At 41.7% G+C, this 72,089-nt stretch overlaps 1 protein-coding gene across 1 annotated transcript; it reads left to right on the top strand.

The window, feature by feature from the left end:
* The first annotated feature begins 24,316 nt into the window (after window positions 1–24,316).
* Window positions 24,317–49,625, top strand: TNFSF8 (TNF superfamily member 8). The gene is made up of 4 exons (XM_033122103.1): window positions 24,317–24,800; window positions 35,084–35,126; window positions 47,382–47,453; window positions 48,937–49,625. Exons 1-4 carry the CDS (start codon window positions 24,606–24,608, stop codon window positions 49,329–49,331), a joined length of 705 nt encoding a protein of 234 aa, XP_032977994.1. The 5' UTR covers window positions 24,317–24,605; the 3' UTR covers window positions 49,332–49,625.
* The last annotated feature ends 22,464 nt before the right edge of the window (window positions 49,626–72,089 follow it).

Below are 72,089 nucleotides of genomic sequence, written 5' to 3'. Positions count from 1 at the left end.
CCCTTTTCCCACCCTCTACTAATAGAGGAGTTTTCCTCTTTTAAAGAAACAGCAATATTTAGGAGAATGTTTTCTAGTGACATTTTACAATTCATGCTCTTGGTTTAAAGTAGTACCCAGATGTAATTATTTTTGTGAAATAGCACTTACGTCTCTGCATATTAACTCTTGCTTCTTTTAGAAGCAGCAAGAAGCCTCCACATTACTGCTGCTGGCATTTTCTTATAGAAATTACTAAAGATCAATCACAAATTATTTTTATTAAAATGGGATGAGGCAGCACTGAATTAATGTGTCGTAAAATTAATCAGTGGTTCTCAGTCATTTTGGTCTTAAATATCCTTAGCCTTTAAAAAAATCAAAGACCCCTTAAAACTTTTGTGTGTACGGGTTTATCTATAAATAGTATTAGAAATAAAAACTGGGCCAGCCCAGTGGCTCAGGTAGTGGGAGCTCTGTGCTTCTAATGCTGAGGTCGCCGGTTCAATGCCCACACGGGCCAATGAGCTGCGCCCTCTACAGCTAAGATTGTGAACAATGGCTCTCCCTGGAGCTGGGCTGCAGTGAGCAGCCAGAGGTGGGTGTGAACTGGTGGGGATGCACTTGGATACATAATTCCTTCAATAGTTTATCTCAATTCTAATCTGTCTAGAGTGTAGATTCCTATTTCAGGAAGCAGCGTGTCTTATTTTGATGCTTCCTTTTTTCTTGTTTGTGCCAGTTTTGAGGAGAAGGCAATGCCCTAATCCTGGCATCTATTGAGCAAAATGATAATCAGTAATAATCAGCTGAGCAAATACCAACTTGCACATTGCTGAATGCTGGAGCTAAGGAGGAAGAAGACCACAGCCAGAAGCCATGTGCTCGGTAGAAGGACTGAGGTTGCGCTATAAGACGGAACTGGTTTCCACTCCCTTCCTGCCACGTACTAACTGTATGACTTGGGCACGCAGAGGTCCTCTATGAACGTCAGTATCTTCATTGGTAAAATGGGGATGACAATGCCAGTCTCCTAGGGTTGTTGGGAAGTTCCTATAGGATAATGCATGGAAAGTGCCGACCACGGTCCCTAATACACAGTGAGAGCTCCATGAATGGCAGCTTTGATGATGTGGGTCACAGTAATGATGATGCAGCACTACCTCTGATGTTGGCACAGCCCGTTGACTCAAGAACCCACAGAGCCTCTTCTATGCAGAAGCCACCGTCTCCCTGCCTCTCTCTGTATTCCAGCCACAAGAGCCATCTTTCAGATTCTGTATTATGCCAGGCTCCTCCCAGCCTCAGGGCTTTCCGAAATGCTATTCCCTCTGCCTGGAAGCACTCTGAATCCCTCCACACTCACCGTCACCCAGTCTGCCCTGTATATTCCACAGGTCTAAACTCTCTCGGTCTTCCAGAGAATCCATAAACAGCTGGAATGGTTTTCTTTGACACTCCTAGCCAGTCTCCTCAAGGATGCAGTCCACACAGAACTATTTGCTTGATGCCAGCTAATCAGAGTATCCAAAAAATGTGTGCAAGATATATTCATTCTTCGGAGACTACCTGCAGTTGTTTTGTTTCCCTCTCCTTCTCCCGTTTCTCTTCGTTAACTCCTATCTGGGACCTTTGAGAATTAAAATGACTGATCTCTTTTATCTGTAGATAAATGGTGTGCTATAATTCACCAAGATTCTTTGCATAATTCTTTGACATTACTCTGAAAGTGATGGGCCCACCCTACTAATATTCTATAATTCACCCAAATTCATACAGACTAAGAATAGATATGTTTACCATCCTTCCCTCTCCCCTGAAAATTTCATAATTTGCCCAAGTGCACACAGGTTACAGAATAGTTATACCTTCTCCCTTCCCTTCTTCCCCAAAGCAATAAGCTAAAAATTAGCAGATGGAAGTTCACTTTTGTTCTCAAGACTTCTGTTGGATTTCATTGAAGACCCCTGGCTTTGTTCCAGCATATCAAAAATTATCACGGAAAGGGAGCAGGCAAATAACAGCACATTTTAGACCACAACCATCATTTCAAAGATAAAACAGCTCCTGTTAAATTAATGAAACCACAGGAGAGAGAACTGAGTCTCCACCAGGCTCCCACGGTGGTTTTCTGATCACTGCCTTACACTTTCCCACTTGGATCTATCCAGCCCTATACTGCTAGATGATGTTTCTAAACACAGCTCTCAACTTTCCATTTTTCTAAAAAAAATTCCAAGGTCCCACCATGCCCACAGCCTAAAATCCCAACTTCTTACCTGGCTATTTGCATTCTTCTGTGATCTGGCTGCGTCCCACTTTACCAAACTTCTCTTTCTCTCTCTACTCCACCTCCGATCTACAAATGTCAGGCAGCCCATTGCAAGAGTCTCTTGAGGAGTCAGGCACAAGTTTCTTATGTCATTAGTACCTAGACCAGCTACTTTGAATAGCACTGCCTAATCCAGTTCTCCCCTAGAATGCCTTTCCATCATCAATATCTAAGATTTATCTATCCTTTAAAGCCCCACTCAAATGCTACCTCCTCCAGGAAGCCTTCCCTATTCGTCTCCACTGAAAGTGATCTGCTGTTGGCTCTCCCTCTCATATGACTTATATAGTGTCTTATATTAGCATTCTATATACCCGTATCCCAATTCTTCTGGTAGGCTACCTGATGGAAGGGCATGTCTTATATGCCTCTACATCTGCCTCCCTCTCCCTCATACTCAGTACATGTTCTGACATACAGGAAGTGTCGATTAATAACCATAAGCAAATTAATAAATAAATCGATCCAACTTGATCATGACACTCTCCTACCTAAACTCCTTTAATGGTTTCCATTGGATTCATATTAAATCCAATTTCCTAATAGCAACTACAAAGCCAGGTGTGATTGTCCCGTGTCACTTCTCCAGCATCATCTGGTACCACCTCTCCTTTGTCCTACATATGTGTCTTTTCCTCGTATGACCCTTGAACACATAAAGTTCTTTCTGGCCTTGGGGTCTTCAATTGTGCTTTTCCCTTTCTAAAATGCACTTCATCCCATTAATTTCCTGGCCCACAATTTCTGACATTCTGAGCTTTCAACTTAAAAGCCACATCCTCAAAGAAATACACTCTGGGATATATATCAGTAAGGGCCCTGGCAGGAAACAGGTGCCACGTACCAAGTGGAGTAAAATGCTAATAAAGGGGATACATACAAAGTATGGGTAGGGTTTAGAAATACCAACAAGAGATAATGCAGTACCCCATGGCTAGCAACAGTAGGCAGACATTACCTCATCGAGGCCCAAAGCAGGACGCGAGGGAAATGTACATGAACCTGGGAGAGCAGGTGGAAGAAGAAGGCTACTTTAAAGAATTGATGGCCTTCTATAAAGGGTCACAACTAAGCAGGCAGATCGGGTGCAGAAGGAATAAGGGAAATAAATACCTCAGCCTTATTCTTCTCCCACTGTCCCTATGGCAAGTCCCCAACAGGGAACAGAGGAGCCCTTTAAGGGAGTCCATGCAGACCAGCCTCCCAGGGAAGGTAGACAAGGGTGGAAAAAAGGATGACAGGTATGAACAGAAGCTACTCAGCACACCATCCATTCTCAGATAGACCCTCTTACTATTTGGCCTCATAACAACCTATGTTTTTCATTTGAGTAGTCAATACAATTTTCACTCCTGCATCTTTTTCGCTGAATGTCCATAAGCACCTTCAGATTGTAAATCACATGGCCATGAAGACATGATGTGCTCCTTGCTTGAGGTGCTCACTGCAGCATTCCCAGAATCTAGTATACAGTAGATGCTGAATAAATATTGCTAGTAAATGTGTGAACACAGGCATCAGTCAGAGACACGGTACCATGTGTAATTATACATGTACGCATCTCAGTTTCAAAGAGAGAAACCTCCCCTACAGAATTAAGAAATGCCAGGAAATTTCACATCAAAGTCAAGTCAATGAAAACAGACTGTAACCTAATGTAGAAAATCAAACTCTAACTTCAAAAAGAGCTGATCATTTTCTAAGAAGAGAAGATAAAAAGTCTTTCCTATTACCTGCTATGAAAACACTCTGAGCCAGACTACATAAGCTATCGCTGTATTATACAAAATTGTTATCATCCCCAATCCACATCACAGATTTAAATAAGGCCAAGTGGGAGTGTTCCTCCTCGCACTCTGTTCTCCGTAAAACCTCGGTAGCTCCTATACCCCACTTCATCGCTTCAAAAGGAGGGACGTGCTAGCAAACCCTAAATTCTCTCCTCCTGGTGTTGGGATTTTATGCATCTTGCAAAAGACTAGATTGCTCTGAGGTCTTTTGGTAACAGGAGAAATCCAGACACAAAACTTTTAAATCAAATTCTCCAGAAGTTCATTGTATTTTATAGACAGCTGAATTTGTTACCCAACCACAAACTTCTACATTTGCTTTTCCTCTCTGTCCCCCAACACATTCACACTTTGATGAGAAGGGGAAGTCTTTTGCCTTAGCATTTTTTACAGAAAATAATTCCAAATACTTGATCTTTCAGTTCCTCAAATACGTCACAGGCCATGTTGTTCTCTCCGTTTAACACAAAGGACTTGTGTATTTCCTGCTTCCGTTCACTAGATCAATCCTTCTTATTTTCCCCAACTAGTTCTGTAAAAATGGGCTAATATGAATACCTAAACCATTGAGTGGTTGCGAGGAATAACCGAGATAATAAGATACTTAAGGTAGTACGTGCATAAGGCATATAAAACAGTACTGGGCACATAGGAAGATCTCAAGAAGTGTTGTCATCATATTCATCAAAATTTACTTCCGAATTATCCTTCAGATCTCTCATCAAGTGTTACCTGCTCCAGGAAGATTCCATGTCCCCCATATTAGAGAGGGTGTCCTAATCTTGCCCATTTATGTGACTGGGTACATTTTCTTCACAGCACTAATTACAAACCATAATTATGTATGATTCAAATAATCATAAAAGTAATCTATATGTCCCTGAGTAGGTAAAAAAAATATATCTGAGAAGATTTGCACCGCTAGCAAGTGTGTTATCGGTCACCATTGTACCTCTAGTTTCTAGGAAAATGTTTCACACTTAGTGATCAATATTCATGTTAAATAAAAAGATGAACACTCAACCCCGCCCCCTCTGACTGTGGCATAATAATCACCATCCCTTTTCATAAATGTCCTTCATGTTCATTATTTCAAGAGCTCTAAATGTAGATATTTGAGAAAACTGATGCATCAAGAAATCTCATGACGAGATACTCCAGTTGCCAGAGTCAGAGGTCGTCCAGAACCCAAGTATCTAGATTTCTAATCATACAGTGCCCTGGGTGGAGGCAGAAAATGGCAGGGGGTCTCTCTTATGGACTGACTGTTTGTATCCTTCTGAAATTCATATGTTGTAGCCCCAACACCCAATGTGATGATATTTGGAGACCGGACCTTTGGGAATTATCAGGTTTAGATGAGGTCGTGAGAGTGCAATTCTCATGATAGGAGTAGAGCTCTTATAAGAAGAGACCAGAGAGCTTAGCTCTTTCTCTTCACCAGGTGAGGCATAGTAAGAAGTAAGAAGGCAGCCAGCTGCAACCCAGAAAGAGAGCTGTCACCAGACCTAAGCACCATTGCACCAGACCTTCAAAGCTGGAAGAAATAAATGTCTGTCGCTCATGCCACCTACTCTGGCATTTTGTTACAGCAGTCTGAGCAGACGAACACAGTCTCCTACGAAGGAGAGCGATGGGGGTAGGGATATTCTGCTGTACGCATGAGGCCCTCAGTGTTATTTATATAGTTTCCTATACAATTGTTCAAGCATTGCTCTGACAGAGTATGTGGAGAAAATGCTTTATGTTCACCACACTATTTCTTCTTCCTGGACACACCAAATGATTGCATTTTCCAGCCTCCCCTATACTTAGATTGGGGTCATATGACTGAGTTCTGGCCAATAGAATACAGGCAGCAGTGATAAAAAGCCACTTCCAGGTCTGACCCAAAGGCTATCAACCTTCCACACTGTCTTCCCTCTCCACAGCCACCTTGGAGACCACAAGGGCTACCTGTCACCCACTAGACTTCACAGAGGTAAAAAAATAAATGTGTATTGTATTAAGTCCCTGATATTGCAAGGCTAACTTGTTACTACTGCATATCCTGGTATTATCCTGACCAAGATAAAGAGACAGAGTGGAACACTGGGAAAAAAAATGAAGAGACCTTGTGGTATATATACACAATGGAATACTACTCTGCCATAAGAAAAGATGAAATAGTGCCATTTGCAACAAAATGGATGGATCTTGAGATTAATACGTTAAGCAAAATAAGTCAGACAGAAAAAGCACGGAACCATATGATTTCACTGATATGGGGTATATAAACCAAAAACAACAAAAGAACAAGACAAACAAATGAGAAACAAAAACTCATAGACACAGACAATAGTTTAGTGGTTACCAGAGGGTAAAGGAAGAGGGGGGAGGTTAAAAAAAATTGTATACACATTTTAAGAAAGGAAAAAGCTGTATTAAAATTTTAATACTCAATACTATATATCAGTAACAAAAGATGAATACAACTCACGTGTATACTCTTTTTTGACACCGCCGGTATATGACCTTTTGTGTGTGGCTTCTTTCACTTAGCACACACCCTAAGCATGCATCCATATTGCAGCATGTATAAGTATTTCATTCCTTTTTATGGCCAAATAATATTTCATTGTATGGACATACCACAATTTGTCCATTGATAGACATTTGGGCAACTTAAATTATTATTGTGAATAGTGCTCCTACGAACATGCATGTGCATGTGCTTAACGACCTGTTTTCGATTCTTTGGGGTACATACCTGGGAATACAATTGCTGGGTCATTAGTAATCCTATGTTTAACTTTTTGAGGAACTGGCAATCTACAGCAGGTCCTCCATTAACCTTGTTTCGGTAAGTGTCATTTCCTTATAATCTTGATGAGGTGCCGCAGAAACTTAACTCTTGTTTATATCTACTAGCCTATGGAAAAATTGTTATAGAAAGACATTACATGAGGACTTTCTGTACTTCCACAGTGACTGAACCATTTTACATTCCCACCAGCAATATATGAGAGTTTTGATTTTTCCTATTGTATTGTTTTTATTATACCCGCCCTAGTAGGTGTGAAGTGGTGCCTCATTGTGATTTTGATTTGCATGTCCCTAAAAACTAATATCTTTTCATGTGCTTGTTGGCCATTTGTACATCTTTATATAAATGTCTATTCATTTGTCCATTTTTAAAATTGGGTTGTCTCTTTGTTATTGAGTTGTAAGAGTTCTTTATATATTCTGGATACTAGACCTTTTTTAGCTATACAAGTTGGAAATATCTTCTCCAAGTCTGTAGGTTGTCTTTTCAGTTTCTTCATAATGTCCTTGATGCACAAAAGCTTTTAATTTTGATTAAGTGCAATTTATCTATTTTCCTTCTGTTGCTCATGCTTTGGGTATATCTAAGATCCATTGCCAAATCCAAGGTCATTAAGATTTACCCCTATCTTTTTCTAATACTTTTATGATTTTAGCTCTCATATTTAGGTTGTCGATCCACTTTGAGCTAATTTTTGTATGTGGTATGAGAGAGGAGTCCAATTTCATTCTTTGCGTGTGGATATCCAGTTGCTTAATACCATTTGTTAAGAGACTAGTTTTCCCCAGTGTTCAAAATCAATTGATCACAGATATATGGGCATATTTCTGGACTTTCAGTTCTAGTCCAGTGGTCTATATGTCTATTGTTATCCAGTACTACACTGTTTTGATGACTTTTGTTGTAGCTTTGTAGTAAGTTTATTATTATTATTATTATTATTATTATTATTATTATTAAATTTATTGGGGTGACATTGGTTAGTAAAATTATATAGGTTTCAAGTGTACATTTCTATAATACATCATCTATATATCACATTGTGTGCTCACCACCCACAGTCAGTTCTCCTTCCATCACCATATATTTGACCCCCTTTACCCTCTTTTACCACCCCCCTCCCACCTTACCTTCTGGTAACCACTAAACTGTTCTGTGTCTATGAGCTTTGGTTTCTTTGTTTGTCTTGTTTGTTTGTTCCTTTCAGTTTTATATCCCACATATGAGTGAAGTCATATGGGTCTTGACTTTTTCTGACTTACTTCACTTAGTATGATGAAAAAAAATCTCAAGATCCATCCATTTTGTCACAAATGACAGTATTTCATCTTTTCTCATGGCTGAGTAATATTCCATTGTGTATATGTATCAATCATTTATCAAAGGACATTTTGGTTGTTTCCATGTCTTGGTCACCATGAATAATGCTGTAATGAACATAGGGGTACATATGTCTTTACGGATAAATGTTTTCAATTTTTTGGTTAGACACCCAGAAAATTGCTGGGTCATGTTGTAATTCTGGTCTTAATTTTTTGAGAAAACTCCATATGGTTTTTCACAGTGGCTGCACCAATTTACATTCCCACCAGCAGTGTATGAGGGTTCCCCTTCCTCCACAACCTCTCCAACACTTGTTATTAATTGTCTTGTTGATGATAGCCATTCTAACAGGTGTGAGGTGGTATCTCATTATAGTTTTGACTTGCATTTCCCTCATAGCTATTAAAGTCGAGCATTTCTTCATATATCTGTTGGCTGTTTGTCTTCTTGGGAGATGTGTCTGTTCAGGTCTTCTGCCCATTTTTTAATTGGATTGTTTGTTATTTTGTTGTTGAGTTGTCTGAGATTTTTATATATTTTGGATATAGACCCTTATCAGAGGGGTTGTTTGCAAATATATTCTCCCATTTGGTCAATTGCCTCTGTTTTGTTCATGGTTTATTTTGCTGTGCAGAAGCTTTTTAGTTTGATATGGTCCTATTTATTTATTTCTGCTTTTATTTCCCTTGTCTTTGAGGTCAAATTCATAAAATCCTCTCTGAACCCAAGGTCCATAAGTTTAGTACCTATGCTTTCTTCTATGCAATTTATTATTTTAGGTCTTTTGTTTACATCTTTAATCCATTTTGACTTACTTTTGGTGTATGGTGACAGATAGCAGTCTAGTTTCATTCTTTCACACATGGCTTTCCAATTTTCCCAGCACCATTTACTGAAGAGGCTTTCTTTTCTCCATTGTATGTTTTTGGCTCCTTTGTCGAAAATTATCTGCCCATGTTTATGTGGGTTTATTTCTGGGTTCTCAATCCTACTCCATTGATCTGTGTGTCTGTTTTTCTGCCAATACCATGCAGTTTTGATTATTGTCACTTTGTGGTATACATTGGAGTCAGGGAGTGTGATACCTCCAGACTTGTTCTTTTTCCTCAGGATTGCTTTGGCTATTTGGGGTCTTTTGTCATTCTATACAAACCTGAGGATTTTTTTGTTCTATTTCTTGAAAAAATGTCATTGGGGTTTTGATGGGGATTGCATTAAATCTGTATATTGCTTTGGGTAATATGGCTATTTTAACTATGTTGGTTCTTCCAGTCTATGAACACAGAATGTCTTTCCATTTCTTTGTGTCTTCTTCACTTGTTTTTAAGTGTCTTATAGTTCTCAGTGTATAGGTCCTTCACATCCTTTGTTAAGTTTATTCCTAGGTATTTTATTCTTTTTGTTGCAATTGCAAAAGGAATTGTTTTTTTCATTTCTTTTTCTGAAATCTTGTTAGTATATAGGAATGCAATGGATTTTTGTACATTGATTTTGTATCCTGCAACTTTACTGCATTTGTTTATTATTTCGAATAGTCTTTTGGTTGAGTCTTTAGGGTTTTTCTGTCATGTCATCTGCAGAAAGTGATCATTTAAATTCTTCATTCCCAGTTTGGATGCCCTTTATTTCTTTCTTTTGCCTGACTGCTCTGAAGAGGACTTCCAACACTATATTGAATAACAATGATGAGAGGAGGCATCCCTCTCTTGTTCCTGATCGAGATGAAAAGCTTTCACTTTCTCACCCATAAATAGGATATTAGCTGAGGGTTTGTCAGACATAGCCTTTATTATGTTGAGGTAACTTCCTTCTATACCCATTTTATTATTTTAATCATAAATCGATGTTGTGTCTTGTCAAATGCTTTTTCTGCATCTATTGATATAATCATGATTTTTATCCTTTATTTTGTTCATGTGGTGTATCACATTAACCGATTTGCTTATGTTGAACCATTCTTGCACCCCCTGGAATGAATCCCATTTGATCATGATGTATAATCTTTTTAATGTATTGTTGTGTTCTATTTGCTATTATTTTGCTTAGGGTTTTTGTGTCTGTATTCATCAGAGACATTGGTCTGTAGTTGTCTTTTTTGTGTTGTCCTTACTAGGTTTTGGTATCAGGATAATGTTGGCCTCATAAAATGAGTTAGGAAGTATTGCTTCATCTTTAATTTTTTGGAAGAATCTGAGGAAGACAGGTATTAAATTATCTTTGGATGCTTGGTAGAATTCACTAGTGAAGCCATCTGGTCCTGGACCTTTGTTTGGGAAAGGTTTTGGATGATTGTTTCAATTTCCTTACTGTTTATCCATCGATTTATATTTTCCAGTTCTTCATAGTTCAGTCTAGGAAGGTTATATATTTCTAAGAATTTGTCCATTTCTTCTAGGTTATTGAATTTGGTGGCATACAGTCCTTTACAGTATTCTTGTATGATTCCTTGTATTTCTGTGGTATTTGTCATAATTTCTCTTTCATTTCTGATTTTGTTTATTTGTGTCTTTTCTCTTTTTTCCTTAGTGAGTCTAGTGAGGGGATTGTCAGTTTTATTAATCTTTTCAAAGAACCAGCTCTTTGTTGCATTAATTTCTTCTATTGTATTTTTGTTCTCTATTTCATTTTATTCTGCTCTAATTTTGATTATTTCCTTCCTTCTGCTGACTTTGGGTTTCATTTGTTCTTCTTTGTCTAGTTCTTTAAGATGTAATGTTAGGTTGTTTATTTGGGATTTCTCTTATTTCTTGAGATAGACCTGTAATGATATAAATTTCCCTCTTAATACTGCTTTTGCTACATCCCAATAATTTTGATATGATGTTATTTTCATTCTTGATTTTGATATCTTGTATTTTCATGTAAAAAGATTTGTTTTTACATATCTTTTGATCTCTACTTTATTTCTTCTTTGACCCAGTTGTTCTTTAGTAGCATATTGTTTAATCTCCATGGATTTGTGGTTTTTCTCACTTTCTTTTTGCAGTTGATTTCCAATTTCAAAGCACTGTGGACAGAGAATAAACTTGGTATGATTTCAATCTTCTTAAATTTGCTGAGGCGAGTTATGTATCCCAACATATCGTCTATCCTGGAGAATGGGTACACTAGAAAAGAATGTATAGCCTGGTGTTCTGGGATAAAAGGCTCTGTAAATGTCAATTATGTCCACTTGGTCTAACGTGTCATTTAAAACTGATATTTCCTTATTGATTTTCTGTTTAGATGATCTATCCATAGCTGTCAATGGCATAATTAGGTCCCTTACTATAATTGAGTTTCTGTCAGTTTTCTCCTTTAGTTCTATTAGTAGTTGCTTTATATATTTAGATGCTCTTTCATTGGGAGCATATATATTGATACGTGTTATGTCTTCTAGTTCTATTGTCCACTTTACCATTATGAAATGTCCATCCTTGTCTCTTGTTACCCTTTTATCCTGAAGTCTGTTTTGTCAGATATAAGTGGGATTACACCTGATTTTCTCTGGGTGCCATTTGCCTGGAGTATTATTTCCCACCCTTTCACTTTGAGTCTATATTTGTCCTTGTAACTGAGATGTATCTCTTGAAGGCAACATATGGTTGGGTTTAGTTTTTTATCCAAACTGTTACTCTGTACCTTTTTATTGGTGACTTCAGTCCATTAATGATTGATATATGAGGATTTTCTATAGCCATTTTATCTTTTGCTTACTGGTAGCACAGTATATCCACTGTGTCTTTGACTCTGTGTTTCTGTATGTTATTTTAATTTGGTGGTATTCTATGATTTTTTTTCCTTCTGTTTCCCCTTTTTTTATGCTATGTGTCTCAGTTCTGGATTTTTTTGAGTGGTTACCATTAAGTTTATGTAAAAGAAAGTTTCACATGTACAGTAGTCCTTTTTCTTCAGCCCGCATCTTATCTTCATTGTCCTTCACAAATTCAGAACTTTTGTCCCCTTTTAGGTTTTTGTTGTCACGAATTATCCCTATTTATGCTGTGAGTTTATTTCTAAGTTGCAGTAGCAAACTGTCTTCTTCTCTTTTTCTTTTTTTATGTTTTTATCTTCTTTACCCTTTATGCTATGTTTAAGTGTATAGTGCCCTGTATCCTGCTTCTGTCTCTCTGTTAGTAATCTTACTCATAGTTTGTATCCTTTTTATTTTATTTTTGGTTTTTGGTTTCAGGTAGAATAACATCCTTTGTATTTCCTGTAATGCAGGCCTTGTGGTGGAAAATTCCTTCAGCTTCTGTTTATCTGGAAAGGTCTTTATTCTTCCTTCATATCTAAAAGATAACTTTGCTGGATATATTATGCGCGGCTGGTAATTTCTCTCTTCCCATAGTTTGAATATTTGATTCCACTCCCTCCTAGTTTGTAGAATTTCTGCCAAAATATCTAAAATATCTGATGATAATCCAATGGGCTTTCCTTTATAGATTATCATCTTCTTTTCCCTGATGGCCTTGAGAATTCATTCTTTGTCATTAATTTTTGACAGTTTCCATATAACATGCCTTGGAAAAGGCCTTTTAGGATAGAGGTAATTAGGTGTTCGGTTTGCTTCTTCGATTTGAGGATTCAGTTCTTTCCATAGGCTTGGGAAGTTCTCGTCAACTATTTGTTTGAATAGGCTCTCTGTGCACTTCCCTGCTCTGCTCCTTCTGGTATACCCATTATTCTTATATTGCTCTCTCTGATGGAGTCATATAGTTCTTGTAGAGTTCTTTCATTTCTTATGACTCTCAAGTCATTCTCTTCTTCCATCTGCATCATTTTCTATCTTTGATATCACTAATTCTTTCTTTCATCTGGTCAGCTCTATTTTCTAAGCTCACTATTTCATTCTTCATCTCTTTTATTGAGTTATTCACCTCCAGAATTTCTATTTGGTTCTTTTTTAAATTTTCAATCTCTTTGGTAAAATATTCATTTTGTTCATTGTTTTATTTCTGAGTTCATTAAATTGCTTATCTGAATTTTCTTGCATCTCATTGTGTTTTTTCAGAACTGCAATCTTGAATTCTCTGTCACTTAAGTCACATATTTGCATGTCCTTAAATCTATTTTCTGGAGAGTTTTCATCTTCTTTCTGAGCCACCATGTTACCTTGGTTATTCATGGTTAATTAATGGATTATTTCTCTTCTTGGGCATCTACACGAGTGAATTCTGCAGGAGGTTGATTTCATATGAAGAGGTCTTTCGTTTGTTTTCCAGTAGGGAGCACTGGCGTGTTTTATTTTCTCTTGCCCTGTTCTGGCTTCTCAGGGTGAAAGATTTCCTGGGGAGGTGGGCATCTCCTCTGTGAAAAGGTTGCCTTGGTCCCAGGGCACGACCCATGGGAGAATGTGGTGGGTGATGGGGTTCTGAGCCCCTGAAATACCAGGGCTGCTCCTGCAGCCAGATGCAGAGCCGTGTGCCTCAGCAGCCCTGGATGTTCCCCTGGGATCAGCCATGAAAGGTGGAGTGGTATGGGCTGGGAGGTCGCTGGTGTGTTTCTGTCTTTGTTCTCCTCTGAGTAATGGTGGCTGCCAGACCACAGCTGCCTCGCCCCTACAGCTCCTCCCTTGTCGCTGTAATTAGCTGCAGTGTGTGTCTGCTACTCAGAAACTATTTCTCCAGTTTTCAGGGCTGTACATATTCTGCTCTTTAATCTGACACTGCTACCATTTTTTTTCTGGGGCCTGCTACTAACACTGGGAAGGTGTGGAGGAGGTGAGCTGGGTGGGGGGAGGTGTGGAGAGTCAGCCAGGCTCCATGGCTTTGTTTTCTGCCTGGCACTGAAGACTGTTAGACCACAGTTGTCACACTTCTGTATTCAGTCTTTACCCCAAGGTCTCTGCCCCAATCACTGGGTTCAGCTGTATTATATTTTGATCCATCGGGCAGGATTGCTGGGGCCACAGAGAGTGTACCTGCCATCTCAATCCTCCCCTCCCCTAGGACTGCAGTGAGCTCTGGGCTGCATCCCATGGCCCCTGTCTCTGCACTTCTTCCTTCCCTCCTCTCCTGTTTGTCCTGATTCCCCACCTTCAGATGTTTTGATTTGTAGATCTCTCAGATGGGTTTGTGTGTTGCGTAGGGAATCCTTTGCTGAATTATAGCTGTTCAACTTGTAACTTCAAGTTGAGAAATCAGTGGGGACCCCTCATGCCACCACCATGTTTCTGACATCACTGTAAGTTTTGAAATTGGGAAGTGTGAGTCCTCCAACTTTGTTCTTTTTCTTCAAGATCATTTTGATTATTTGAGGGCCCTTCCAATTCCAGATGCATTTGAGGATTAGCACTTCCATTTTGGTAGAAAGGGGCTTCAATTCTCACCAGGTGAATGGTGGTCTAAGGAGACCAATATTCACCAGGTCCTGGAACACAAGGTAGTCTCCTGGCTAGTGTCGCACACTTCACAGGGCCCCCACCACAGTGTGGGCAAGTGCTTCTGGTGCGGCAACAGTTCTGACCATGAGTCCCCCAGCTGCCATTTCCCTTCTCCATAATGCCTCCCACCCTGCGGACCACAGCAGAGGCCTCCAGACCCAGCAGAGGTTTCCAGACCCAGCGTAGTACCCAGGCAGCCACCGACAATGTTTTCAATGTATTAACTTTTAGGCTTTATTTTCTCTCCCCCAAAATGCTTATCAAGATCCATCACATCAAAGAAAGAGGAAAGAAAGGCAAAACCATAGGGCCTCAGAGGTAGGGTTGCCCTGGTCCCATGAATTCCAGGAGAGCTGGGTCAGTTTTGTTCAGCCTGGGTCCTCCAAGGGGCAGGCACAGGAAAACCAAAGGCAGGACTTCACAGGAGAAGCTCCCTTCTAGGAGAACCTTGCTAAGCTGTGCCTGGGTTCCAGTCCTCTAAACAGAGGGGAATCATCTGTAAGGTTTGACAGACTGACAGATGAGTCCCCTGGTCTGATATCTTATTCTCTCTCAGTTCCCATAAATGGTTTTCAGCCTGTGAACATTTTCTGACGTGAAAGATAGAAGGGACTACCCCAGAGTGCAATGTTACAGAGCAAGAAGAAGACGACACACAGGGCTGTGTCAACCACACAGTGGGCTGGTTTCAGAGGGAGAAATTTCATTTTATTTCTTACACATTCCACATTTCCTGAAAAGAAGAAGTGAAAGGTACATTGATTTCAGACAAAGAAATATAGATTTTCCTATGGTTTGCAAGAAACTGCATATGTTAAAAAAAGAAAACAAGAGTATAACATATATTCAATATGACCCCAAGATATTACTTGTGATCTCCCCAGTGGGTAGGGATTAGGGGTTGTTTCTCATATCTTCTTTACAAAAAGTAATACGTATTCATTATTAAAAAAATTGGGACGAAGAAAAAATATAGAACAAAAATATATACTTGGTAAAATTGCAGCTTGGTGAGCAGAAAGGAATAGAATCAAGAAGGGAACAAGGACGAATGAGAAAAGGAAGAAGTAAAGAAGTTAGGAGTGGAGAAAGGGAGAAAGAAAAGGAGGAATAAACATCTTTGGTGATTTGACCAGCAATGATGGAGGAATTTCAATGCCTAGATACGCACCCAGTGGTTTAAGCTAGATTAGTGTCTAACACTTCAAGTCTACAAGACTCAGATACTTTCAACAAATGTAAACCAAGTGCCCACTATGTACCAGGAGCTGCTCTAAGGTGTTTTAAACAATATCAATCTTTTAACCACCCTAAAAGTGAAAGTGATTGTTGTCAATTTACCATTGAAAACAACTGAGACATAGGGTGACTAAATTGTCCCCTTCCAAACACCTATCTTACTTTGAGTCCTCAACAAATTAGTTTTGAGTAGAAGGAAGGGGAAGAAGATTTGAAATCAAGTCTGTATTTCCAACTCAGTTCTCTGAACCCTTCTTCAAGCATCCACACTCTTCTATACACTAGCTCCTCCCTTACCCCATGGTTTTGCTTTCCACATTTTCAGCTATCCCTGCTCAGCCATGGTTCAAACACGAAATTAAACTTCTTCCACCATCTGCATCATCTGTTCCCGACAGCCAGCCATCAACTGCTCATGTCTCGATGATCCTCCTTCTGATGTGACATGTGGCCAGAAGGTCAATAGCGGCCTCATGCTATGTCACAATACCTATGTCATTCACCTCCCTGCGTCTCATCACTTAGACGTTGTGTCATCTCACGTCATCACAAGAAGGGTGAGTACATTACAATAGATATTGTCAGAGAGAGAGAGACCACATTCACAAAACTTTCATTACAGTAGATTGTTCTATCTTGTTATTAGTTACTGTCAGTTTCTTACTGTGCCTAATTTATAAATTAAACTTTATCATGGGTACAAATGTGTAGGAAAAAAAGCATATACAGAGTTCGGTACTACCCACAGGTTCAGGCATCCACTGGGGGTCTTGGAACGCATCCCTGTGGATAAGGGGGGACTAGGGTCACTTCACTGAGGACAAATTTCCCAGGGAGATGCTCCACTAAATATTTTTCCATTTTTTAACACCTTTTGTGTTCTCCTCCTTTATTTTTCCTTCTTCAGATGCTCACATTTCAGCACTACCAGTTTGCTAATCTCTCTTTGCACAGCTAAAACTTGGATGCTAAAAAAGCAAAGTTAGGTTGCGATATTTTTGTTCTTTCCCGTAAAAAAATAACTATGTAAAATGAATTGGTGCATACTGTGGTTCACGTTTCCTCCTTTTCTTGTCCCTTCACAACTGAAAACATGTGGCATTGCATAGCTAAAGCACTGTTCAATTTGAAATAGTTTATTCCAGGGATAAATCAAGTTCTACTTCAAAACCAAGACAAACCAAGCTTCAAATTTCATAGAAATTGAAAAAAAAAATTTTAGCCCATTTTAAAGAGAAAAGAAAAGGTCACTTCCTGGTTTTTGCTAATTTCAGGAAACAACATTTTAGGACATCTTTTAGTGTCAACCTCCACCCTCAGTACGGCCCATAAATCTAGCACAATCTGAAAAATGAACCATTTAAATTTCTCTCTTTTCCTCTTCCCTCCGCTCCCTTCCTTTCCCTTCCCCTCCTCTCTCTATCTCTATTTCTATCTCTCTATCTCTTTCTCTCCTTTTCTGCAGATGACATTTGTTCATCTAATATTTGGCCCATCAGTTATGTTTCAAGCACCATTATAAGAAGACACCAATTTCCTTAGACACCTATGTGTCACAGTTTCTATCTGCTTCTATTTCAGGACTTATGTGCCTATATACTTAGAGGCGAGGGCTGGAGTAGGGAGAGAAACAGAAATCTGGAGGTTGGAAGGCAACAAGAGGGGAGGGATGGAGAGGGAATCAGTCCTGGGATCTCTTCTCTGGGACAGGCTCATGTTTAAACTTCATTTATGACAATTAAAAAAAAAGTATCGTAAAACAAATGGTATTTTCCCCAATATATGTATTTAGATAGATTTTTTAGGGAAATGTACAATTTAAACATTTATTGGGAATGTGCTAGGTGTGGATACATGCAAGTCATTTGCTCCAGGAACATGCTGTGTTCTCAAGGTGCTTACAGTAAAGTTGGGGAGACAGAGCCCTAGGTAGCCACCTAGAACACAGGTAATATGATTGCAGAATGGTTACAGCAACTTGCTCTGCAGTTAGACCTGTGTCAGAATGCCAGCTCCTCACCAAAAAGCACCAAGACCTTGGAAAAGTCATTTGGCAGCTAGCAAGCCTCAGTTTCCTTATCTGCTAAACGGGAATAATAGCACTCATGGGGTAATTATAAAAAGCAAGTGAAATTATGAATATAATGTGCTTGGTACACAATATGACCTCCCTAAATGTAGGTGATGGTTGTAATCATAAAAATAATTACTACTCTCATCGTTGTTGACTGCAGGTAAAAAGATGCTGCAAAACACGGCAAAGAAAAAAGGGCTGTAATTCTTACTGGAAGTTGGGAGTTGAAGCTCAGAGAAGAGACAGTATTTGAACAGCAACTAAAAAAAAGTGTTGAATTAGGACATTTCACGTTTTGGCAAGGGTACTGCTTGCCCCCCAAATGGAGGGGATTAGCAGGGACCAAGATCTGAATAAACAGTACACCTGGAGTGGAAGTGGGGTTTTAGGGGCATAAGAGGCTAAAAAAGAAGCTTTTAGGGGAAGACCGGGGAGGACATGCAAGGAAATAATGACCAGATTCCACAGGCAACAGGAGATGCTGAAACATTATAAAAGGGAAGAGGAAGGGAGTGAAACACCCTACTAGAGTCTGTGTGGATTTTTACCCATTCACTTAGTATAGAGGTTAAAAAGTTTGCCTGAAGGAAGCCCCCTAGAAAATAATAGATGGGCTTGAGTTTTCCCTCTGAATACATATAATGCCCTGAATGTCTGTTATTAATATCAATCACATTATGTTATAATTACATTTTGAATTGCCCATCTCACTTACCCAATTATAAGCTTCATGAAGGTAGAAATGATGTCTGTTATATTAACAGTGTACAACACATAGTAAGCTCTCAAATGCCCAATGAAAATAGTATCCTGTCTCTTCCCATATGTATTTTTATTAATACATAGGACCTAGCCTCAGCTTTGCAAAAAGTGCAGACTCATCTCTCTTCTTTGAATGACAATGGAGTTCTTACGGAACTCCATCTAAGTTAAAGAGTTTTCCAGTCCTTCATTTCTACTGGAAGGAGAAGGCCTCCATGGAGGCCAGGAAAGGGATGCTCTATTTCTTTTTTTGAATCTCCCACTTACCTGGTATTTGTTTATCATTCATTCTGGATCATTGAAAATCATAAAACTACATTTCCTTTCAAATATTTCAGTATTTTCACTTCTTAAAATTAGTGCTTATCCTAATTCATTGCAATGGCATGCTTTAAATTCATAGATTACAACCATCTACTATTTCAGAATATGTTATATATTTCAAAGCACCTGTACTACCAGCAAAGGGTCCATTTCTCCTTTTGAACTCATCTGCTTCTCACGATCAAAGAGGGTTATGCAACCCAATGTGTTTTCTTCTTTGCCTTGGTTACCAGGAAGCTCAGAGGTATACATGTTGTGCTCAGCTGCTGAAACTGTCATCAACCCGGGTTTCTTAATCGATTCACTTTCTCTCTACCTTTATATCTTGGCTCCTACCTTTTGTTTTGTTTTAGTGGCTTCAGATCTTATATATCTGTGCATTTATTTAAGTTGCCTCAAAACATTTTTAAAGTGGGCCGAAATAACATGTATATGTAAGTATGTATGTAAATATGTATGTGTATATATGTATATGTATATATTCATGTTTATGTATATCTATTCATATATGTTTCATATATTCATATATGTATATGTGTATAACTTATTATTTATAAACACAAACACATATATCCAATACGGAAAGTAAACCTTTCTATACAATATTTCCCAGATGTCTTCTGCCACACCTCTCTCAGCTCTTGTGTCCTCTCCAGTAGTCTACTTTTGTCATGCACCTTTCAGGACATCTAGCTCCTCTACAATTAGCTCCAAAAAAGAATCTCCTCATAGGAAAGCATGAGTTATCAATATAAACACAAATGAAGATTTTATAGAGGACTCTTAGGAAATACATTTCTGTTCTAGTTTCCAAATCCCTTCTTTGGTTATCCTGCCTTGAGTTCATTTTAATACTATAAATCAGGGGGCAGCAAACTTTTTCTGTAAAGGGCTAAATAGTAATATTTTAGACCTGGTGGGCCATGAGGTCTCTGTCACAACTACTCAATTCTGTGGTCATAATGCAAACTCAGCCATAGATTATGCGTAAATAAAGGGACATGACTGTTTCAATAAAGCTTTATGTATAAAATAGGTGACAGGTCAGATTTGGCCCATAACCATAGTTTGCTGACCCGGCTCTAAACCTTCCCCTGTTTTTTGTCCTCACAGCATCCTCTCAGTGAAGTGTCATTCTGGCCAACTCCAATATCCAATCATTGCAAGTTAGCCCCAGCAAAACAGAACGTTCTCCAGTTAATGGGACAGGACGCTCCCTCCTCAGTAGGCAGTTTCATTGCATGTTGTATTGCTTGAAAACACCCTGGGAGGAGTTTGTCCTTCTCCCACATATATCAATAGCTTTAAAAAATATTTCTTTTTACCACATACGATGATCACCACAAGAAAACTTTAAATAAATATTACAGAAAATCTCCATCTGCCTAAGCAATAGTATTTTTATAGCCTACAGTCGTATTTGAGGTTAAAAAGAGGGTTCAATCAAGGGACAGAAAAAAACGAGTCTTCATGCCAACATTCCCCGCTACCTGACCCTGGGCAATAACTTCTCTCGGCCTCAGTTTTCTCACCTACACAATAGGGTTAGGAGTTCACCTGCCCAAAGGCCACAGTCTGGATTATAATCCCTTGGAGGTTTGTTCTGGAACTTCGGTTATTTCCTTAAACTCATGATTTCCAAATGGTTTCAGGAATCAGAACTCTCTGGGGTGCTTGTTAAAACACAGATTGCTGGACCCCAGCCTGAGTTTCAAAAACTCAGGCTGGGGTCCAGCAATCTGTGTTTTAAGTCAGTAGGTCTCGAGTGGAGCCCAAGAATTTTCTGTGCCACCAAGTTATGCTGCTATTGGTCCAGGAACCGCATTATGGGAACCACTAGTATATATGATTGGAGTTCTCACAGTCCCTTGTATGGGGAAGCACTGGTGGGGCAGGTGGGGTTGGTGGTCCAGAGCTGGTGCCTCTTTTTGAAAATGAGGCTCCTTCTTGAAGAGATAAGAAATTAGTTCTTTGCCCACTGAGTCTCAGATGCTGCAGCCACACCTCACTACTAATTGTAGCCTGAAAGGAGGCTGGTGTGCACTCTCCATGATGGAGCCATCCTGGAACATAAAAGCCGATGGGCAGCCAGGTGAGCCATCTATAGAAGGACAGGGAGGTGGAGGGACAGTTGAGAACTAAGAGGCAAATATGCCACTGCACAATTTCTTTGTATAAGCCACCCTTCTAGAACTTTCCTTTTTCCACAAACATGAAGTCAACACAAGCATTGACTGAGGGTTAATCATACCTAGTGCCAGTAATACCCTAGTGTCCAGTGCCAAGTAATGCAGAGTGGAAGGCCAGGATTGAAAAGAAGACCAGGAAAGTGTAGACTGCCCTCCGGGACTCTCTGACTTTGGGGATGGCAAAATTCACACACTTGACAGTCATTCGTCAAGACAATGAGTAGATAATCACATGCAAGGTTAGGTGGCATGAGATAGAGGATTCTGGAGAGAAGATATTGGTGAGCTTGAGCAGTCTGTACAGACTTTCCTGGAGGAGCTCAGGCAGGCTGGCAGGGACCTGCAGAGCAAGAAGGACCCAGCAGGGGAACGGTGAGAAGAACATATAAAGAAGCCTGGGTGTGCCTGGAATCTTAGCAGAGGGGATGAAGATAAGTACAAGGCACTTGTAAGCTTGTCTCTACCTTCCCCATGTGAACTCCCACAAGTCATTTCCATTTGGGGGGTTTCTAGTTTCCTGATGTGAGCAAGGAAGGTTTTGAGCTAAATCGCAAGTTTCCAAATTTTGTTCCATCTTGGAGAGACCCCAGGCCATTGAAAGGTACAGTGAACAGCCCAGGCTCCACTCTTCTCTGTCCCATCTGCTTTTGCCAGAGAAGCTCTGCTTTTTAAATTTTTCACTTACAGAAAGCATTTGACAATCACTCAACAAGAAATTTTGTAAAGGCTTTTTCCATTTGTACGTTGGGTGGCTGAACAGAAAGGAGAAAAAAAGCCAGCTAGCACAATGGATGGGGCAGCTAGGTTGACCAGACTCGCTTCTAGAACAGCTTGGCAACAGGGAGAAGTTTAGACCAATGTGAGTGGATGAGTGCCACCGGGAGAGAAGTGAAATCAGGCCCACAGGCTGCTAGAAAAGCAAACTGATATGAAAATCTCAACTGCTCAGAAGGTTCTGAGTAAACACAAAGGTTGATTTTCCCCCATGTCAGCCTTCCCTCCCAGGACATTGTACTGTATGCAAAACGGGTAACTGTAAGACAAACCTTTTTTTCCACTGCCCTTCTCAGCCCCGCGGGGCTTCAGGAAGACCTGCACTTCAAGCAAAGCCTTTTTATTTTTCAACACCCACAGCTTCCATTCAACAATCAGAAGTTTTCCACTTTCATCAAAGAGACTGAAGAGAGAAGCCGAGGGAGCAGCCTATTCTCAGCAGCTCTGGGCAGATTACAGAGCCCCCTGCTACCCACTCACTGCCCATGCGCCCCACAGGACACAGCCGTCTCCCCAAATCAGCCAGGTACACGTGCCAAAAATATACTGGCCTGCTTCATTCCCCCCAATTACCAGACCCAATGAGTATGTGTACCCGCTTCTTCCAAAACCGAGCCCAGATGTTAGCTGAACCTATTGTGGTAATCGCTCCACCATACTGAGAAACAACAAGGACGCCATCACACCGTACACCTGAAACTTATACAGTGGTGTATAAAGGGGGGAGGGTCCCAACTTGGGATCAAGGGGGCCTCAGCTTCCTCGACTGTAAAATAGGCACACAGCATACCACTCTATTTAGCCTAAGAAGACAATTTACTTCTTGATGTCTCTTCCATATCTGCAATCTATGATTTTATGGATTTACTGGGAAGGAATATCCAGACCAATTCCTAGAGTCTGACCTAACTCGGATGATACTCAGCAGTATGGGATCTGGGCATCATCCTAGTTTGGCTTTGGACACAGGACATTTCCTCAGGAGGATCCCCAGTTCCTGTTGGTTCTCAAGGATATACTGTAGCCAAAAAGTGAGTAAAAAGGGCAGGGGTGCTGCAAAGAATCGGGTACTTCCAAATGAAATCTTTAAGGAGCTACACCCCGAGGCACCAGCTCTGCAATGATTCCCAATTTAAATGGAGTCCATTCATAAGCACAGATGTGACCAGCTCCGCCACCCCCACAATGACCCCCAGAGAATCTATTTCTTAAATCTATCTAAATTCCAGACTGAGCCACGGGGACCACTTCGGACATTTAACCAGGATGGCCCGACACCACTGCCAAGTTTACTCCCATTCACAATGTACTCGTACATCACTATCCCATTTGATCTTCACGGTGGCTGTGAACGCACGTGAGGAAAAGAGAGAGCCATACGGATTTGTGCAGGGAGCCAAGGCCAGCAAGAGGCGGGGCTGAGGCTGGACCTCAGGTTTCCAGCTTTTAAGTGCAGGGACGGGTGAATGATTTAGCATTCTTGGGGGCCAGTCAGGTATGGCTATGCACCCAAGTTAGCTCACTGATCAACATTTGTGACTTTGCTTGAGACAGTTTTCATTCTCTGGGATCCTCCAATTTCCTATCTGGTAAAAAAAGAAATATTATCTGCCTTAGAGGGGGAGGTGAGGGAGGAGTGAGGCAATGTGTGAACCTCCTAGCACTGTGCCCGAGTTAGCAGAGGTTCCACTGTCACAGTAACACACACACACACACACACCACACACAATACACAATACATACGTATACCTACAACATGCACCACACATCACAAATGCATACCGCACATTCTACACAGCAACCACCCACACGCAGCACGTGCACACACCACACAGAGCACACACAACACCCCACATTCTGCACCAGACCACTTCCCCACCCCCAACCCTCCCTGCCAATTCCTTCCCCTTTTTGTGAGTTTTATGACAGGCCTGGGTTTATCTGCAAGTTGAACAGATCCCGATACACTCTGCAGAAAATTTTGTTCAAAGGATCAGTGTTTCCAGCCTCTCTGTGCCTGTTCCCAGATCTCATACAGCGATGAGCTCATCCCCGTTTGGATACGTCGCCATATTTGTGGGCTCTTCCTTCCCAGAATCTGGTAGCATTTCCAGTTTTCAGCAGGAGCTGACATTGTCACACTGAATGACTTTGAGTCATTCTACTGCAATCCAAGGTCCAGCAAAGAGACATTTTCTGATAAGGTCTTCTGAGCCGCAGGCCTCCCTGAAGAGAATGAGCAACTTCTGAAGCAGGAAGGCGTTTTGTGGCTAAGTCTAAACGAAACAGAAGTCACTCTGTGCACACACACACACACACACACTCACACACACACACTCACACACACACCAGATTAGGGAAACCGTCATTTTCCTACTCGCCCTCTGACATCAGCCACCTTCTCTGTAGCTACAGTTTCTCTGCACTCAAATTAATCCCTGGCAACGAAAAATGAGCCTCTCCCCCACCCCTGCAGCCGCCTTTCTCCTCACGCCCCCAGAGAAGAGTTTCTTCGCGAGGCAGCCGGTGAAGGTTTTTTTCCAAGTCACATGATCCAGGATGCAGGGGAGAATCCTTCTTGGAACCGAGATGGGCCCAGAACCGAATTAGATGAGAGATAAGGTGTGATGTGGGGAAGACTATATAAGAATGGACCCAGGGCTTCAGCAAGCATTCAACCGAGTGGCCCCTGCTCAAGACACAGCCATGCATGTGCCAGCGGGCTCTGTCACCAACCACCTGGGAACCACTAGCCGCAGTTACTTCTATTTCACCATGGCCACGCTGGCTCTGTGTCTCGTCTTTGCCGTGGCAACCATTATGGTGTTGGTAGTTCAGAAGACGGTAAGTCAACTTCTCTTTGCCGCCTTTCCTTTCTGATTTATGTTCAGTTTTCCCCAGAGAGACAGCCTTGGGGATAAACTAATAAATTAGTTGACGGGGGAAAAAGTACATATATCATATAGAGAAAGGGAGAAAAGAAACGGGAACTCAACTCTCTGAAATATTTTGGATTTTTGAGAGGCAAATTTGTTGAGCTATCCATCATCTCAAAACTTTCCAGACTCACATGAGCCAAAAGAGGGCAGAAGAGCTATTAGCTTTGAGAAATTAAGGTTTAAATCTTGCTGAGCCAGAGACTTGAAGCAAAGAAGGAAGCAGTAGGGAAACTTTGTAACATATTTGCACAACTTGTTATCACATCTTCAACATTTTCAGACCAGATTTCAAGGTCCTATATTCTCAATGGAAATGTTCCTGAGATTTCTTAGGCCTCATCCATTACCAAGAGCTTTTTTAACAAGGAGCTAAGTTTCAGAGGCCAAGGGTCTGTAAGGGAAGGAGGCAAGAGAGAAGACCAGGGCTGCTTAGAGCTTTGGACATTTTGGTGTTAAAGCCCACAAGACAAATTGAAAGCTTCCTTCTGAGTCACTGCTTTGAAGAGTATAGGGCGTCACAAGAAACAGAGCCTAGAGGCAGAAGAACACAGAAATGTTTTTAACACCTGTCCCCTCTGAGGCTGCTCGCAATACAAAAACTGCAAGCAATTACGGGTACACGCTGTAGCGTCAAACTGTCTCAGGAGATGTACTTTGTTTGAAGCAAATGGTAAGATTAGTTGGTACAAACAGAAGAGATGAAGGAAGACGCTGCTTCCGATTTTAGGAAATTGGTGTTTACAGAGAATCTACCAGTATTATTACAGAAAATACTGTACTGAGAGTATATATTGCTCACAGATGATTTTTTCTAATGAAGTAAAGCTTTTGTTAATTTTGATAATTTAAGAACTGTACTCCCTCTCCACTCTACCAATGTGAGAACGGTTGTTTATTCCTTCGTAGCTCGTTTTTCATGGTATTACAATCCTACAGAATCTGTCCTTCAGTTGTTTGAGGCCAGGGGTGTCCAAACTTTTTTCAACGTTTTTCACCAAGGGCCATCTGCGGTAAAATACACAAACAGCCGGGCCACTCACTCGAGGTGAAGTACGTATTGCCTCACCTGGTTTCTTTAAGTAAACTAAATATATTTTTGGAATTTGCTGCGGGCCAATTAACAATGGATTGCGGGCCGCAGTTGGCCCGCGGGCCGCAGTTTGGACACCTTGTTTTAGGCTGAATGTTCTATAACTTAGGGATGACTGAAAAAAGCAAAAGCGAAAAAGAAAACGGGCTTTAAAAGCCTTTGGTATCTTTTCTCAGTGTCTGCAAGCTTTGAAATTTAAATGAAGCTTTGGGGCTCAAATCTCCATAGAAGTGAAAGAAAACAGAACCGCGAACATTTGATTTAGGTAGAATTTATGAAACTTATCACTTAATGTCCTTATCTACATCTACTAAGAATAATACTCTTGAAAACATTTTAGGGCCTTTTTCTTTAGAGGCCCTATAATTTCAGTAATTCTAATCTGATATAAACCAGAGGCATATCATTTTATAGCAACAGCCAAAAAAAAGAAATTGAAGTTGCATTAAGAAGGTTTTTAGTTAAAGATTGCCTCTAGCACTGGGGGTGGGGGGAGAGAAAGAGAGAGAAAGGAAGAAAAACAGAGAAAGGAAGAAAGGGAAATAAGATGATGGGGGCAACGGGGTGATGGTGACATGAAGCTAGAGAGAGCTCCAGGATGGCTCTTATCCAAATCCCAATTTTAGTTGAATTGATTCTTTTCATGAGGGAAATGGGCTGGATCTTTCTGCCTCATTTTCACAGATGTGGGAAATGAGGATCAGAAAGGACACAGGGCTTGAATGAAGTCACCCTGTAAAAGGGGTCAAGTCAAGACTGCATGACGGTTTAATGAGAAGAGCATTCCCCTTTCCAAGACAGACAGGCGCAGGAGCACTGAGACACTTTGTTCGCAGCCTTCTCTCAGGAGCTTCGTCTTCTTGCACATCCGTTTCCTTGACTTGGCCCTCATGTTTGGATATGAAAAGTTTCACTTCACAGTCTGATTGTATAGTTTGGTGTGCTGTGATTGCTTAGCCTGAGAATTATCAGTTACTTAAGCATTGTGATATTAAGTATTCAATGTTTTACACGTGTCATTTCTGATACATTGGCCAGATATTAACTGTCGTAAGAGATAAGAGAGTTATCCCCTTGAGCTCAAGCCATCAGGGAAGGCTTCCTGAAGGAAGAGGGAATGCAAGCTGACTTTAAGATAGGTTGAACTGAGACAAATGAACAGATACTAACAGGACCTCTGGCAAAAAAAAACCCAAGGAATTTAAACCCACATCCCAATTATTAAAAATGGAGTGGATTGATGGCCACATCGCTCTCTATGTGTGACATTGGACAGGGGCGGGGTGGAGAACCACGAGAATGGTGGTACTGGCCTAAGAAGTCACAGTTGTCGGTAGGAAGACACATGTACAGGCAAAACTAAAACAAAGTAAGTCACAACATATAAGAAGTGATGGAAGCTGGGCACCCAGTGCTACCATGAGACCCTGAGTTACGCAGACAGAACAGTTTTCCAGGCAGGCTTGAGAAAAACTTCACAGGAGATTGGAGGTTCATGTTGACTTGAGAAATACAGAGGGTGCCAAAAAAATGTATACACATTTTAAGAAAGGAAAAACACTGTATTAAAATTGTGATACTCAGAATATACCAGTAAAGAAAGATGAATACAAGTCATGTGAATACTTTTTTTTGGCACCCCCAGTATGTATGATTTTAAACAGGTGGAAAAGGAGATCAGAGGAGAGGGTACGCCTGGCCAACAGAACAGCATGAGCAAAGGGCTGGAGAAGAGAAGATGTAAGGCATGTAGGAACATCAACAAAGATTGCTTTGAGACTTGGCCTGAAGATCAAATAACTCCAATGTCACTCCTTGGGTGAGAGACAAAGAAGGAGCTTAGATCTCAGTCTCAGATGTTTATTGAGCACCTACTGTGTGCAGGATGTTGTTCTAAGCAATGGGGATATAGCCTAGAACAAAGCCCACAAAAGTCCTGCTTTCATGTCGCTTGGGGAATAGTAGTCTGGTAACGTTTCTCAGCCACTGAGATGGATGTATTTCATTTTGTTTACATTTAAACCAGCACATTTATTATGAAACATGATGTTGACATGGTTTAAGAAAAGTAAACAGGAAACAAGGGAAAAGAAAGAAAAGTAAAAATCTCTTACCTGTTCCCCACCTAACCACCAATCTCTCTTTTCTGTGATAACCACCATGAACAGATTCTGCCTTGTCCTTCCAAAATATCTGTGTATCTACAAATATATAATACACACATGTCATTATAGTAAACTCATAATTTTGCGCCTTACTTTACTGACTTGACAGTACACGTTGGAGCTCTTTCCATGTCAACACATAGAAATCCAGCTCATTCTTACGAGGAGTTGCATAGTATTCTATTGTATGACTGCTTCATAATTTATTTTATCTGTGCCTAGTGAAGGACACTTGTGTTTTTGTCTAGAATTTTGCTTGCTGTGCACATCTGTGGCTATATCTGTGGGATAAATTCCTAGTGGTGGGAATAGAATATATATTTTTCTATTTTTCACTTCAATAAATATTGTCACTCAGCTTCCAAAGAGATTGTCCTCTTGAGAAAGTAAAAGTGCTACCAAAAAAGAGACACTTCTTCACCTCAATATGGAAAAAAAAAAATTGATTTATTGAGAGTAGACACATATATGTCAGAATGAAATTTCACACAATTTATACAGCAAAACAAAAGGGAAAATGATTAAGGTTTCCATCTCCTCCAGAGACAACGGGTTAGATAAGGAGGTAGGCTGTGAGGTTGACCCCAGAAGTGTTTACATTTTAAGGGGCTCTGAGGTCTTCAGTCTTAGGGACATCTCTGTTATAAACCTGGAGACTGGGCTAATCCAGCCCCTGGAGAGATCTTTTCAAAAAGGTTAGAACAAAGCAATAAGGCTCAGGATCATTAGGTTTTCAAGGAGACTCTTTCTGGAAAAAAGAGAAAGCAACTGTCTCCTTTCTCTTTATAAGCAAAGAAACTTTCTTCTTCAAAACAATGTATCCTTACAAGTACCACTCTACCTCTTCACCAAGAGTGGAGCTGAATACCTGCTTGAGGGTCATGATTGGTGGTGCTGGTGGTGGTATGGTTTTTTGGTTTGCTTTGAAGTTCAGATAATACATAGGGGTAAGATGTGATGCCCCGTAATGCTTCCCTCTATCCAAGTTACGCTCTTCAATGCATTTGATTTATCAATCAAAAAATCCTCTGAAAATCTCGGTCAGGATTTGTGCTGGGCTTTGTAATGGAAGGACTAAGTGACCAGGGCAGGACTGCTGTTTTCTGGGAATTCTCTAGGTTGCGGAGATGAGGACCTAATATTCAAGAGCCTGAGTTCAGGGCAGAATGACCCAGAATGTCACAGACCAGAAGAAAGGAAGACAGTTTCTGCTTGGAATAAGAAGAGCTAGGATAGAAGCTGAGCCTCCTTCTAGAATTAGAAGGATCATGTCTTATGCCCAAAGTTTTATTTTGAAACGTTTTCAAGCCTATAGTACAGTAGAACGGTGAATACTCATATAACCTTTCTCCTAAATTTGCAGTGTTAATATTTTGCTGTATTTGTGCTCTCTCTCTACATATGAAAGTAAGTTGTATACAGTGTGACCTTTCACTTACATGTATTTCAGCCCCCATCTCCTTCTTACTGAAATGACATCATCATAGCCAAAAGGGTTAATGTTAATTTAGTAATATCATCTCTTAATGATATGCAGTCCATATTTTAACTTCCCCACTTGTCTAAAAATATCTTCTACATCTATTGTGCCTTGTTTGGTTTGGGAATTCAGAATCCCCTCTCAGGTCACACACTGCACTTGGTTATGTCTGTTTTCACCCAGAACATTGCTATTTAAGGGTGGTCCTGGGAGCTTGTTAAAAATGCAGAATCTCAAGCCCCACTCTAAACCCACTGAATCAAAATCTGCCTTTTAATAAGGTCTCTGGGTGATCTGTATGCACGTAAAAGCTTGAGAAGCAATGATCTTAACAATTTTCTCCGCCCTTTGGTGTCTGTTTTTCATGACATTGATTTTTTGAAGGGTCCGGGCTAGTTCTGTTGTTGACTAGTTCATGTTTTGGATTTGTCTTAAGATTCAGTCATGATTATATGTAGACAAAATATTTTTGGCAAGAATAGTACTTAGATAATGTTATATATTTCTTATTGCAGCACAGCTACAGCCACAGGCCAGGTTGTCCCATTACGATGATAATGTTTGATCACTTGATTAAAGGTGGTGACCACTGGCTATCTCTTTTCTAAAACACTTTTTTTTTCCGTGCTCTTATGAAATGGGGTCATACGCTGAAGACATAGAAATATCCTTCCTTCAGGGGTTTTGCCTCTCCTTGATGACCCTCGTCTGAATCAGCTAATAGAGAGGGTAGAAGAAGAATGATTGCCTAATTCTGCCCAGTCTTTCCACACTTGTCTCCATTGGATGTATGGTGGCGGGTAGAGTTGGGGCAGGACATTCCAGGAGAGGCAAGCCCAGGTGTGAGGAGAGGAATGGCAGAGTCAGAACAGTGGTCACTCCCGATGGCACAGGGGAACAGCAGGAAATAGAGCTAGGTGGCAAAAAGCATTGGCAGAGGAAGGTGAGAGGATAGGACGCCACTTCCATCAGCGGACGAGGAAGATTTCCAAACCCATGTCTGAGCCCAGTCCCACACTCGTCTTCCAACTGCCATTCCCCGTTCCTTGGTAAAGAAAGGCCTGAGTAATGTCTTGCTATTCAAAGTGTGGTCAGTGGCCTTGCAGCACTGGCACCGTCTCATTAGAAATGCAAAACCTAAAGGCCCGTCCCAGACCCACTGATTCAGACTCAGCATTTTAAGAAGATCCCACAGTGGGAGAAGCACGGCTTTAAGCCACTTTACTCCAATTCTCACATTCACTAGCCATACCAAGACAAAGACTGCCAACAAAAACCATCTTCCTCCTAGGAATTTTCTATGACCTCCTTCCACTTTGCTCAGAGTCTCAGGAGAATTTTCTGCCCCCGCTTCATCCTGACCCACCCTAGAGAGGCGACGTGGCATGCCTTCCACCCAAGTCAACACACCTGAGTTTGAATCCTTTCCCTGCTGTTTACCATCGGTGAGATTCCACAATCATTAAGTCACTTCTCTGAGCCTTAGTCAATCACTAACTCTCGGGGAAATGCATTTAGCACGGGGGGATTGAGCACACTCGTTAAGCGCTTAATCATGTTAACTAGAAAATAAGAGACGCGTTCCTAGCAACGATCTCTGTGGCCCACTGTATAAGACAATATGAGGCCAGCAAGGAAGGGGATGTGAAATCCCCCTGGCATAGCCCAAACATTAGTTGCTTTTGGCCATTTTTAATGAGAGAGGGCATCTTCTGTCCATAGCAAATTTGGGAGCTGATTATCCCTGCATAGCATTGCTCTGTGAAAGGAAATAGCCTTTTAGGATATTGAGGCAAATTAAACATATCATTAGGATCAAGAGAGTAGCCAAAATATGGTACCATTTTCAAGGACTCGCTAACATTTTATGTTAATGTCTTATGTCCACAATGGAGGAAAGAATTGCTAGCTCTGCAATAACAATGATTAAAGGAAATGAAAAAACAGAGTCCTAGAGAGGGAAGATGATTGTGATCAGGTCATTTCACTTGGGGACAAGCAGTGACAGTTCCTCCCTCCACACACAGAAACCCAGAGTCTGAACCAAAAGAACAAACACATGAAGGAAGTGTAGCTGGTTGGTAACCATGGTGATGAAGTTTCCTGAGCTACCCAATGGAGCTGAGAAGGACAACCTGGGAGGGTCCATTTACTTGTGTCTGTGTCCAGCCAATGTACTTTTCACTTCAAAGCCAAGTCACTGAGCCAGTTGGCTCACATTTCCCCAGCCAGGACCCAGATCCGCAGGCAAGGTTTGGGAGAGAATTCTAGGATTGGGAGGTACCTGCCAAAGAGAAGTTGATGGACAGCACTTAGCATAGTGCCTAGAGTATAAACAGTCCTCAGCAACCCTTAAAAGTCATTATCTCTTTGTACCCCGGTTTCCCATTTCCAAATGTAAGGACTGCTCATGGGAGGGGAGAGAAGAGAAGAATGAGCTTTCCTATCCTTGGCTTCTGAATGAAGATAGCCGTTCCTTCTGGGGACGTGGAAAGAGCACCAGAGAACTTCACCCCAGCATCTGCCACTGACTCATGGGTGTCTTGTTTTCCTCTTCTGTAAAATTAGCCTGATGGACTGAAAGATTCAGGAACTGAAAGGTTCCTCTCTGGCTCTAATTTTCCAATCTTGTCTACCATGGTCAGCCAGGGAAGCTGGGAGACCTTGTCCCAGCAGCTCTTCAGAACAGGAATAGTCACACTTCTGTCCTGGATGCCCTGGGCCCTGGGTGATGGTTTAAACACCAGGACTCTTTCCTATACTAAGATGCTTTGGTTTTGAAGTTAGGAAACCAGAAAGCTGTCAAATCACAGACAGGCTTCTTTAGACTCCCAAATAAATTAGTTCTTCCTCGAAGATGTTCTCTCTTACACCCTTGCTACTTGCCCCAGTGTGTGCTGGGGGCCAGGGGCATCAGCATTACCTGGGAGCTTGTTAGAAATGCAGACTCCTGGGCTCCACCCAAACTTGCCCAGTCAGAATTTGCATTTTAACCAGTGCAGGGGGAGTACAGCAGTCCACCCTGTCCCCACCTTATCTGCAGTATCGCTTTCCTTGGTTTCAGTGACCTGCAGTCAACCGTGGTCCAAAAATGTGTAATGGATAATTCCAGAAATAAACAATTCATAAGTTTTAAATTGCATACCACTCTGGGCTGTGCAATGAAATCTTGCACCAACCTGCTCCATCCTGCTCTGTCCTGCCAGGGTGTGAATCATCCCTCTGTCCAGCATCTCCATGCTGTATACGCTCCTGGCCATCAGTCATTCAGTAGCTACTGTCACAATAACATAGCACAGTGCTTGTATCCAAGTATCCCTTATTTTACTTAGTAATGGCCCCAAAGCTGGCAGTAGTGATGCTGACAATTCGTACGTATACAGGAAAAACCACAGTATACATAGGGTTCAGTATTATCCATGGTTTCGGGCATCCACTGGGGATCTTGGAATGTATCCCCTCAGATAAGAGGGGACTAACTGTACGATCTCGAAACATTCTCTTTTCCTTCACTGCTCTTGCCACAAACATGCAACTCTACTTGTATATTTATTAGTATATTTTAAATAACTCCTTCAATGACTTAGCCAGAGGATGTCTTCCAATAACTAGCAATGCCTGGCACGCACCAGGTGCTTACGCAATATACGGTGAATACATGATTCTCTGGTATTTCCCCAACTGCTGGTGGCCCCTGGGATGGATGGCTCCAGGGGTTTTGCTGTTTTAGCATTCTCTCACTCTACCTGGATACTTTCCTGGGCAGCTGACGAATTCAATGATCTTAGCACCACATTTAAACATAGATGTTTTCCTTGTGCATTGAACAACACGCAAATCGACGGTCGTGCTTGGCAGTAAATGAGCTGTCGAATACATTTTGAAGTGCTGTTTGCTGCCTCACAGAGGCAACACAGAGGGGAATTTTGTGATGTCAGGTTTCCTATGAATTGCATGCATAATTGAGAGACCGCAAATGTGCAGCATTTTAGGTAGGTAAAGAGCGTTTGACTAAAGCAATAATATCATGGAATATTAGAGCAAAGAGGGCAGGACCTACCAAGACAGCTTCACTATCTTTCCCCTGAAAAGCGGAAGCCCAAAAGTTTATACTGACTTCTGCCATTTCCAGATCAGTGTGATGCCAGGGCCGTACCTTTAGGAGACTTCCCGGACTCATCACCACCCACTTGGGCTGGAGAAGAGATCCATTTACCAGAAAAAAAGAGCCATTAGTGGAAGGCAAAGGACAGACCCCCTTGGGAAATGGCAGAATAAAGGGGGAACTCCAGAAGGTCCTCAGCGTTTGTACCAAACACTAAGAAAATAAGATACGGGCAGAGGTTGACAAGGTAGTGTCAGACATATAAATGCTCACACCTCTCTAGGTCTTTATTAATATCCCAATCCAATGCACTGCAGGAGATTCCCAACCTGGACAGATCACAAGATGAATAAGACACTTGATTCCTTCTTGACAGGACACCCGAGGGGTGTCTCCATGGCTGAGGTGCAGAGAAGAGGGACGGAGACTGGGTGTGAGGAAGTTAGTCTCTGAAGAATTTAGTAGTGTGAGGAAATGTGCCAATCTGCTTCTGCTGCCCACTGGCTCAGTGCACCCCAACAAGACCTCCCTTTATTCCCTTCCAATTCCCCAGCCTGCGAGGCCCCCCTTCAGAAGCCAACCTGTTACTATGAACCTCTTACTTGCGTAAACATTTCTGTATATATTTATGCTTATTATAGAATAAATAACATAAAGTACAAAGTGAATATATAATGGACATTTGTGTTTACTTATGTTATATGTTTCTAAATATTTGGATATTATATTCCAATTTAAATTTGTAACAAATCCAGAGGGCAGGGACTCAGTTTAATTATTTATGGTATCCTCACGATGCTTGGCACATAAACATTCAATTAATTCAGAATTTCCAACCACAGGAGAGATAGAGATGTACCTTCCCAGGTACGTTTACAACCTACTTTTACTGTATGATGAATCAAAGATGGAAAAAACCCACATATATTTGTATACCACATTTGATTGTTCTTATGTTGACCGAAGGGGGTAAAAATGACACATGTGGAGGTGAGAAAAAAAAAAAAAGGCACTGGACTAGGAGTTGAGTTGCTGGTTCTGGTCCCTGAGCTGCCATAAACGTTTCCTTTTACCTCTCTCAGCCCCGGTTCTTCACCTGTGAAATGTAGACAGTAATCTTTCAAGTCATTTCTGACGGGCAGGCTGTCAGGCAAATGCATGTGCAAGCTCCTTACACCTAAGCCCGTGAATTGGTTTTTAAAACTTTAACAGTCAGATGGAATGTAAATCCCAAATTGCTGCACAGTACTCTGAGGAAAAGCAAAATGAAAACGGAAAAGGGAGTGGTGTCAATAGAATGTCATCCTCACACTGGTTTTTTTTTCTTCCTTTCTTTCTTCTCTTCTAGGACTCCATTTCCACCTCAACGGGCCAATTCTCCCTTAAAGGAGGTAAGACCTTGGAATTAGGAGTAAATGTGTAGTGAATCAGCGAGGTCACATCACAGCTGATTGATAACCAGAAACAGCATGACAGTGCTCAACAGGAAAGTGGGGAGAGGTGGAGGTGGGGGCTGCTCAGGGCAGGGCTGAGGCATCTCAACTCATATGAGCGTCTTTGATCTGTACTCGTATCCCCACGAGTCTCCCACCAGCCCTTGACTCTCCCACTGATCAAACTTCTACCTCTGCCATAGGCTGTCACATGCATAGGGACATTAAGCAGCATTAAGAGCTTGAAATCTGGAGTCAGGGGAACGTGGGTATGAATCTTGGCTCCACGGATCCTCTGGGAGCCTTAGTTCCTTGCCTACAAAATGAGAATAATAATACCTACCTCAGGCCTTCTCGTCACCCCCATATTTCCTATCATTGAAGTCACTAATGAATACGTTGTCACTACTAGCTCCAGAAGGCTGATACTCAGAGTTAGGTTAACTTTGAAGATGAAAAACGTTGAGATCATCTGATTGATGTTTTCGCTGCACAGAGGAGGAGTAAAACCCAGTAAAGTGCTGTGTCCAAGGTCATATGGAGCCCAACCTTGAACCCTGATGTCCTTATCTCTACTCCAATGTTCTTTCCACCCAAGAACATTAACCCATCTCGCTCCTATGAACTTCAGAACCTAGAGAGCAAGCACAGCTAGATAACCAGACAACTTAGAGGGGAAAAGAGTCGAAGAGAAAGGGTGGGTCATCACAGGCACCCAGATGTAGACACCAGGGCATCCTTGGGACCAGAGGACATAGGTGTCTGGACACAGTCCCTCACGCCAACAGCATCACACTTGGCGTTTCCTCACGGATACCCTGCTATCTGTCACCCAGACACTTAGAAAGTAGAGGCCAAAGGCCCCAAACAGACAAGCATTCTGGATCTTTCAGGGCAGACTAATAATTACAGCTTTGTCGACCATAACTTAAAATTTGGCTGGAATTATTTAGCGTGCGACCTCAGTTCCCAGAATACCACTGTAGACCGTCACATTGATGTAAAATGGAGCATACTATAAGTACCGAACTCATAAAAATAGAGCATACTATAATGCAGAGGCAAGCAAATGTTTTCTGTGAAGGACCAGATAGTAAATATGTTGGGCTTTGCAGGCCACGAGGTCTCTGTTGCAACTCGTCAGCTCTACCATTGTAGTGCAAAAGCAGCCGTGGACTCCGTGCGCTTGAGCAGGGACGGCTAAGGGTCCATAAACTTTATTTACAGAGTGAGGTGGGGGGCTGGCTTTGACCCACAGACCAGAGTTTGCCAACCTCTATCATGGGGACAACACAGACTTTGGTAGCAGAACACGGAGCCTTGAAAAAGCCAAGGGCCTTGAGCAAATATCATCCCCTTTCCCCGTTCCCAGCATTCCACAACCACATTCACCCGGAGTTTCCAAGTAAGACCAAAACTTTTCATTTGTTGAGAGCGGGAGGCGATCTTGACCAGGAATGTGATCTCAATGACAAGGACAGTTTTGACTGGGCAATGCCACCTCAGCCCCTCTGGATCTCAGCTCTGCACCTGGACAGCATTCCCTCGCAGGTTGCCAGGCACAGGGGCACTAACTAGTGGTTCTGTCCCTACAATAGTTTTCACCAGTCAAGAGTGGAATCAGAAAAAGAAGGACAAGGTAGCCCCTTTTTCCCATAGCCAACCATTTTTAATGTAGGGGGACTCCTTTCCTCTGAGAGTATGTCCTTTTCCAAAATGTTAAAATGTCCACTCTCTAACAGTCACTGGATTTTCATTTTGGGGTAAATTTCTTCGGTCCGTGAAACCCAAAACTGTGCGTGCCATGGACTAGATCACTTGTCAGATCTCATCTTATCTTGGTCATCACTGTCAAGCACAGACTAACAGCACAGAAACTACTCCAAAACCAACCTCAGTTTACAATTCAATGTTTCGGCAACCAGATTAAAAAATGCTAATAATCATCCCCACCAGGGCTAGGAAACTTTGGTGAAAGACCTTTCTGTACCTCCCTTGGGTTGCTCTTAGCCTCAATTTTGGGAGCAATGAGGATTAGTGCACCAATTTTGCAGAGGAGGAGCTGAGGCCCGTGCAATCAAGGAGACTTACTTGCCTGAGGTCCTCCAAGGAGGTGAAGGCAGAGCAGGGACCAGAATCCAGAGCGCCTCTCTATCCATCTGCATGATGTGCTTTGGCCATAAATGTCAGTGACCTGTTGTGTGTGGTCTGGGCTTTTTCCTGCTTTTAATGCAAAGCGACACTACTTCTCTTAAAGTGGCAAACTGCCAACATAGTAGGAGAGTGAGATGGAAAGAATTTACGGTGGTGTAAGAACCGGGCTGCAGACCTGACGTTCACCCCCACAGGCTGTTTCTCTAGGCAATTCTTTCCTCCTCTTTGGGTCTCATCTGTAACATAATGGTAATGTACTAAATGAACTGGAAAGTTCTTCTTCGATGCTTTATGATACTCTGATTCTCTTGTTTAATATGTAAATATAGAAAAAACAAAAAGTCTAACAATAACCTTGAGGAAATCTGCAGCTGTAGCTTCCTCTGCCAACAAGCCCCTCTTAAACAGGAACACACAGCAAATTTTCCCTTTGAAAAGCCATTGTAAAATATTCTGGACAGGGGGGAACCATCTCCCAGAAACTCCTAGGAGGAAGCTCCAGAGGCAACCTGTGGTTTGTCACTGGAGTGGACAAGGGCAGATGCCAGACACTTTCCAGGGAGCCCTCTGCCTCCGGCTGATGGAAATTGCCCACCATCCGCCGGAGGCCTGGAAAGCAGGGCCAGGTGGGAACACTACAGTAACTTAGCCCAGGTTGACAATTAGCTGCAGAGAAACCAAAGGAATCCAAGCCCTTCGGGGAGTGGATGGATTTCGGAGTCCCAACACAAGCTTCCTGTGGCTGGCCGGGAGAATGGTCACCAGCACTCTGCCACCCCCCTCCCACTCCATTGTGCTTGGGATGCAGTGGACCATTCTGGAGGTTTGGCAGAAACTGGCGGCCAGGAAGAGCACTGGGAGAAGAACTTTTCAGCACACCCTTCTTCTCTCATCTAGAAAATGGAGTTAAAAAGGCCTCCTGCCTAGAGCGCTTTGAGTCTAGGAGCCAGCGAGCACAACCCTTGCCTGCCTCCTGGCTGAGCCTAAGTCCTTTGGACAGAGGGTCCACTCCATTCTTTCATCTCCAAGTGAAATGGCCCCCTCCCATCTCCCATATGGTGAGGAGCTCAGGAGGGCTGCGGGGAGAGCAAGGCTCGTGCTGCTTCTCATTTCTTGTTCCAATTTTCTGTTTGCACCACATTTTGAATCTCACATGTGCTCTTGTTACGTGGCTTATCTGTCCAAACCACAGAATACACACATTTTGGCCTTGATTTCCCCTGAGTTCCCCCAGCACCCCGCCTTTGTGTATAACGAAGTTCACAGCAGGATTTCGGGTGTGGGGTGAAGCTGATGGGTCAGTGCCCTCCATTGCAGAGAACAGTGCCCACTGAGTACTACGCCCCTCTGTCTTTATCAGGCCGTTGCCACTCCGGCCACAGAATGTCTTGATGGATAGCACTCCTCCTTGGGGTTCAGCCCCCCACCATGCAGACTGACCTACTGTCCTTCCTCCCAATTTTTATGTCCTTGTCCTCCACACACAGCCCCTCCCCTCACAAACCCTGCAGACATTCAACTTCTACAGACTTTATTTTGCAGAAAGATTGTGGTCACCTTGGTCTTCTCCCAGGCCTTCCCAACTTCCCAACAACCAAATGACAGTTCCTCCCTGTACTAGAGGAATTCTGTAGACAACTCTTAAATCAGTTTTTCTTTTATTTCCTCACTACCTATGAATGAGGATCTGGCAGAGTGAAAATAATAAACACGGGTGGGGCATGCACTGTGTGCCAAGCACTGGATTGAGTGCTTTGTGGTTCACTCATGGAGTCCTCACTAGCCCCAGGGGTAATTATTATCTCCATCTTATGGGTATGGAAACGGGAGCACAGAGAGGTTTACTGACTTGCCTAAGATTGCACAGCTAACAAGGAGTGAGGCAAGACCTCAAAATTCAGGCTGGCTCGCCTGGGAGCCTCTCTGCTTAACCAGGACTGCACGATCAGATGCTTAGTAAAACACAACTGTGCTTCCTTCCACTGCCCTCACCAGTTCTCCAAGGCTAGAAATCCTGCCAACTATCTTTGGGGCTTCCTCAGCACCTGCTCTCCGTGCCGTTTTCTTGTCACTGAAGCGTGCTCTCTGTGACTGAGCTCTGGGGCAGAGAGGACCATTAGAGTGACCAGACCACACGTGGGTTTGCATGAGAAGTGGGTGGTGGGGAGCTTTAATGCCCAGGACAAGGGATCTAGAGGCCGAACTTAAGCCCTAGCGTTGCGGCTAAGTAGTCATGAAACCTGAGATGATTCCTTCACTCCACACCTTGCCAGTTAAAAGAGGGTTGTCTTTCCTGGGAATGCCATGTGGGCCCTAACGTCAAAGGGATTTGGAGGCCCCAAGGAAAGTGCCCGACCATATGTGGGTCCCAACAACCCCTTCCATGTGTTCCCCACTCTTGCCTGAATTCAATCTCCCACTGACGGGGAGACACAACAGGCAGAGAACTGGGTTGAACTCTGGAATATCTACAGTCCAGTCCTGGGACTTGAAACCACTCACTTTCCCTCACAGGGACTGGGATTTCCTATTTTCTAAACTAGCAGGTGTGATGGGGGCAAGCCTGATGACCTATCCCTGGCATGGACTTTGCTCCAAGTAGAACATTCCAGGAATCAAGCAAATATCTTAAGAATCTATGGCCATTTTACTGCTCTAACAACTTCCAGTTTTTGCACGGCTTGGCACGCTACCCTCCTCCCCCCTTCCCCTGCTAAAAAGAAAATGTGGGCGTTAAAAGAGATCTAACTGTACCTAATGAACCCACCCACAAAGAAACTATAACAGCTGCCCACTGAAGGCAACAAAACTAAACCACTGAGACTGGCTACTCCTCAATCCCCAGCTTCCCCTGAGGTCACACGGCTATGATCCAGATGGTCACAATCCCACCAGGACTCCACACTGGCAGTAGAAGAGGCAGGTAGAGGGGCCACAGTCCCCTTCTCCAGAATGAAAATAGCAGAGACCTCACCACTGTCAGATAGATTGACCTGTCTCTAGATGCCTACCCTGCCAGTTGGTGTTGCTTTTTTTTTTTTTTTTACAGCCAGAGGGGCACTTCTCCTCAAAGGGTAAATTGCTTTTCAGATCATCACAGGCCTCAGAAAGCCTATTTGCTTCTCCATTTACTTTAAACACACTCACTCCAAACCCACCCTTCAACGTGCTTTTTCTTAAGGCGGAGCTAGAGGAATCAGGAATCTCTGTATACAAAATAATTAAATAAGTAGATAGATAAACTAGAAAATGGGCCGTTCAGAATAAAGTAGAACAGCATCCTGGGGAGTCCGCCCAAGTGCTACAACTAAACCCCACTGCCAAGAGGAGAGAAGAGGGAGGACAGAGGAGATGCAGGAGAGAAGAGGGAGGACGAGATGGGTGGGGAAAGGAGACAAGAGGAGAAGAGAGGAAAAGGAAAAAACATTCAGACGGCTGAGAAACACTAAAAAATATACTTCAATTTAGCTCATACAAATCACAAGTCTCTAAATCCAGAGAAAATCCTCGTCTTTCAAATACTTCGGGGAAGTAAAGGGAAAGAAAGAAATAGAGGTGGAGGGAAGGAGGAGGGAAAAGGGAGAGAGGGAGGAACAGAGGGAGGGAGGGAAAGCAGGCCTGTTTCTCACACTAGCTCCATTATTTATTTCATGCATGCCCCGGACACCATATGTGTTGGCTTAAATTTCTACAAACCTAGCAGTGCAAGCTCTGGACCAGGGAATGGGAACCAACCATTATTTATTAGACTTTGGGTGGTGGACGCACGACTCATTTTTATGCATTATCTCATTTAATGCTCCCAGCACCTCTTTGAGGGAGGTTATTATTATCCTCGTTTGGGGGAGAATTCAAAGAAACTGAGTCACTTGTGCAAAACCACACAACTTAGTGGCAGAGATAGAATTTGAACCCAAGCCAGTTTGATCCCGAGCCTAACATTCTAAGTGTGAGGTTATACTTCTGCATCTAGAATACCTAGGAAGTGTTTTCAAAAAGTTATTTAAAATGTCAGCAGATTTCACCACACTATTCCAGAGTCACCTTGCCTTTCAAATTATAGACTGTGAAGGTGCTTCTGAAATGCTCCCGATACTGTCAATTCAACCTGCCTTTACTATAAGTGAATTACAAGGAAATACCCATATAGGGTCAGATAGGTTTATCTTACACGTTGCAGCAGGTCAGGATTGAAAAGACCCCCAGACCCTAAGGAATCTTCAAGGGGTTCAAGTGAATTTCTACATAATCTCAATTTGTATTTACTGATCACTTTCTATGTGCTTAACGCTGAGCGTGCCAGTTGGGTATTCCCGAAACGCTGTTTGTAAACCCAGGGTCACCTAGTTGTCCTTTGTTTAACAAATAGTCCCTACTGGCATTTCTCCATCAGTAGTTGGCCTGGTGTCATCAAGGAAATAGTCAAATTAAAGCCAGTTTAAATGACCCTTGGATTAAGGATTCACTTTGGTTCCAAATTCTACTGATAATGGAGAGAGTCTCCCCCAGATGTCACTGTTGGGATTCTCCTGCATATTCTGCCAGACAGATGGAACTAAGAAGACAGGACATGGTAGATGCAGTGTTAGTAGAATAATTCCTCTTCTTCCTGGAAGATTAAAATATTTTCAATGGATGGCAGGATTCTGCATACTTTTCCAGAAGCGTCAGATGGCCTCAAACACTTACTGTGCATAATTGAGAATCTCTAGTACAGCAGAAAATGCCACAAGCTTTGCTTCAGTGAGCATTTCATCAACCAGACCACTCTGCTAAGTGGCATTGCTAAGCTGCAAAAGACTAGCAAAAGAGGAGTAGGGGACAAAGGGACTACCATTTGCTGGGTGTCTTCTCTAAGTCACATGCTACCCTGGTCACGTGACAGCCATAATCTTATCGCATCTTCTCAACATCCATACATTTGGGTTGCTTGTTATTCCCACTTTACAGATGCAGTAACGGAAGGTCTATCAGGGGAAGTGACAGATTTGAAGCTAAAAGGCTTGTGCGGAACCCGGTGCTTGTTTTGAGAAGCACTGTGTCTGGCTTGTCCTGGTATTGACCTGGAAGATGCCTGGTACTCAGACCACGTACCACCATCTGGCTGCAGTGTGCAGCGGGTTTTGTTTTGCCACCTTGGGCACTGGTGCAGCTTAATGAAAGTCTGATTTCCCGACGTATGACTTGGCAGTGTTCAGCACATGGGCCTGAAGTCACCTGCTGGCATTGTCCCATAACAGAGAGCCCAGAAGTCTCATTAGTGCTTGTTTTCCTAGCATCTCCAGCTGTATTGTCAGTTTTCAGCCTAGTGTGTATGGTAGCTGCAAACCCATTTCTTCCTACACTTAACCCTGTCTGCTCTGTGGGAAAACCAAACAGTCAGGGGACAGAGCCCTGGACTAGGAACCAAGAGCTCTGTGCTCTGAACCCAGTTCTGCCACTAACCTACTATGGGGTCTTGGGCCAAACCTTCAGTTCCTCTGGGTTCAATCTCCCCACTCAGAAAACTAGGGCCTGGGTTAACTCGTCATCTACTGGCCCTTTCATGTCTAACATTTTGAGATCTCAAGGTGGGGTCCAGTCTTTAGGTTGACATTATTCTAGATCATGATCCTTTCAAAGACCTTAAGCAACATCTCTCTTCTGTGCCACTGGCAAGGAAGGTTTCGTTGGCACATATTTCTCTCAAGCCTTCCAAAAAAAAACGCCCCCAAAAGTTTCACGATCCTTCTAGCGGAGTCCCAAGCTTGGGAAACCAGCTTATAAATCTTTCCCATCTGACGGCGTAGGTCCCCAGAAGAATTCACAGAGTATTTGAGTTGTCCAAAAGACAGAACGCCTCACCGAAGGAGTAAGGAGTCCTGGGCTTTGGTCTTGCCTCTTTCACTAAAGTCCTGGGATAACCTAGGACAAGTCTACTATGGGGGTCCCATTGGGGAGCACATGTGCTATGTGGTTACCAAGCCTAGACCAGGTAACTTCTCAGGGAACTTCCATTTCTATGAACCATGCAAATCCTACGAAACCAGGCTCTTCATAACTTTGATTGTCCCCAGAGTAAAAATGTTCTGCTCTACCATGGCAGGTGTCGGGAAATCTGAATATGTGAAGATACTTTCCTAGCTGGGGTATAGGAACATGCCTGCAAAGACAGACAGTTGGAGCTGGGACTGACTTTACCCCCACTGCGTCTAGTACAGCTGAGTCTACACAGCCTGGAATAAGCTAAAAGGGCCCTTCTAGGTCATCCACTCCACACCGCTCTTCACCTAGCTAGGGACACAAGAGCCCAGAGAGGGGAAATTCCTAGATTCTAACTCCCAGGCCACCAACTTAGGCATGACTTGCAGACAGTTCTCGCTTCCCTCACCCGACAGTTCAGTTCTTCAAACGAAACCCCTCCAGACTTCACATTCAGATAGGGAATGAATGAAACAGGGTGTGTTTTCCTCCCTATGCTCCCAGCATTCAAAATTCCAGAGACATCACAAGATTCCAGCTGCATGTAGCACCATCTACCATGTTTCCCCGAAAATAAGACCTAGCCGGACAATCAGCTCTACGCATCTTTTAGAGCAAAAATTAATATAAGACCTGGTCTTATTTTACTATAAGATCGGGTCTTTAATATAATATAATACAATATAATATAATATAATATAATATAATACCAGGTCTTATATTAATTTTTGCTCCAAAAGATACATTAGAGCTGATTGTCTGGCTAGGTCTTATTTTTGGGAGAACACGGTATTTATAAGTCACTCCCTTCCTGTCCTCATAACTAAAAAAGAGAGTCATACTATGGAGTCATAGGGTGACAGGAGATTCAAGCCACATGAAATGCTTATCTAGCTCTGGACAAGAGCCTCATGACCCTCAAAACTGTCCAACACATCTGTGAAGAGCACTAACGGGTCAAATATTTGACCTGCCAGCACCGTGACTTCAGTGTGATTCGTGCAGATCTTGCCATTGTGTGAGCTGAGAAGTGGGGATGTTAGCAGCGTTAGCCATTAGCTGAGTGTGTCATCTCTTTAAACGTGTACTTGAAGCCTTAGCGTTTGGACCCTGCAGAACAGGCTCCATTATCTTCCTGCTGACAGCCTGGTCAGATGGTAAAGGCTTCCTCTGGGCTCCTCTCTAGGTTCACCACCCCAATTTATCTACAGGTTCTCTGGTGTCCTAAGTCCCAGGCCCCTTCCCTTAGCCAGCTCTAGCAACGACATTCTTAAAGGGGGTTGCCCGTGTTTTTCCTTCCACTTGAAACCATGTAAAAGTTTCTTGAAGAAAAATTAAAACACACCACGCCATTTGACTTCAGGAAATGCAAAAGCTTCAAAATAAGTTTTGTTTTTTCCATCTTTGGGTTTCTCAGAATTACAACTGAGGTCAACCCACCAAACATGCAAAGACCAAAGGGGAAAGAAACAAAAAAAACAAAACAAAAAAAAAAAAGGAACCTGCATGTGTGAAAGGCAAGCCCAGGCTTGTACTTTTACAGTCATCTGTTTATAGCTCAGCTGACAGATGCCACCTCAAGTGGCATGGTGTGAGGGGGCCCTCTGGCCAATGAGCAGGGCCTGTCCTTCGTGTGATTGCTGGCCTCAGTCTAGGGCACGCGTCTTCTGTTCCCTTAACCTAACCTAACCTGCAGAACCAATGAGAAAATTAGGCCAGGTGTTATCCCAACCCGGAGGGGAAAGCCAAGCCAAGCATCCCCATTTACTTCATTCATGTCATGAGAACTTACCTGACACCCACAGAGGGAAGGAAGAGAGACGGATTAGCTGATGCAATCCAACAAACATTTGCAGAGTAGCTTCTGGGCTGGGCAGTAGGGATATATAACAGTAGTGTCTTTCCTGCGGTTTCATGGTCTAATGGAGATAAATAGGCAAAGAGAGGGAAGGGTTAGAGAAGGTTTCCTGAAGGAGATGGCTGTCAGGAAAGGCAGTGCTTTAAACAAGTCATTATTTGCTCAGTGAAGGGGGGATTCCCAGTGGAATGGCAAATCAACATCCTGTGTTTGGGGACACTAGGAGCCCCCAAACTCCAACAGGGTGGTGAGCAATCCACTCAGGCATTAGAGTCAGACAGCCTGGGTTTGAATCTCCACTCCACCATTGGACTAGCTGCGCGAATGTGAACAAGTCATTTAACCCTTCAAGGCCTGGGCGTCCTTATGTACAAGATAATAACATTATAGGTACCTTTCTCGTGGGGTGGTTGTGAGAATTAAGTGAAATAATGTGTTTAACATGCTTAGCAGAGTACCTAGGAAATAGCCATCACTCAATACATATTAGCTATTATTATTACTAACACTCCTATTACTACTCCCTAGTATTGGGACAGAGTGCAAGGCAAAGAGAAGATGAGGGACGGGAACACAAAGAAACACGAATGCCATGTGAAGGGGCTTGGCCCTCACCCTGCAGGCACAGTAGAGTCAGAAAGGGGTTTTGAGCAGAGTAGAGATGCAGACACATGTGCCTCTCTGTGATTCCTTCTGACCTGATGTTCCACAGCCAGCAAAGAGGAGGCTGGGCCAGGGGGACTCTCAACAGTAGTCGCAGTGCACTGGGGAGCAAGCAGCCCTCTGTGTTGTGTTCTACACGCCCCAAGAGTGTGGGCTGTGGGCTGAAACAGGCAGGGCAACAATGCCCGTAGAACGATGAGTGCGAGACAGGATCGGAAGAGTGGCAGCTGGCCTACCAGCCTGCATCAGCCGAGACCTTTGGCCCGGAACCTCTATAAGGGATAAGGGCAAGTAAAGATGAAAACTGCCCCCCTTGCTTCTGCCTCTAGCAATGCCCTTGTTCAGACAGCAGAGGGAACTCTTCCGCTAACTTTCAACCATGCCAAGTCCCCTTGGCGCTGTGATGAAGGCCGGAGGGATCTTCTCAGTCCTGAGCAGAGAGCTGTGAAAAGCCTGAGAGCCCAACAGGTACCGCTCAGGGAGATACAGTGAGCAAACACTCCAGGGCGTGATCGCTTCACCTGAATCCGCCCACGCTGCCTAGCTTTTGATGGGTGAATTAAATGGTCATGTGTGATGACAATCGAAACATCATAGATCTTTTGGTCGATGATCAGGTCATAGATCTTCCAGTTTTACAGCTAGGGAAACCAAGTCCCAACAACAAGGAATTTGCCCAGAATAAGTTGAATTCATGAGGCACTGCAAGAAATGTGTAACTTGGTTCTTTGCATTCAAAATAGTTGCTATAGTAAGAAGAAGCTTAAGCCACCACGACCAGTGAATATATTGAAAACATGTTTATTTCTCACGTGCCATAATGACATAAACAGTGTCTTTTCCCCCTGCCAAGGAAGCTCCAGATAGCACGCTCCCTGCTTACACCTCTTTGATCCTATAGTCTCTTAAAATTGAGCACAATATCTCCACTGTCTAGCAAAACGGCCTCAAGCAGGAAACCTGGAATCAGACAGACTCAGGGGTGAATCTCAGCATTTCCACCAACTTGCTTGACCCTGTGTCATTGGCCTTGTCTAGGCATCAAGATTAATCTTGCAGAGTTATTCTGAGAATGAGATTAGCTGAAATATGTAGAAGTACACAGACCAGTATCTGGTGCACTCTCAAAGGACAGATAGCAATACTTACTATCAATAATCTTATTCTGGCTACCACCCCCTGGCTGAGTGACGTTGGGACAACGTACTGTCTGGTCCCGAGGCTTTTTTCTGTCTGTCAAAGGGGCTTAATAATACCTCGCTCATAGAGTTGCTTTAAAGATGAAGTGAGATGAAATACGCAAAGTGGCAAGAATGGCACTTAGTAAATATAGGAATCCAGTTCATATTTGTTTCTTTTCCCCAACTTCCGTAGTTTTTTTGTAAAAGCCCAAGGGGAAGGAATTATTTTTTTAAATCCCAAGGTACTTGATGGCAAAATGAAAAATAAACAGGTTTTTCTTTTGTCCCCAAATGAAAACAGAACGGCAATTGTCTCCTTCAAAGGGTCATGGAAAAAGATTGTGTGTCTCCAGTTCCCAGAGAAAGCTAGTTACTAAGTGATCTCCTTATTTTTAGGAAATTGCTCAGAAGACATCTCATGTATCCTGAAAAGGGCTCCATTCAAGAAGTCATGGGCCTACCTCCAAGGTCAGTAACCAAATCCAGGAACGTCAACCGTCAACCATCGGAGGGCCACTTCCTATGGCCTTCCTGAAACTTCTAAACCAGAGGTCACAAGTAGAGGCCCACACCAAATGGGATCTGCAGATGTGTTCTATTTAGCCTGCATGATATTTTTTATAATTCAAATTGAAATGCCTTTCCGGGATGGGAGGTAGAATATTACTGTTATAGCTAATGCTCCTCTTGTCTCAGCCCCATTCACTCCTTTATGTTACCTGCTTGGCCTCTGAAGGCACCTGGTTCCCACCTCCACTACCCCATCTATTCGGCTACCTACAAGTTGCCGGCCAAGTGCATAGTACTTTCTTCATGCAAGGGAAGCAGGCTCTTAATCTCTGCCTCTTTCTAGTTGTTCACAAGAGAACCACAAAATTGCCTTGTCCCCAGATTGACATCTTAATGACCATGTTGGCTCAGGGCCGATTTGCATACTGCAGCTGCTTCAGGTAAGAGGCCCCTTATAAAAGAAACGACGAGAGCCACTTACACTAGGAAAGACGAGAGATGGAGGCGACGGCCAAGATTCTCTGAATTGCCATTCCGCTCAATTTAGAAATTCAGTTTTGCAGTTAGATTAGTGCTCACTCTTCAACTGAATTGCAACGAGGTTTAAAGCGAAGGCATAGAGGCAATGAAAACTAACACCCCAGCTTCCCCGTTCTGACAGGCACCCTGACCAATGAATCAGCAGTGATTTTCACTCGTTAGGACTCGGAGAGCCTTGGCTTCCGACTTGAACATGTTGGCTTAGGAGATCTGCTAATTCTCTGCTTTTCTATAAATCCCAGCGGGGACGAGCCCTTTAAGGTGCATGCGAGGGGTCCACACAGTTATGCTTGCCTGCGCTGTCCCGGAGAGGAAGACATTCAAAAACTCAGACAACGAAGGGTTACAGGATGCATCTTAATGTGAAAGTGAACAGACTGAGATTCTCCTGGACATCTTGACGCCTCAATTAGTTATCAATTGAACAAAAATGCATGTCTTCTTTCTGATACTTTGTGCAACGCCTACCAAATAGTAGTCCCTCCCCCAATGATCAAACGTCCATTGATTGGTTGAATCAATAAACCCGATAGTCCAGAATTTATGGGAATACAGTCCAGGAACTCGTAGTCTGAAAAGGCAAAGGTAATAATTGTAACAATCACAGAAGAATATACTAATTAAGTGGGAAACAATTCTATAGGAAGCAGGGTCCCACACCAGGTGTGTTCTGACCCTCCAGCTTTGAGCAGTAGCGAAAAGGAAGAGGGGCGGTTTGGTACCTGTGCCTGACTATCAAGCAGATCTAGAAGGAGTAACACAGGAGCTATTCTGGATGGTTAGAACAGCAGACAATATTACAGGAGACCTGACTGGGGAACCTTGGATAATGACTTCAAACCTTCCAGGCGGCACCTGCAATCTGACCAATAATTCCATTTTTGTGTCTTTCTCTGTCCAGCGTCAAAGCATATAAACAAACCCGAGCTGACTTGGAACAAAGATGGCATTGTCCATGGAGTCACGCATCAGGACGGCAATGTGGTGATCCAGTTCCCAGGTTGGTACTTCATTGTTTGCCAACTGCAGTTCCTCGTGAAATGCACAAAAGGCTCTGTCGACCTAAAGTTGGAGCTTCTCATCAACACAGATGTGAAAAAGCAGACACTGGTGACAGTGTGTGAGTCTGGAGTGCAAACCAAAAGCATATACCAGAATCTCTCTCAGTTTCTGCTGGAGCACCTGCAGGTCAACACCACCATATCAGTCAGGGTGGACAAATTCCAGTATGTGGATACAAACACCTTTCCTCTTGAGAATGTGTTGTCCGTCTTCTTATACAGTAGTTCAGACTGAACTATTTCTCCTGGCCTTCAGGAAGAAAGCAACTCTCCACCATACAGTACTTCACCCATCCAACACTTGGGCAGAATGAAAACTTTACACCAAGACTGAAACCACAGAGCACATTAAATAGCATGCTTCTCCTTCTGTCTCTTGAGAAGATGCAGCTCCAGGCTTAAAAAGAGAGTTCTGAGTGAAGCATCTTCCAGAGAGAAGGCAGGGAAACAATGTGGTGTGGTGGACAGAGCCCCACATGGGGACCAGAGGCATGGATTTACACCCCAGCCCAACCACTGACTCACTGTATGACCTCCTCCCTCCCTGGAACTCAGGAGCCATATCCGAAACCTGAAGGGGCTGGATTTGAATTCTCTCCAAAGTCTCTTTCATCTCAGAAAACCAGGCTCTGGCATCACAGACCTGGCAGTGTTCTGGAAACCCCCAACCCAAGGAAAGGCCCCCCACACCAGTATAAAACCAATGGCACTAGCAGCATCTGGCTGCATGTCACCTCAGCAGAGTCAGAATTTGAAGACAAGGTTCAGGGCACCTTGCCAAATGGTGTGAGCTGTGGGACCTAAAACGTGTAAAAGTAAGGACCGCCAAACTGACCATCCCAAATTTAAGAGGTCTTCTGGGTATTTGGAAAAGCATCTGACCAGGCTTGACTCCACTCCAGTTAAGATTGACAATAAATCAACAACAGACAGTTTCATTCAGCAAACACTCCAATCAAAGAGTGGTGACTGAGTGATGCGGTCCTTTGGTCAGGGCATAGCTGCTACCCTCTCCCGCGCGATCTCTTTCTGTTCCCTGATTCAAACACCTCTCGGGAAACCATTTCTGTAGAGAGTTTTTAAGGACCCACACAGTTGTTGATAGACAATGGTGACTCTGAAAATGGTGAAAAGATCTTCTGAACAATGGGGCCCTCCTCTCTTGATATGGGTAGCCAGGAGACTTCCCTAGCTGCATCAACCTTTACATCTGTCCAGCATCTTGGAAGGAGCATCTCATCTGTTTGAAAGGACCACTGGACTTGAAGTGTTAGCCCCTGAGGTTGTGCCTCAGAAAGAAAAAGGACCCGCACCTGCTATGCAAAAGAATGGAGCCAAATCTGAATTTTTCTCAAGAAGGAGGAGAGAAAAGAAAGGAGGAAGAATTCAGGAAAGATTGTCAGAGAAAGACCAGAGAAGATTTAGAAGAAGAGAAAACAGCAGTGGTGGAATGGATGAGAGACTTGCGAGAACAAAAATGACTGAGGGAAAATGTTTTTATCATTTGCTGAGCAGTGTCCTATGTCGACTTCTCCTCAGTCAATGAAATATTCAGTAAAGTCTACATTTCTCTTTAACTCTTTCTGTGAGTAGATTCTTTGGGAGCAGGGGGCACTGAAAGAGGTGTTGAATTCAGCAAGCCAAGCGGTACATGGTAAAAACATAGATAGGTTTTGAGGACCCAAAGCTGAATAACAAGGGGGCACCTGGCATTTGAGTTATACCCTAACTCTACAGAATAAATGATTTTTGCCTGAAACCAACTCATGCATTCTTGAAAAGGTATCTGCAACCTACACATGCATAAACTAAGCAATTTTCTACCGTCTCATATTCTAACTCGGGAAAGATTCCATTTTCACTTTTCAGCAACCATCCTCTGAGCAGAGGTGCCCAACCAACATTTACACTGTGGGTGGTTCAAATCTCTGCCTGTCAAGCAATACTGAAGATACAGGGCGCAGAGCATTAAAAGAATCTTGTAGCAAGACAAAACAGTAAGAGAATAATTAACAACTCACCTGATAGGACATTTAAAACTAAATTCTGTTACTCCCCGAGGGTTAACCAGCCCCTGGGAATGTTACGACAAAAGGATACTATCTATACAAGTAAAATAAATGATTTTTGTATGGCTGGGAACTCAGACTACATGAAACATATGACTCTTTGGTAAAAATTCAACTGGAGCTCACAGACCCTACCCTTCTTCCCGCCCCTCAGCATGCACACACACACACACACACACACACACACACACACTATACTTGTAGAATTTGCAGAAGAGGGTAATGGATGAGTTGATGAAAAATAACAAGTCAATGTAAATAACGAGACTAAATATAATCCTGCTCTTGGAAAATTTTGTAGGACTTTCTTTCTCTACATTTGGTAAGTTTTTCTTCACCCCATCTCTCCATTGTCCACTATGTGTCCTATAACTCGCTTATCCAGCTCTTTCTTAGAATCCCCCAGTCACACAATGGATGGCTCCGAAAAGGAAGGGGTCAGCAACCCAGGAGAGTTGATATGAACAGGTCCAAAGTACTGAGGAAAACTGGACAGAATTTATCAAACAAGGGAGCCTTTCAGAATCCCTGGAATACCACTGATTATTCTGGCAAAAAAACAAGGCTCTTGAGTTAAGAGGATAGAGTTGTCAATCAGTGTCATCTCTGGAAAGATCCTGAGAGATTGGCTAAGCCAAGTCCTCACACATGATTAGTAGCAGAGCTAGGATTTGAGCCCAGCTTCCCCACAATTTCCTGCCAGGCTTTATCGGCCCCCTTCTGTAGCTCTTCTGTGATGCCTCAGGTCACATGTTTCAAGCCCTTCTCTGGAGCATTCTTCAGCATTCCAGCAGGATTTTCCTCGGTTCTGCCTTGCCCCCACGCCAGTCACTCCAGGAGCATCCTTCTAACATGAGACACAGATGGTCTAGAGAGTCAGTACATGGTCAAATATCAGAAAAATGTTAGTGTCCAACGATACAGAAGTTCTGAAACTGAAGAAATATCCAAGGCCAGTATTTTTCCCAATAAAAAAATTACAGGCTTGTTTTAATTTGAAGTTATGAAGTTATGTATATATGTACATATGCATATGTATGTATGTGTATATATATGTGTGTGTGTACATATGTGCACATGTGTACATTATACACATACATGTGTGTTATATATACGTGTGTCTGTGTGTGTTTGTGTGTGTGTGTGTTTGTGTTTCCCTAGTAATTGTTTTAAAGGTCATCTGCTTAATCTGGGGTCAGAGGAGGAAACCTGATTCTTGCTCTGGGTTTTACAAAATTTATACACGGTTGTATTTATTTTTAATTATGAAAACACAGAAAATAATGTTTCTCCCATGCCTCACCAGCTTATTTAATGACTAGTAATATTTTGCTATATCTGCCTCTGCTTTTGAAAAAAATAAAATAATCCATATAGAGCCAAAGTGTCATTCCTTCATCCATTTCCCTATACCCTCCCCACAAAATAACCACGGCCTGGAAGTTTCTGTGTCCCCTTCACTTACATAATTTCATGCTTGTTTTCCCATAAAAATAAATAGGACAATTTTCTGTGGATTTTAAAATTTCAATAAATGATATCATACTTGATATAACATTTTGTGAGTTGAATTTTTTTCATGTCACGTTAAGTTTTTGAGGTTTATCCAGACGGACACATGTAGATCGAGCTCATTCCTGTACCTGGTATACACTAGAATTTCATTGTTTAAACACACCACAACTTGCCCATTCTTCTATGGTTGAACAATTAGTTTGCATCTCGATTTTGCTGCAACAAGCACATCTTCCTGTACAGCTCCTACCCCTTGTTGCCATTTTTTTATATACAACAAAAATACTCTTTAAAATTATAAATATAGTAGCTCCCCCTTATCCACAGGGGATATGTTCCAAGATCCCCCATGGATGCCTGAAACCACAGATAGTACCAAGCCCTCTGTACACTATGTTCTTTCCTATACATACAAACCTTGTCACTTAAAGGAAACACTTTATGGCGGATTTCTCTTTGGCATCTCCGAACTGCTAGCATTACTACTACTGTGCTTTGGGACCCTTATTACGTAAAATAAGGGTGACTTGAACACAGGCACTGTGACACCCATGACAGTGGATCTGATGACCAAGATGGCTACTAAGTGACTAACGCGAAGAGCATATCCAGCGTGGAGACCGCTTGAGATTTCATCATGCTACTCCAACCAGCCTACAGTTCAAAACTTATGAATTGTTTATTTCTGGAACTTTCCATGTAATGTTTTCAGACCCCAGTTGACTATGGTAACAGAAAACGTGGAAAATGCAACCATGGATAAGCGGGGGACTCCTAAAACTATTGAGTCAGCCTTGGCTAGTGCGGTCAGACCCTTCTGTGGTCACAGCTCAGCAGCTGGAGCTTTGGAATCTGGAAAGCTCTTTCCCGTTTTCCTAAGAACCTCTCTGCCCCGTATGCCCACTTGACACACAGCAGTCATGAGAGCCAGTGTGGCGCCGGCCCCATGCCAAGTGCCAGGTTCTGGCCCAGCGCAGTGTGTACCATGGCTGCTGCAGTATCAGCTCTAGTTAGTGTGTGTGTGAAACACGCCTTTCCAAAGTGCTCAGGGGCTTCTCTGGATTCAGCTCTCTTTCAGGAGAGTCAATTAAAACTACCAGAGTGCAGGAAGGACAAGTACAACCCCAAAAGAAAATTTCTTTCCCAAGATCAAATGTCTGTGTTCCTTGGGGTCTATTCCAGACCTCCTTCTCTTTACACTCCACACTCTCTCCCCTGGGTGACTTAACTCCCATGGCTTCAAACGACATCTTCTTACCAACAATTGTATAACCTATATCTCCAGCTTTGATTGTCTCCTAGAATCCAACCCTGTATATTCAGCAGCCACTGGGCTCTACCCATTAGTTAAGGTCTCTGAGACCTTGCAATGCAACACTGGCACCCAACGTCTAGTGCAGTGACTTTCAAGGGCTTCTTTTTTTTTCTTTTTTTTTTTTTTTACCCTGATCCAGAGAAAGAAGTGTTTCACTTTGCAAACAAGGATGCACACACATCCTTAAGAACAAACTCGTCATTACGTTACATAATAGTTACTCTTACTATTTCCCTGAGTTGATTTCATGAGGCTCACATGAGCCGCAATGCACAATTTGCAAAATATCATTCTCATGTGAATTTCCCCGTTCCAGAAGCTGGAAAACTAAACATATACTTTCCTTATTCTCTTGCAGCTTGGGTTCTAGAATAGTTCAGTCTGAGAGAGACAAGATTTTAGAATGCTTGTCCCTTCAGCTCTTACGCCCAGCTGTGGATGCATTTGGTTTTCCTGCACCTGCATTTGCAGAGGTCCCAGTGTTCAGATTCTAGCTTAGTAGAAGTGGCGAGATCAGGTATAGGGAGAGGGGAATTCATTCTGCTGACATGGTCTGTTGCAGATAACCATTGGTTCTAGAACTGGCCCTAGTAGTGGCTTCCTGATTGTGGTGGTTTCCTGTTTGAAACAGCTGTGGTGTGGCTCTTGAGGGGGCAGCTTCCTGGTTGCGAGACTATTAAAAAGGCAGACGCTACCCAGAGCCCAGCTCCTAGGAGTGGCGTCAGAGGTTGTTCTTGAAAGCTCAAGCTGGATTCTGTTTCCTCAGCCCTCTTGACAATTGTGTAAGCCACTTAATACCCTGTGATAAACTCCTTCCTACTAAATGAGCAAGAGTGAAGTCTGTTCTCTGCAACAGATCTCTGATGGATACAATCTCAGCACGTGCAAAACTGACCACACGATACTCATCCCAAATTGATTGCCATTCCTGTGTTCTAAATCTCAAGGACTACATGAGCATCATGTGACTCCTCTTTCCTATTTCCCGTCCAGTTCAGGCCTGTCCAATTCATCCAATTTTCTAGTCCCAGTCCCTATCATCTCACTTGCCTTACTCTCATCACCTCCTAACACACATCATTGCCCCCTGTCTTTCTGCTAAAATTCCATCTCCAGACAAGCTATCACAATTCTCCATTGTTCTTGGGATTGATAGTAAAAATGATCACGCATTTTTACATTCTATGCATTTTCATGCACTTATTCGTTTAATCCTCAAAACAGCACTATGAGGTCATTATTCCCTTCATGCTGCAGACAACGACATCAAGACTCAGATATTGAACAGCATGGCCAACATCACACAGTCAGTGGGGGGTAGAGCTGGGATTCAAGCCGTGGTGTGTGGACATCCACATTCCAACATGCTTCCATCACTACAGACCCAGCCTTCCTAAAATCTAAGCTCCCTCTCCATCTAGGCCTTGCCCTTCTCTCTAGCTTCATGCCATGTCCCACCTCCTTGTGCCCTATGCTCAGATCACGTCGAACCTCTCCCAGTTCTTCAGCCTGGCCTCCAGTTGTTTGCAGATGTTCTTCCCTCTGCCTTACTCTTTCTTGCCTGGCTAACTCCTGTCACTGTTCTGATCTCCTCAGAGAAGTCTTCCTGACTCTTCTGGCCTCACCTAACTTTCTGAAGTCTTTTTCCAGACTTAACCCCACCTTAAGTGCATGGCACTTGATTGTCCACCCCTGGTTGTCTCTAGCGGTTCTCTCCAACATCCAAACTTCTCAAAGGCAGGAACCCTACCAATCGTATTCAGCACTAGGTTCTCCTAGCTCAGCACAGCTCCTGGGACACACTAGAGAGTCATTCAATAATTATTTCTTCAATGAATAATCAAAGAAAATGTCTTTAAACACAGGTCTCATTCGAGGGAAAAGATATCATATAAGACATCAAAAAAAAAAAAAAAGAATGAAAACTCTTTAGAAAACATGGAAATGTGAATGGAAGCCAGCTTTTCTCTTCAAAAGGTTTTTCAGCACTAAGGAGAGTAACAATGTTGATTAATTAAAGAAAGGATACATTTTCAGAAATTGCAATTCACTGGTGCCATCTGAGAATTTGGACGGGAAAATAACAAACCCTCACGTAGTTTGTTGAATCCCTCTTATGAGCCAGGTGTAGTAGTATATTTTCTATATAATCCGTCTCTCTTCCTGCCCCTTTGAGATAGCTATATGCTGTTCTCTCTATATGGTAGGTGGGACACTCACCCTAGAAAGTGTAAATCAAATTGTAGTGCCCCTATGGATGAACTGAAAGACTTTGGAACGTCCTCAGGCCACATCTCAGACCAATTAAGTTAGAATCGCTGGGGTTAGAACCCAGGCATTGGGATTACTTTAAGCCCCAAACTGTAAGCTAACTTTGAGAGTTGGTAGTTTAAATCCTGGCTATCCAAATTATGTCTCGGATCAGCAGCCTTACATCACCAGAGAGCTTGTTAAAAATGCAGAAACGCACACCCACCCCAAACTACTGAAACAGAACCTCCATTTGAATAAGATCCAACAGAGATGCCCAAACACCTACATCCCGTGGAAGATCAGCCTGGACCCTATGTCTAGCCTTCATGACAATTCTATAAGCCACCTAATTTTTGAGGAACACTGGTTTCAGTGACTCTCCCTGCTGTGTGGAGAAGATTGCACTGCATTCATTATGCTTCCCAAACTGACTTCTGAAATGGATTCTCCCTCCTCTTCTGATGCTTATGCAAATGGGAGGGTCTAGACACTACCAAAAACATCACTCAGTCAGCATGATGGTATTCATTTGTAATTATCATCACTAAATTTTTAAACATTGCTTTGGGTCCAGCTATCTCCCTTGGGACTCTTGGGCAAGATCTGGGACAATTTTCTGGTCAATATGTTGAAAGCTTGGGAGATAGTCCAGAGTAGGGGCAGGGAGGGTGTACTTTCCCTACGGCAAGGAAAGAGAGAAAACAAGTCTGGAGGGGTGGAGGGGGAAGGGCAGATGAAAAAGGATGGCTTGGAAACCTGGGTTTGAATCCTAGCTCAGGCCGTTACTAACATTAGAATCTTGATGAGCTACAGACACTTTGTAAACTTAACTTTCCTCGGCTGTAAAATGAGAAGCATAATCTATCCCAAAGCAGTGGGGAGAACAAACATACGATGAGCTTGTAAAGTATACAAACGTGTGGTATTTGTATGATATTCAGTATCCGCAAGGAGTTGGGCTGTGGGGAAAGGAGCAGGGGGAAATCATCAGCTGGTACGAGAGGAATGAAAGTCCCTCAAAGTCACTGAAACCAGCTTCCACGTGCATCCAGAAAAATATAGCTATGGCACCTGCCCAGTGGACACTTTCGTACTTTTGGCAAAACTGTCCTGGGTAAGCCCATTGAATACTGGGAGATGGAGTCCTGGGGGTCCCTTCCCTGTCTCCTTCATGGTAGCACTGGTCACACTGCGGTGTTTGTGGCTTGGTGTCTTTTTTCCACTTCGAACGGAGCACCTAGGAGGTGAGAATCTGCCTCTGACACCTAGCACCTAGGTCAGTATTTGGCACTAAGTCAACACTCTGGAGATTTCACTCCCAGAAAGACAGGGAATTACCAGCTGACGGTCTCGGCACAATTAGAAGGTTCCGAATGAAAACTAGCTGAGGTATTTCATCATGTCCTTCCTTTTGCCGGGTGCACAGATGACATAATTGCCTTGACCTCTGACTTTGTCTTCCGCTGTCACAAATAGTTTCATTTGACCAGCTGGCCTGATGCACTCAGCATCAGGTGCAGAAGGAGTCAAAGGAAGAAGGGCCACACCCATCATGGGACTGACATACCAAGATGAGGAGAGAGCAGAAAACGCCTAAGGAGGCTGAATTCCTAGTGCCAAAGTGACACTCATACACTCAAAAAAACAGCACTCAATTGTATCCGATCTTTTCGTGTTCCTCCTTCATTAACTATGAGGCGTTTATTTAAATAGTTTTATATTATGTAAATATGTATAATTGCTAACACTTACTGAATGCTTGCTTACCAGGTCCTGGGCATCATATTGAAGCCTTCAAATACTGCAGTCTATTTCATTCTCATAACACAATCTTATGAAGAAAGATTGCCACTCTCATGTCACAGATGAGGGAACATGGCCTTGATGAAATGCATAAGAATGTCCAAGTTTAATCAGCTTGCAGCCAGGAGGTAAGCGGTCAAAGTCTAACTCCATAGCCACCTCCCTAAGGGCATGACACTGCTCTTCTGTAAGGCCAACTGGTTCTGCCCAAGCTGTTCCCTTTGTCTACAAGGTCCTTGCCCTCCCTTCTCAACTTGGTTAACTGACCTCGCTCATAAAATCTCAAGTCAGACATGATTTCTCAAGAACCATTCCCAGGCTAAGTTACACATCCAACCTGGGCCTAGATGTCCTCGCCTCTGTCTTCAGCCTGCGTTAGAATTGTATGACTGTGTTTGCCTCCCTTGCTAGACTGTGCACTTCATGGTAAGAACAATGTTTATACGTAGTACACTTCTCCCAGCAGGGCCTGCAAAATAAAATGATTCTTGCTTCCAAATAATTTTTCCCTGATTCCCCACCATTTATATCCTACCCTGGACTCCGGAAGGAACACTGCTACCTTGAGGCCATAACTCTACAACCCTGAGCCTTCACGCTGGCTGCTCCAGAAATGTTGGCTCTTTCTCCTCTTGGTGACTGTCACAACTGAGTGGAAAAATCATAAACTTAATGATACCAATCACTCTGGGCCTCTCTCCACATAGCCAGGAAGCATCTCATTCCCCACCCTCAGAATTACCGAGGCCTTTTCATGACTTAGAATCTTGGCCAACTCTCCCTGGCCTCAGAGAGAGAAAGGAGTGTGACCACCCCCAACCCAAAGTGCCAACTCATTTCCTGCCCAGAATTAACCACTTCCCCAAATAAGTGACTGTGTGAACATGAATTCCCTTCAGGGGAAAACCCCGCCTCCACCTACCGGGCTGTCATCTTACCCTATGACCCCAACATGACAATCACCCAACAGTCTGATATTGGTGCTCTTCCCAAAGTTTAGGTACCTCATCCTTATCGACGACTACCTTGTTGTTCTAGGACAGTTCTTAACACACAGTGGGCATTTGATACACATTAGTTGAACAAATGAAAGATTGCATAAATACCATTTTAGATGTCTGCATGGTGCTTCAGAGTTTACAAAACTATTTTTTCAAGTGACATGTGAGAGGAGTAAGCTATGCAGTCAGGTGGTAAGGGACAGAGTTGAGAGCCGTGGTGTTCTGATTTAGTCCAGACTATACTACTTTTCTGGTATCAGCAAACTACAGCCTCTGGGGCTTCTAGAGGGCTGACAATTAAGATCGCAAACTTGCCACCATGTGCTTACAGTGGCAGTACTGGACAAACAGCTCGGTAAGGTGTTATAACCTTGGTGTATCAGTGTCTCACTGCTGTGTTCGTGTCGACGTGTGGCAGTGTCTTGCTGAGTGGTGTTCATTATTGTTGTTGCGTGTTTTTGTGTGTCATCACGAGAATGTCTGGGCTGGAATTAGAGCAACGAACAAACATTAAATTTCTTGTTAAACTTGGCAAGAGTGGAAGTGAAATCTGCGACATGTTAGTCCAAGTTTATGGGGATAATGCCATGGAGAAAACGGCAGTGTACAAATGGATGAAACATTTTTCTGAGGGGAGAGAACGTGTCACTGATGAAGAGAGGTCAGGGTGGCCAGTAATGAGCAGAACTGATGAAAACATCACAAAAATTTGTTGATTTGTGCATCAATATCATTGGCTGACTGTGAGAAGCGTAGCAGACCAAGTAAACATTGATAGAAAAACAGGAAAATCTTAACTGAAAATTTTAGCATGAGAAAGGTGTGTGCAAAAATGGTCCAGAAGGAGCTCACCAATGAACAAAAGCAAAGGAGAGTTGAAGTTTGCCAAGACTTTTTGGAGAGGCAAGATGATGTTTTTGGAGAGGTCTTGCTATCACTGGTGATGAAACATGGGTATACCAAAACGACCCTGAAAAAAGCGTCAAAGTACACAATGGAAGTCAGCCAATTCTCCACAACCAAAAATGTTCCATCAGTCCAAATCAAGAGACAAAACAATGTTGCTAACCTTTTTTGACTTCAGAGGGATTATTCATTATGAATTTGTACCAATTGGACAAACAGTTAACCAAGTTTTCTGTTTGGAAGTGCTGAAAAGGCTGTGTGAAAAAGACAAAAACGACCTGGACTTTTCACCAACAATTCATGGTTCTTGCATCACGACAATGCACCAGCTCACATAGCACTGTCTGTGAGGGAGTTTTTAGCCAGTAAAAAAATAACTGAATTGGAACACCCTCCCTACTCACCTGATCTGGCTCCCAATGACTTCTTTCTTTACCTGAAGATAAAGGAAATATTGAAAGGAAGACATTTTGATGTCATTCAGGACATCAAGGGTAACACGACAACAGCTCTGATGGCCATTCCAGAAAAAGAGTTCCAAAACTGCTTTGAAGGGTGGACTAGGTCCGGGCATCGGTGCATAGCTTCCTAAGGGGAGTACTTCGAAGTACGATAGTGATATTCAGCAATGAGGTGTATAGCACTTTTTCTAGGATGAGTTCACAAACTTAATTGGCAGACCTCATACATGTTTTTACAAATAAAGTTTTATTAGAACACAGTTCCATCCATTCATTTATGTACAGCCTATGGCTGCTTTTCTGCTACAATGACCAAGTTGGGTAGTTGTGCCAGAATGCAAAAGAAACTCTATGACCTGCAAAGCGTAAAATATTTACTGTTTGGCCATATATAGAAAATGTTTGCCAATCCTGCTATATATCACTTGTGACTCCATATATGCTAAGATATATAGGGGTCTGGGGGGAAAAAAGGTGAAGTACAAAATGGCAGTTACAAAATAGTCATGGAGATGTAAAGTACAGCACACGGAATATAATCAGCAATATTGTAATAAGTACCGTGTTCCCCGAAAATCAGACCCAACCGGAAAATAAGCCCTAGCATGATTTTTCAGGATGCTCGTAATATAAAATAAGCCCTAATGAGTCTTTTGGAGCAAAAATTAATATAAGACCTGGTCTTATTTTCGGGGAAATACGGTAGGGCTTATTTTATATTACGAGCATCCTGAAAAATCATGCTAGGGCTTATTTTCCGGTTGGGTCTGATTTTTCGGGGAAACACGGTATATATGGTGCCAGGTGGGTGCTAGACTTCTCAGGGGAATCACTTTGTAAGTTATATATATATATGTCTAACCACTATGCTATACACCTGAAACTAATATAAAATAATATTGAATGTCAACTGTAACTGAAAAATTTTTTAAAAAGCAACTTTCTCTTTGTTTTCTCAAAATAAATGTCTTTTCTTTAAACAATAAAGCAAAATCTTTCTCCTAAAAAACAAACAAACAAAAAAACAGATATATATGCTTACATACCACACACACATCCTAAATTCACCCACAAAGAGAACAATTTGGCCACTGCCTCTGTCTGAACTTCTCAATATTGTCAGCTATAAGAGGGGAGTGTCAAGTGTGTTAGAATCGTGAATGGAACATGTTTGTGAGGGCTGAATAAGAGTTTCTATGGGGGAATGCATGAGCTTTGACCATGGTATTATCTATCCTGACAACGTGGACAAGTAACAAACTAAAAAAGTAAGGCCTCAGAGGCAAGTCCACCAAAGGCCGTGAGAAGGGATGGCATCCAATAAGAGGAGGACCATAAAAAGCAGAACAGTCTAAAATCACAACTTAGCTCAGGGTTGAAAGCCCTAAACACCCTTATAATGACACTATTCAGTCCAGTCGTAATATCATGGCTGACACTGAAACACATCTCTTGTATTATTATTATTATTATTATTATTATTATTATTATTATTATTATTATTATTTAATCTTGATGACTTTAGTTAGAGAAAAAGCTGCCAGGAACTTTCTAACTTCAGAAGCTTGAATTAACCTTTGAGGACAAAGAGTCTTTTGTTTTGGGAAAAACACATTAATGGACAATTTTGTTACACAAAAACAAAGCAAAGATCTTGTTCTAAATAAAAGAGTTTTGAGATGTGAGGATTTGAACTTCTTTATAACAATGAAAAGGTTTTTAGTGGAAATGTCTCTTTCTAAAATACAGATTCAGAGTATACTGCTCCAGGAAAATTGTTTGCTCTCAGAGGTGTATGTTTTTCTTCAATCAGTTACCCAGGGGAGTTTGGAAGCAGTGACCACATGGTGACTGAAGGAATGTGAAAATGCCTCTCCCATTTACACTAGCAAAGAGGACTTAAGTGAATTCTATGTTACAGAACCCCATGTATGACTATTTTGTAGACTGAATTACCCAGACTTCCAGAAATATGCTATTAGACATGGGGTTCTCTTCAAACACGGGGCCAAACCCTACACAGCAGGTGGTGGAACATTGTAGGTATCCAATAGAGACAGGTACCATTATTATTCCTCTTTGAATCACATGGTAGGTACTTAGAAAATATTTATTGATTTGAATAGAAGGTGAAATCACCTTTAAAAAACTTTCTATATTGAATTTTTTCTTTTTAGCTCAATCTCTTTTCCAATTGAAATATCCTACTCAAAAACTCATTAAATGAGCTATATATTTTATATTTTTAAAATAACCCAAGTCTCCTTTTAAATAAAGGATTAGCAAGAATAGCATTCTATTTGAGAAAACATATGGCACAAGGAAAAATTGTGAAAGACTAAAATTAGGAAGAATACGGCCCTGCTCATGAATTTGGATTATGTCAAGCTTTGGTTGTCTCTCAGATTTTTTACAACCCTTAAAGCTGTAGGAAAATGACAGTAATGCAAAAGTTCTTGTTCATAAAAATGCAAATGTGCCCCATGCAATGCAAATGCAACTGATTATTTTTCTGTGAATATTGACCAGTTTTGTAAGTTTTTCATCTATTTGTAACTCCCTCCCCTACCCAGGAGTATCTATTAGCATCTCCAGAGAACCTTCTTTGGTAAACATTGATCTATACACTTTTCTGCAATTATTAACTCAACAATACCATATATATATATATATATATATATACACACACACACACACACACACACACACACACACACACACATATATGTATATATATATATATATGTATATCTCATACATATGTATATCTCATACTCACACATGCACTAATAACTGCAGTACAGATTTATAGTATTCTGGTGGTCCAGGTATCTTTAGGTAGTATTTTTTGAGGAAATAAGATTATTAAGGTATTTTTTATCTGAATATTGCAATATAGAAGAAAGCTAAATGGTGTGTTAAAAAGACATTATTGTCCTCATTTTTTTTGATACAGAGAATCTGAGAATCAGAGATGAAAATCACTAAGCTAATAAATAAATGAAAAAAACCAGGACTCCAACCCATATTTTCAGCAAGCAAATTAGTTTTCATTCTATTTCTTCATTTCTTTCTCTGAATACTTGAAAGAGCAAAATCTTCACATAACAGATGTGCATCCATTATCCCCAACATACCACCACTTCAAAAAGGATCAGTTTTATGCTATTTCGGAAATACAGGTGAAAAAAATACTGAAGTTTCAAAATTATCATTCTGCTGTTCTACTGCAGATAATAAATTTGACTAACACAAAGGAAATGCAAGAAGAGTACAAGACACAGATGTGCTTTTATAGAACTTAAAAATTAATTTGGAAAATGAGTTATACGTTCCCAAAACATCCTGATAAAAGTATAAAATGGTATATCAAAAAGCCCAAAAAATGCAATAATATTGGCTAATAATAATAACATGCAATAAAAGCATACTAAGTGCCACACAGTAGTCTAAGTGCTTTTACATCCAAATGACTCTTTTCATCTTCACAGGTATCCTATGAGGTTAGTCCTATTGCTATCTCCAATTTAAAGATATGGAAATGAGTCCCTGAGAGGTTAATTTGCTTCAGGGCCTGTCATGAGAATATCTAACAAACGGGTAGAACTCCTGCGGTAACTGTGGAATTTCATTTTGGAGGGCCTTACTTCTGGCCTGGCAGGGAAAGGTATCCATAGGAGAAAACAGGAGTGCCTACACAGTAAAGCTGAGGAGAAGCCCAGCCTTCAAGGAGCAAAGGAAACTACCCAAGGTAGTTTCTTGTTGGGGGACGAAGCATGGCTAAGGCAGAGCAGGAAGACAGAGAAGGGAAAGGTCATTGAAAGAGGCCGAGGCTGGGATAAACGGAATAAGGAAGGATGTTTAAATGGCTCATAAAAATCCCACCTTGAAAATATCTTGCCTTAAAAGACGTTTAAATATTCTTTGTGAAAATGATTTGTTTTATTCAAAAATACTAAAAATAATGCAATAAAAATGTAAAAGTATACCTTAATACCACCCTTGAAGTTTGAAGGGAAACAATAAATAGTAAGCCCTTCATTTCTATATCCAAGCTCTGGAACAAGTTGAAAATTAAAACAAACATTAAGACAGATGGGAATTAAAAATCTCAGCTTTGTAACTGTGAAAGTCCAAGTTGGAGGAAGGAGCTTAGTGTGAGAGCCAAGTGAGCCATCCCTGCTAACCATCCCATGGTAGAATGAATGCAAGAGCACAAAGAGACATGAAATTATATTAACCTTCCTTCATGTGAAAGAAACATGTAGAAAAGAGAAGTGTTCTTCACTAACACCTATTTTTTTAAAAAAATATTTCATGCTAAGATACAAAAGAAATATATTTACAAAAGGCTACAATTAAAATCATATTCATTGGTAAAATATTGAGTGTTTGTCCCCTGATTGGCAACAAGACAAGGATGTCCATTGTCACCACTTCTATGAAACACTGAATTGGAGGTCCTAGCCACAGCTATAAGAGAAGAAAAAGAAATAAATTGTGCAAAGATCAGAAAAGAAATAAAACTGTCCTTACTAATAGATGATACAAATATTATAATTTATGATTGCAAAGGGTCTACAAACAAATGAATTTAGCAAGGTTGTTGGATACAAATTCAATATATACAATTCAATTATATTTATGTATACTATCAACAAACAACTAGAAAACTAAATTCAGAAAAATATACCATTTACATAGTACCCCAAAATATCAAATACATAGGAATAACTCTAAAGGAAGATGTGAAAGACCTCCAAACTGAAAATTATAAAAGATTGCTAAGAGAAATTAAAGACTTAAACGAAGAGATATTTCAAGTATGTGAATTGAAAGACTCAATATATTATAATGTAAATGCTCCCCAAATTGATCTGTAGAATGAAAGCTATCCTAATTAAAAATCCCTGTAGGTATTTTGTGTGTGGAAATTGCAAACTGATTGTGGAATTTATTTGAAAATGCAAAGAACCTAGAATAAGACAAGATAGCCTCAAAGAAAATCAGCATGTTAAAAGGCTTACACTATCAGATTTCAATTTACTATAAAGTTAAAATAATCCAAGCAGTGAGATCTAATAGGTCCATACATACACTCATGTGATCATTTACATAGTGACAACAACATCGGTGGAGAAACAATGTTCTTTTCAATAAATGATGCTGGAAAATTGTATGAAAAATGAACTTTTCCCCCTAATTTGCACCATATGTAGAAATTTATTTGACATGGACCATTGACCTAAATGTAAATAATAAAACAATATAGCTGCTGCAATAAAATATGGGAGAATATTTTCACGATCTTGAAGTAGGCAATGTCTTCTGTAGGATATGAAATACACAACCATAAAAAATGATAAATTGGTATTCATTTAAATTCAGAACTTCTGTTCATCAAAAGACACTATTGTGAAAGTGAATAAAAAAGCCACAGATATTTGGGAAGATGTTTGCTACATATATATGACAAAGGATTCACATCCACAATACATTTAAAAACACCTATGATTCAATAAAAGACAAAACCAATCTAATTTTTAAATGGGCATAAGTATTGAACAGGACTTCAAAAAATAGAATACTTGTATGGCCAATAAGGCTATGAAAAAGTGTTTTGTATCATTGGTAATCAGAGAAATGGAAATTAAAACCACAATGAGATACCATATGCACCAGAATCGCTAAAATTAAATGACTGACAATATCAAGTGTCAGTAAGGTGTGAAGCAACTGGAAATCTGATAAATTACTGGGGGGAAGTGAAAATGGTATAATTACTTTGGAAAGATGTTTGGCAATATCTACTAAAGTTAAACATATGCTTGCCTTATGACCCAACCAATCTACTCCTAAGTATATTCCTAAGAAAACTGAGGTCATATGGCCACAAAAAGACAGGTAGAAAAATGTAGCAGCTTTGTTCATAGCACAGTATCTGGATTATAATAGGAGCTCAATAAATGTTTTCCAGTTGAATTTAATTGAAGTGAAAACAATTCAAATATCCATAAAAAGAAGAATGGATAAATAAATAGTGGTATATTCGTACAATGAAATAAAGGCGAAAACAGCTAGTGCCACACACAATAATATAAATAAATCTCAAAAATATTTTGTTAAGCAAAAGAAAGAAGACATGAAAGAGTATATTCCACTTGACTACATTTGATGAATGAAATACACACATGTGTGACTGCATTTATATAATGTTCAGAATGGGTGAAACCAATCTGTGTTGATAGAAGTCAAAATAGAGTTTGGGAGGTTATTGATTAGTCTGGGGCGATGGAAATATTCTAAATCTGTTATGGGTTACAAAGTTTATACACATCCATGAAAACTCTCAAACTGTTGACTTAAGATTTGGACACCTTACCTCAATTTAAAAATTAAATTTAGAAATATTTTAAAGAAGAAAAAAAAAACACCCACTGCCATTTCACTCCCACCCTTACAGACAACCTCTAGTAACTATCTGATGCAGATCCTTTTTCCGACGCTTATCCATTTTTATTTTTCTTTGTCTCTACTTCATCTGTCTACCATATTTCATCACACCTAAGTCGCTGTCAGTGGTAAACATGCCGTTAATTTCTGTACTGCCAAAAAAGAAAGAAAATGTGTTACTGTCGATTAAACTGTAAAACATCACACATTGTAAGACACCTCCTGATTTCAGAGAAATGAAAATGTGAAAAATGTAAGTTTTAGAATTGGTGAAGTATATATATGTGTGTGTGTGTGTGTGTGTGTGTGTGTATATATATATATATATGTCTGCAATTTATTTTTAATAATATAGCAAAGATATCCTTTGAAGTCAGATATCCTATAGATATGCCTTTGTTGTTGTTGTTGTTCATTCTTTTAAATGAATGTCTAGCATTTATTTGTAAAGAGGTAATTTTCATACCATTTGTCCACGGAAGAACAGATAGTTTGCAGTTTTTTTATTATGCCAACAGTACTGCAATCAACATAGCTGATAGCTTTATGCACCTAAAATGCAATGAGAATTTTGTGTAAATTAGATTCCTGAAAGTGAAACTTGATGTCAACAGATATAGGCATTTAAGATTTTAATAGATATCATAAGCTTTCCTCCACAAATTTTGAGCCAATTCACTATCCATCTGACAGTGTTTAGGGATGCCTACCTCCCACACTTTCTCCCCCGCCCTGGATACTACCAAGCTTTATTGTTTTCGCTAATCTAAGGGGATTAAGTGACATTTTATTGACATTTTTATTTGGCATTTTTAAAGGAACTTAATCACATATCTATGCTGTAGATTGCCAACACCAATATGAACTAGACTCTAGAAATATTATATTAATTAAACATGTTTAAACATAAGCTACTGACAGTGGCATAGAGGAAACTTCTGTTTTGAAAAGGGGTTAGAATTGGTTAAGGTTTTATATGTACTTCCCCTGTCCAGGGGGATACATTCCAAGACCCCCCAAAGAATGTCAGAAACCACAGATAATACCGAACCCTAATCAATTTCCCCAGCTTCTCCATTAATTTTTATATCTTTCAGTCCAAACCTATTCCTGAATCTGTGTAACCATCCCTTACTTGCAGTAAATGGCTTGGTGCCATTCCTTTCAGGGGACCTCTTGCTAAAATCTCTGTATAGGCTCGATGCTTCCTAGCACAACCTGTCGCCGTCAGTCAGAACCCGTTTTCTGTTCATGTCTTTCACCCACAAATTTAATGCCTTTTCCATCCAAACTAAGCACTTATCGACTACTGTAGCCATAACTTCTGAAGGTTGAGGGTGCAACAGCAAAACTAGCATGAATTTCTTTTTCCTTCTTCACAATTTGACGGATAGAAGATTCGTTCTTTATTTCCTCCACACCTTTATTTTGCCTTAGTGTTCTATAAACCAAAATTAATTTTAGACTGTAATAAAGAGTAATGAGCATTTATCTGAGCAAAAGTTGCTGCAGCCCGGGAGACACAGGTTCAGGTGGTAACCTAAATTGTGTTCCTAAGAGTCATTCTTACCGTACATCTTAGCAACCTCAGCGTACGATTATTTTTCTTTCCTATTAGCTTGAGAACTTCCACCTTTTTACTGAAAGGAAGCACTTTACAGCTTCCCTTTGGCATATCTGAATTGTCAGCATCCCTACTGTTGCATTTTAGGGCCTTTTTAAATAAAATAAGGAAGACTTCAACACATGCACTGTGGTACTGCAACCGTCGTCAGTCTGACAGCTGAGATGGCTACCAAGTGATGGACAAGCAGGAAGTGTAGTGTCTACAGCATGCAGACAGTGGACAAAGGCATGAGTCACATCCAGAGGGGCCAGAGCAAGACAGCACAAGATTTCATCATGCTACTCAGAATGGTGCACAATGTAAAACTTATGAATTGTTTATTTCTGGAATTTTCCATGTAATATTTTTGGACCACTGTTGACAGCAGGTAATAAAACTGTGAAAGCAAACCCACAGATAAGGTGGGGGCCCACCGTGCAGGAATGAATTACCCTAAGAGTCCTTGCCCTGCCCTCAGCCTTTGCTGAGGGAAAGAGTTCTAGGTAGCTTCTTAAGCATAGAAAGCCACACTCCATACCCAAATCATCACCATGTGGCTTTCGGGGATTTGACCAGGAATAGGTTACCCCTGATCGAGCCTATAGAATTGTCAGTTGCCTATGAATTAGTCTGGCCGTGTAGGGACTGGAAATATTGAGTGCACATATCCATGCTGTTTTGTACATCCTTTAATCTATCCCAATCCCTCTCCACTGTAACCCTCTGGAAATCCTACTCTGGGGTCAGCAAATATTCATAAATCATCAACTTTTCTCGGCAAAATCTTTTTTACCTTAGTTGGAATCTGGCTGTTCTCTGAGACACCATTTTTCCTGTGGCCCTCGCAAGAGGAAAGTGCTTTGTTCTCTCATACCCCGCACCATCAAAGTCTTAAGATGGAGTAAGTGTGCTCCTCGTTCCCCACTTCTTCTTCCACACCCTTTCCCCCTTATTCTTATAAAACACTCAGGCTCTCGTGAACTCACACCTTCTCCTAGTTGCTGTTACCTACCGACCGCCTGACCACTCCCTTAAGCCCTGCAGACCTGAACGCCTGGCTCAATTTTTCTTTTCACCCCAACTCCTGAATCATTCTCAGTGGTGTCAGCATCCACGCAGTGAACCGCCCATCACCGTGGTCATTGGGCTCCTTTACTTTTTCCTCCACTCTGTTTCGGCTACCCACTCTCACGGTCACATCCTGGCTCTCCCCACCAACAGAAAGCATATCATCTATGAAATATCAACTTAAAAACCCCACACCCTGACCACTACCTCCTGTCACTCCAAGTCACATGCTACAGAACAACCTCCACCACTCCCACCGCCACAATTCCTCAATCCCTGCTATTTTCTCACCATCCCTTTGTCTCTCTTGATTTCACTTCCCTTCTTACCCATCCTAGATTTCATGAGCACTCATTTTAATTAATTTCGGGCAAATCCCTTCAACTTCCTTCCCCATAGTGCCCTCATCATTCTGGCCTGCACGCTCCAGCCATCTCCGCTCTCTGAGGCTGTCCCCAAGCAGCTGTATGTTGCTGGAGAAAACAATCGCACAACTGAGCTGAGGGGGTTCACATTACTGTAACAGTCCCAAGTATCAATGGGCTCTCACATCCGCCTGGAGAGCTGACCATCTTTCTCTCACACTCACCTTCCCACGCACCGAGGTGAATAACTTCTCTTTCCCCATGCCTCCCACACCTCCTCCTCCATCCACAGTTTCAGCTGATGACTTTGCCTCATACTTATTTGACAAAAATACAAGTCACCATAAGCAAGCTCAATCAACATCTCACCACCCATGCTCAAGCATACGGTATCTGTACTCATTTTCCCTTTCTTTTAGCCTGGAGTGATGAAGGAAGTGTCCTCGGGCCTAACAAAGGCCAACTCTTCCTGGGCTCTGAGCCCCAGCCCATGGAGTCATTTTTGCCTTCTGAAGGACCTCATTTGCTTAGTTACGCCTTTTCCTCGAACATGGTCAGTCTCCCCGTCTCTCTAAACATTCCCATTAATAAGGAAACATTCTCAATAAGTGGCTGCTCTTATCAAACAGGCAAGTCTTGACCCAGCATTCTTCTATCCCTCATTCAGAGCCAAACTTGGCAAGAGTTATCTACACACAGCATTTCCATGTTCTCACCTTCCTGTATTTACTTTTACTTAATGTATTTTCTGAGAAAAGTTTAAAATACAGGGAAAGATTTGGAAATTTGTATGTCTATGTTTTTAAATGAATTTTAAAAATACATATGAAATCCATGACAGAGATTGCTCCTATGGTAGGGATAGCAGGATAAACTGCAAGTCAGGGACAAAGAGGATTTTCGTATCAACAGAAGTACTCTTGCTACTTCTATTCTGGCTTCTGCACCCAGCACTCGACGGAAACTGCTCTTGTTAAGATCATCAGTCAATAACCTCTGTTTCTCAATCCAATGGATGAGATATCATTGTACACTGGTAGACTTTTCTCCCCAACTTGACTGTGAGATCTCTAAAACAAAGTAGTTTTCATTTTCCTAATTTCTTTATTTTCTACATTTTAGGAGCTCATTAGCCAGATGTGAATCATAGCTACCATGTTGGACAGCCGAGGTCAACACTGTTTTTCTTTGAAGAAATGATTAGGCTATTTTTAGGCTTAAAATATGGTAAAGTTTTGTTCCATAGTTGCTTTAAAAAAAAAAGATTTATATTTTATTTGTAGGCTTCAATAAACTTCTACTAGAAATATCGTGTAAATTATGCTCCTGCCCTCTTTATTTTTGTATCTATTGGATCTGCCAAAGTTCCAAAAAAGTGCAACAAATTTTCCCAATAGAAAGTTGATATTGTCAAGGATTTTTTCTACTGAATATTTTACTTTCTATATTTTGGTGTTATATTCACTGGTGCATAACTATTTATGACAGCATATTCCATTATGAATCACACTCTCCATCATTATAAAAAGTTCCTTTATGACATGTCTAACATCTTTTGCCTTGAATTCCACTTTCCTGATATTAATACTGAGATCCTCTGTATTTTTTTGGATTTCATTGGTCTGTATACCTCTGCCCAGTCTTATAAATTCAATTCTCCATGACTTAATTTAAATCTGTTCTCTGAACCACTTTAGTGAGCTCAGTAGTGAATCTGTGGGCCTCGAGACTCTCATTAAAGAATCTTCTCTCTTTTATAGCCACAGTATCTATTGAGCCTTGGAGAACCATAAAGTTTCTTAGCATATTCTTCTTAATAACATTAATTGCTTACATATTTATAGCATACTACAGCCTGAAAAATCACTGTCTTATCTATTTTCCCCTTACTCTTCACAACTACTTTTGAAGTAGAAAGGCAGATATTGTCACTCATGGTGATTCTGAACATAAGGTAGTGCAAGCTGCTCAGGTATTATAGTCCTGGATATAAATTAGCTCACATACTTCCAGGACAAACACACTTATTCAGTAGAAGGAACGTGGGTCAGGCAAATATGCAGATGGCGGGGACAGGGTGACTCCTTAAGAGTCGTACCTTTCCTCTTTCGTGCTAAGTATGGAAATTTGGCCTTTCTTACATTCAAAAAACATATATTGACTAAACTATATACTAGA

Source organism: Rhinolophus ferrumequinum, chromosome 12, assembly GCF_004115265.2.
Source record: "Rhinolophus ferrumequinum isolate MPI-CBG mRhiFer1 chromosome 12, mRhiFer1_v1.p, whole genome shotgun sequence".
Taxonomy (NCBI): domain Eukaryota; kingdom Metazoa; phylum Chordata; class Mammalia; order Chiroptera; family Rhinolophidae; genus Rhinolophus; species Rhinolophus ferrumequinum.
The sequence above is the reverse complement of the archived record's forward strand: the minus strand, read 5'-3'. Positions and strand labels throughout refer to the sequence as shown.

What these genes read in the sequence shown, in the direction of transcription:
- TNFSF8 (XM_033122103.1), top strand. Translation starts at nt 24,606, where the DNA reads ATGGACCCAGGGCTTCAGCAAGCATTCAACCGAGTGGCCCCTGCTCAA. An exon ending in TGTTGGTAGTTCAGAAGACG is followed by an intron (nt 24,801 to 35,083) that starts GTAAGTCAACTT and finishes CTTCTCTTCTAG; the next exon opens with GACTCCATTTCCACCTCAAC. An exon ending in CCAATTCTCCCTTAAAGGAG is followed by an intron (nt 35,127 to 47,381) that starts GTAAGACCTTGG and finishes CCTTATTTTTAG; the next exon opens with GAAATTGCTCAGAAGACATC.